Source organism: Podarcis raffonei, chromosome 7 (assembly GCF_027172205.1).
Source record: "Podarcis raffonei isolate rPodRaf1 chromosome 7, rPodRaf1.pri, whole genome shotgun sequence".
Taxonomy (NCBI): Eukaryota; Metazoa; Chordata; class Lepidosauria; order Squamata; family Lacertidae; genus Podarcis; species Podarcis raffonei.
Window position 1 is genome coordinate 38,304,342 of NC_070608.1, and position 71,646 is coordinate 38,375,987.

At 45.9% G+C, this 71,646-nt stretch overlaps 2 protein-coding genes across 2 annotated transcripts; one reads left to right on the forward strand and one right to left on the reverse strand.

The window, feature by feature from the left end:
- Nucleotides 1-19,595: 19,595 nt before the first annotated feature.
- On the reverse strand, nt 19,596-24,937 carry LOC128417408 (transmembrane protein 68-like). The gene is made up of 6 exons (XM_053396031.1): nt 24,827-24,937; nt 24,010-24,274; nt 22,357-22,547; nt 21,893-21,953; nt 21,280-21,419; nt 19,596-20,299 (listed from the first exon to the last, which is right to left on the reverse strand). The coding sequence occupies exons 1-6, from the start codon at nt 24,935-24,937 to the stop codon at nt 20,195-20,197; spliced, it is 873 nt and encodes a 290-aa protein (XP_053252006.1). The 3' UTR covers nt 19,596-20,194.
- Nucleotides 24,938-34,696: 9,759 nt separating this feature from the next.
- LOC128417461 (transmembrane protein 68-like) lies at nt 34,697-48,674 on the forward strand. Its single transcript, XM_053396141.1, has 7 exons — nt 34,697-34,832; nt 40,392-40,764; nt 41,993-42,157; nt 45,854-46,044; nt 46,957-47,017; nt 47,317-47,456; nt 48,526-48,674. The coding sequence occupies exons 2-7, from the start codon at nt 40,488-40,490 to the stop codon at nt 48,628-48,630; spliced, it is 939 nt and encodes a 312-aa protein (XP_053252116.1). The 5' UTR covers nt 34,697-34,832; nt 40,392-40,487; the 3' UTR covers nt 48,631-48,674.
- Nucleotides 48,675-71,646: the final 22,972 nt, after the last annotated feature.

A 71,646-nucleotide genomic window follows, 5' to 3' on the forward strand; every position in this document is an offset into this window, starting at 1 on the left:
CTTCTTCCAGAACATGCCTGCTTCTCAAGTCTGAATTCGGATATGTCTTAAAAAACAGAAGAATCTCTGTGCATGGTGACCACGTTGGAGAATTTCCAATGCATGCAGTGCATTCCGTAGGAGCGGGAGGCAGCTACTGGGTGATCTGCGAGTGAGAGCGCTCCCCCCGACCTAGGGTGGGGGGTTGCAAGGATAATTATTCTCAAATTATCCTTAATCGGCTGCATGCCCTTGGTCTGCTGTGGTGAGAACCATTGTTCACCATGGCGTCAAAAAACGGAAGTCCGCAATCTATTCATAACGATTACGATTATGATTATGATATCTTTATTGTCATTGTCCTATGCAGAACAATGAAATTTGAAAAACTACATAAAAATTACATGAAACTACCACAAAACTACATAAAAACTACATAAAACTACATAAAAACTACATAAAACATTCAAAAACCCCTAAAAACTCTAAAACCCCATTTTAAAATACACTATACTATAGAGACCCCTTATGCTGCGTTTAGAACCAGAATTGCATTTGCATAGAAACTGTTTCTCAGGCGGCTAGTCCTGGCCTTTATAACCCTATACCTTCTTCCAGAAGGCAGAAGCTGAAAGAGATCATTTGCGGGGTGCGTACTATCCTGTGCTATACATTTCAAACGAAATCAAGTTACACTGCACCTTTATCCGCTGCCGTAATACCACAGAACAATCCCTCCAATTCTCAGTCTCCCATCACTGCCAAGAAATCTCTCCCTCTCAGCTCACTTTCACAATAAGTTTGAGAATTCACTGTCCCAAGGGAGGGAAGTAACTCATGGCTCTTGATCATAAAACCTATAGGTCCTGGGGCAGCTCAGGAATCATGGCTTCTGTGGCAACCATGAGACTGTCTCAGTAAATTAAAGGCCCATGAGGCAGGGTATGGATGCGGGTGGCGCTGTGGGTTAAACCACAGAGCCTAGGACTTGCCGATCAGAAGGTCGGTGGTTCGAATCCCCGTGACGGGGTGAGCTCCTGTTGCCTGGTCCCTGCTCCTGCCAACCTAGCAGTTCGAAAGCACTTCAAAGTGCAAGTAGATAAATAGGTACTGCTCAGGTGGGAAGGTAAACAGTGTTTCCGTGCACTGCTCTGGTTCACCAGAAGCGACTTAGTCATGCTGGCCACACAGCTCCCTCGGCCAATAAAGCGAGATGAGCGCCGCAACCCCAGAGTCGGCCACGACTGGATCTAATGGTCAGGGGTCCCTTTACCTAGGCAGGGCATACCCTGGTTCAAGTTTCTGCAAGGGAGTGGGAAGGCAGAAATGCATCGATAGCGGGGTTTGTGCTGAGCCCATTGTCAGATAGATCATTTCCCTTTATAAATCCTCATAAAACCTGAGAAGTTGATCTGAAGAATCTTTATTTGCATCAGCCACTAGCCATAGGAATACAATAAAAGAAAATGTACTGAAGATAGAGGTAAAAACTTAACTATACAAAATAAATTTTGGAGGTTTAGATCAATAATCAAATAATCAAATAATAGATCTTATTCTAATTGCCCCCACTAAAAACATTGCAGATTTTGCTGCCACCTGGTCATCTTGATCTGCTGGTTGAAAGAACACAGTAGTAATGGTTGAGCAACCCAGCATGGACAATAGAAGAGGGGTAGTACCCTCACTCCTCAAATCTGCGCGCGTGAGTGTTTGGGAGGACCGCTCCCTTTTCTGCCAACTCCATCCGGCCTAGGGGGCGGGGCCTGCACCCACTGCCACAGCATAAGAGGCCTGACAGAGAGACCTCCGGGACACGGCTGCTGCTGCGCGCGTGAGTGTTTGGGAGGACCGCTCCCTTTTCTGCCAACTCCATCCGGCCTAGGGGGCGGGGCCTGCACTCACTGCCACAGCATAAGAGGCCTGACAGAGAGACCTCCGGGACATGGCTGCTGCTGCTGCTGCGCGCGTGAGTGTTTGGGAGGACCGCTCCCTTTTCTGCCAACTCCATCCGGCCTAGGGGGCGGGGCCTGCACTCACTGCCACAGCATAAGAGGCCTGACAGAGAGACCTCCGGGACACGGCTGCTGCTGCTGCTGCGCGCGTGAGTGTTTGGGAGGACCGCTCCCTTTTCTGCCAACTCCATCCAGCCTAGGGGGCGGGGCCTGCACTCACTGCCACAGCATAAGAGGCCTGACAGAGAGACCTCCGGGACACGGCTGCTGCTGCTGCGCGCGTGAGTGTTTGGGAGGACCGCTCCCTTTTCTGCCAACTCCATCCGGCCTAGGGGGCGGGGCCTGCACTCACTGCCACAGCATAAGAGGCCTGACAGAGAGACCTCCGGGACACGGCTGCTGCGCGCGTGAGTGCTGGGAAGACCGCTCCCTCTCCTGCCAACTCCATCCGGCCTAGGGGGCGGGGCCTGCACTACCACTACAGTTTAGAGGCCTGAGCAGCTACCGGCAGCAATGGACAAAATGGTTGTAAATGTTTTAACCGCTTTTAATTTGCAGCACCTTAAATGGTGGTTGTTGTTTTTTATAATATTATATTATTTCATTATTTTATTTTTGCTTGGGGTGGGATAAGCATTTAGTCAGCACTATTGTTTCTTGTTTTGTTTTGTTTTGTTCTGTTTTGTTTTATTATTATTATTATTATTCTGTTAAATTATTATATAGTTTGTATTTTGCTTTTTAAGGGGAAGGGTCATGGCTGCCTGGGAGTGGGCCTCAGCCAATAGATTGGGTGGGGCAGGTTCCACAGGGGGGGATGTATTGGGACACCCGATCTCAGTGATCACGGGCAGGAGGAGGAGTTATGCTAAGACCAGACCATGTCATTACCGAGGAGGCTGGTTTAGTCGTTGTTTGAGGACTATCCCTGCCTCCAGGTCTGGTCCTGACCGGAAGGATACAGTAATCAGCAAGGGAAACCCACATGACCTGAAAGTGTTGCTGTGCAATGCCAGGTCAATGATGAATAAAACCACTGCCATCCACGACCTGATTGTGGATGGAGGATTTGACCTGGCATGTGTGACAGAGACCTGGTTGGATGAAGCAGATGGGCCTGTCCTTGCCGCTGCTTGCCCACCAGGTTTCTCTTACGCACAGCAACCCAGGTCATGTGGGCGGGGAGGGGGGGTTGCAGTGATTTTTAGGAAGTCATTAGTCTGCACCAGGCGTCCTATTGGGAAGACCCAGTTTTCTGAGTGCATGTTCTGGAAGTTGGGCAATAGGGGCAGTACAGGATTCCTACTGGTGTACCGACCTCCCCGCTGCACCAAGGATTCCCTGCCTGAGCTGCTTCAGGTCGTGGCGGATATGCTCCTGGAGACACCTAGCTTGGTTGTCCTGGGGGATTTTAACATCCATGCCGACACGACCTTACAAGGGGCCGCTCGGGACTTCGTGGAAAGCATGGCCTCCATGGGGCTGTCCCTGAATAAGTTTGGCCCAACTCATAGCCGTGGACATGCCTTAGACTTGGTGTTCACCTCTATGGATGTTGGTGATCTGACACTAACTAAAAGCGAAACGAAAGAAGTGCCATGGTCAGATCACTTCCTGGTGCAACTGGACTTCTCCGCAACCCTTCCCCTCTGCAGGGAGGTGGGACCGATTCGGATGGTCCGCCCCCGCCACTTAATGGATCCAATTGGCTTCCAGAGAGTGGTAGGGGATGCTTTATCCCAAGTTGATGGCCTTTCAGCTGATTCCCTGGTGGCACGCTGGAATGCGGAGTTAACCAGGGCTATTGACTGTCTGGCTCCGAAGCGCCCTCTCCGATTGCATGGAGCCCGGACAGCCCCGTGGTTTTCCCCGGAGCTGAGGGTGATGAAACAATCGTTGAGACGGCTAGAGCGCCGGTGGCGGAAAACTCATTCTGAATCAGACCGGACACGGGTTAGAGCTCAACGTCGAGCCTACCAAGTGGCAATGGCGACGGCGAAGAGGGCCTTCTTCGCCGCCTCCATTGCATCTGCAGAAAACAGCAGCAGGAGACTTTTTCAGGTGGTTCGCAATCTATCGGAACCACCTGTACCACCGGGGCCTGGTAGGGACCCCAAGATCTCCTGCAATGCTTTTGCCAAGTTTTTTGCAGATAAAATCGCTCAGATTCAGAAGGAGGTAGACTCCACCGTGGGAGCAGGGCCAGGGCGGGAGAGTGCTAGAGTTCTGTCTGGTCCTGTTACATGGGATCAATTCCAATCTGTTACCTCCGAGGATGTGGACAGGCTGCTTGGACAAGTGAAACCGACCACCTGTCTCCTTGATCCTTGCCCATCCTGGCTGATAAAAGCAAGCCGGGAAGGGCTGGGCGATGGGCTCTGCGGGGTGGTGAATGCTTCCCTCTGTGAGGGAGCCTTCCCAGACCCGCTGAAAGAGGCGGTCATTAAACCGCTTCTTAAAAAAACATCTTTAGACCCGGCCAATTTGGCCAACTATCGCCCAGTCTCAAATCTGCCATTCTTGGGCAAGGTGATTGAGCGGGTGGTTGCTGAACAACTCCAAGCACGCCTGGAGGAAACGGACCATTTGGATCCCTTCCAATCAGGATTCAGGCCTCATCATGGGACTGAAACTGCCTTGGTCGCGCTGGTTGATGATCTCCGGCGGGCTAGGGACAAAGGTGAGAGCTGTTTCCTAGTTCTGCTGGATCTCTCAGCGGCCTTTGACACCATCGACCATAACATCCTTCTGGACCGTCTAGAGGGTCTGGGAGCTGGGGGCACTGTCATACAGTGGTTCCGCTCCTTCCTCCTGGGCCGTGTCCAGAAAGTGGTGGTGGGGGATGAGTGTTCAGACCCCTGGGCTCTCACTTGTGGGGTGCCTCAGGGTTCTGTCCTCTCCCCCATGCTTTTTAATATCTATATGAAGCCGCTGGGAGAGATCATCAGGGGGTTTGGACTGGGTGTTCATCAGTATGCAGATGACACCCAGCTCTACCTCTCCTTTAAATCAGAACCAGTGAAGGCAGTGAAGGTCCTGTGTGAGTGCCTGGAGGCGGTTGGAGGATGGATGGCGGCTAACAGATTGAGGTTGAATCCTGACAAGACAGAAGTACTGTTTTTGGGGGACAGGGAGCGGGTTGGTGTGGGGGATTCCCTGGTCTTGAATGGGGTAACTGTGCCCCTGAAGGACCAGGTGCGCAGCCTGGGAGTCATTTTGGACTCACAGCTGTCCATGGAGACGCAGGTTAACTCTGTGTCCAGGGCAGCTGTCTACCAGCTCCACCTGGTACGCAGGCTAAGACCCTACCTGCCCGCAAACTGTCTCGCCAGAGTGGTGCATGCTCTAGTTATCTCACGCTTGGACTACTGCAACGCGCTCTACGTGGGGCTACCTTTGAAGGTGACCCGGAAACTGCAATTAATCCAGAATGCGGCAGCTAGACTGGTGACTGGGAGTGGCCGCCGGGACCACATAACACCGGTTCTGAGAGATCTGCATTGGCTCCCAGTACGTTTCCGAGCACGATTCAAAGTGTTGGTGTTGACCTTTAAAGCCCTAAACGGCCTCGGTCCTGTATACCTGAAGGAGCGTCTCCACCCCCATCGTTCAGCCCGGACACTGAGATCCAGCGCCGAGGGCCTTCTGGCGGTTCCCTCATTGCGAGAAGTGAGGCTACAGGGAACCAGACAGAGGGCCTTCTCGGTAGTGGCGCCCGCCCTGTGGAACGCCCTCCCATCAGATGTCAAAGAGATAAATAATTACCTGACATTCAGAAGACATCTTAAGGCAGCCCTGTTCAGGGAAGTTTTTAATATGTAACGCTGTACTGTTTTTAACACTGATTGGGAGCCGCCCAGAGTGGCTGGGGAAACTCAGCCAGATGGGCGGGGTATAAATAATAAATTATTATTATTATTATTATTATTATTATTATTATTATTATTATAAAGAGTGAAACCAGAAGCTCATGAGCCACTGACTCAATACTGCCATCTCCACATGGACATCATTGTTTTTCCAGTGGAATTTTCTGAAATTGGCCCTCAAGTACAGCTGAAGGCAGTTTATTCAAGCTTGCGAAAGTGAAAGCACGTCTGTATTTTGGAATTGTTAAATTTTGCAAATAGGGTGCCCAAGTGTCAAAATGACTAGGTAGAAAATAATCATACCATGGACAAAATTGCCTTATTGTGGCCAAATTATTCTGTCATTCAATTAGGAACGTCGGCGGTTCGAATCCCCACGGCGGGGTGCGCTCCTGTCGCTCGGTCCCAGCACCTGCCAACCTAGCAGTTCGAAAGCACCCCTGGGTGCAAGTAGATAAATAGGGACCGCTTACTAGCGGGAAGGTAAACGGCGTTCCGTGTGCTGCGCTGGCTCGCCAGATGCAGCTTGTCCCGCTGGCCACGTGACCCGGAAGTGTCTGCGGACAGCGCTGGCCCCCGGCCTATTGAGTGAGATGGGCGCACAACCCCAGAGTCTGTCAAGACTGGCCCGTACGAGCAGGGGTACCTTTACCTTTACCTTTAATTTATTTATTTACTTAACTTAAAGCCCAGTGTTAATAACTGTTGTAATGATAAACCAGAAAAGTAAAGCTTTTTTTGACAATTTTAGTCCAAGCACTCTCATGACCATCTTGCAATACTAAGGGTAGTAGACCAGTGGGGTTTAAATTTAGGCAAAGCCAATAATTAAATGTCCTACACCAAATCTGTAATTCAACTGAGGGGAGACTAGCCTCTAAGCGCAATGAAGCATTTGGAACACAGGATGGAACAGAAAAAAATTGCCTTAGGAACTTAGGTTGAACAGCTTCTGTAGATCCAAGTCTGAATTCACATATAGCTTAAAAAACAGAAGAATCTCTGTGCATGGTGACCACGTTGGAGAGTTTCCAATGCATGCAGTGCATTCCGTAGGAGCGGGAGGCAGCTACTGGGTGATCTGCGAGTGTGAGCGCTCCCCCCGACCTGGGGCGGGGGGTTGCAATGATAATTATTCTCAAATTATCCTTAATTGTCTGCATGCTATGGTGAGAACCATTGTTCACCATGGCGGCAAAAAATGGAAGTCCTCAATCTATTCATAACAATACATTTCAAACAAAATCAAAAGTTACACTACACCTTTATCTGCTGCCGTAATACCACAGAACAATCCCTCCAATTCTCAATCTCTCATCACTGCCAAGAAATCTCTCCCTCTCTGCTTATTGTGAAAGTTTGAGAATTCACTGTCCCAAGTGAGGGAAGTAACTCATGGCTCTTGATCATAAAACCTATAGGTCCTGGGGCAGCTCAGGAATCATGGCTTCTGTGGCAACCATGAGACTGTCTCAGTAAATAAAAGGCCCATTAGGCAGGGCATGGACGCGGGTGGCGCTGTGGGTTAAACCACAGAGCCTAGGACTTGCCGATCAGAAGGTCAGTGTTTCGAATCCCCGTGATGGGTTGAGTTCCCATTGCTCAGTCCCTGCTCCTGCCAACCTAGCAGTTCGAAAGCACTTAAAGGTGCAAGTACATAAATAGGTACTGCTTCAGCGGGAAGGTAAACGGCGTTTCCATGTGCTGCTCTGGTTCATCAGAAGCAGCTTAGTCATGCTGGTCACATGACCCGGAAGCTGTACGCCGGCTCCCTTGGCCAATAAAGCGAGATGAACGCCGCAACCCCAGAGTCGGCCACGGCTGGACCTAATGGTCAGGGGTCCCTTTACCTTTACCTAGGCAGGGCATACCCTGGTTCAGGTTTCTGTAAGGGAGTGGGAAGGCAGAACAGAAATGCATCGATAGCGGGGTTTGTACTGAGCCCATTGTCAGATCATTCTCTGGTGACTTTTGGAGTGATGATGCAGCGCCCCTTTATAAATCCTCATAAAACCTGAGAAGTTCAGATCAGAAGAATTTTATTTGCATCAGCCACTAGCCATAGGAATAAAATAAATAAAATAAAATAAAATAAAATGTACTGAAGATAGAGGTAAAAACTTAAGTATACAAAATACATTTTGGAGGTTTAAATCAATAATAAAATAATAGATCTTATTCTAATTGCCCCCACTAAAAACCTTGCATATTTTGCTGCCACCTAGTCATCTAGAAGCTCATGAGCCACTGACTCAATACTGCAATCTCCACATGGACATCATTGTTTTTCCAGTGGAATTTTCTGAAATTAACCCTCAAGTACAGCTGAAGGCAGTTTATTCAAGCTTGCGAAAGTGAAAGCACATCTGTATTTTGGAATTGTTAAATTTTGCAAATAGGGTGCCCAAGTGTCAAAATGACTAGGTAGAAAATAATCATACCATGGACAAAATTGCCTTATTGTGGCCAAATTATTCTGTCGTTCAATTAGGTGCTGTCTAATTTAATTATTTACTTTACTGAAGCCCAGTGTTAATAACTGTTGTGATGATAAACCAGAAAAGTAAATCTTTTGGCTGACAATTTTAGTCCAAGCACTCTCATGACCATCTTGCAATACTAAGGGTAGTAGACCAGTGGGGTTTAAATTTAGGCAAAGCCAATAATTAAATGTCCTACACCAAATCTGTAATTCAACTGAGGGGAGACTAGCCTCTAAGCGCAATGAAGCATTTGGAACACAGGATGGAACAGAAAAAAATTGCCTTAGGAACTTAGGTTGAACAGCTTCTGTAGATCCAAGGTGAGGGCCTGTCCAAATCTGACCCCATGCAATAACTGTGCTAGGGGATTAGCTTTAAACAGTGCTGATGCTATACGATTGCCACCTTTCGTATGTAAAAAGCCTGTCAGAATTTTGGCGCTTTGAGATGCTTTTTCCTTTGCATATTTCTGATGTGCTCCCCACGACCCTGCTGACTGAAAAACAGGGCAAAGGTATTTAAAGACTTTAACTTGTTCGATCAACAGATTATGCACTTACCACCTATGGGTCCTATAATTTCTTGAAAATTTAGTTTTCTTTAGTTTGACTTCTTGCAATTCACAGCCAGGTGTTCTCTTTGGCAGTATCCTGAGAAAGCCCTCATCAACCTTTTTAGGCGCACTTTTGTTTGCGATAGTAGTACCATTTATTTAATTATTAGATTATCTAATTATTTATTTCATTTCTATATCGCTTTATATTTTAAGGAAAATCTCAAAAGCAGTTTAAAACACATTAAAACATCAATAAGACAATCTGAAGAAAGTCAAATATAGACTATACAGTCAAAGCAACATAATTAACTAAAAAAAACACCAAAAAACTAAATTATCCCAAAGATTTCAAAATAAAACATTACAAAGGAGGTAAACTACAGAATACACACTCCACAAAGTAAGTTAACAAAAAACAAAACGTAAACATTTTTTTAAAAAACCACTGCTACGTGAGGTCAAATATAAAATGCACATTTAAAACAGCATAACTAACTAACAAAAGAATAAAACATTATCATAAGCATGACACAGCTCTTTGGCAGGCACTAAAAGATGGGGCAAAATAATCCAATAGTTAGGGTTTGTTGTCAGGCAATGTCCCTCTGGTCTCAGCAGGCACCGCTTTAGTAGAGCTGGTGAGTCTGGGCCCCACCCCCTAGGCCAGGTGGAAAGGGCCTTGCAGGGAGCGGCCTTCAGGACTCACAGCAATACCTGAGCTCAGTGGATCACCCAGGGTGGTTATTTATGCTTCTGATTTGCTTTATCCATTATTGAGAATAGTGTATTTGGTTCTCTGTGCTTCCTCATTTTTGCTCTGTTTTTACAAGAAGATGAATAACCAGCAAGAAACTGAGGCTGATAGCAAATTTTGGGGCATTCCAAGGCAAGTTAAAGATATGTTTAGAAAGATATGCCATGGTGAGGAGACAGAGCCAGAGCAGCCAGATGAGATGTTATCACTGGAGAGTATTTCTGACCCCCCTTCTCCCAGAACCCGGCGTTCGTTGAGAGTGCAAGAGCAAAGGACTCAGAGACAATTAGCCCCCGGTGGCCACTGTAAGGAAAAGTGCTGTTGGTAGGAAGGGAGTGGAGAGGATCTTAGTTGGAACAATGCCATTGTCTCTCGCTGTGATGATTGAATAAACTCATTAGTAAGAACTCTTCTTGTTTTTCTCTGCTTCTTGCTGCCACTGGGGGAGGGGGAGCGGATAGAATCCCCCAAAGCCTGACAATAAATATAGAAATAAATATATAGATATAGATGTAGATGTAGATGTAGATGTAGATGTAGATGATGTAGATGTAGATACCGTATTTTTCGCACCATAGGACGCACTTTTTCCCTCCTAAAAAGCAAGGGAAAATGTGTGTGCGTCCTATGGAGCGAATGCAGGCTTTCGCTGAAGCCTGGAAAGTGAGAGGGGTCGGTGCGCACCGACCCCTCTCGCTCTCCAGGCTTCAGGAAGCTATCCGCTAGCCATGGGAGACCCAGCTCTCCCACGGCTAGCGGAGCGCTGCATTAATCCCAAAGCTTGGGGCGTGCGGAGCTCAGTGCGCCCCAAGCTTCTGGGTGCCGGCATGGTCTCCGCTAGCCGTCTAGACCTTGCCGGCATCCAGAAGCTTGGGGCGCGCTGAGCTCCGCAGCCCCAAGCTTCGGGATTAGCGCTCCGCTAGCTGTGTCTAGGCTGCGGATAGCAGCCTGCTTCCCGGAGCGTCGGGCGCCCTGAAAGCAGAGCGCCCGGCGCTTCGGGAACTCATCCGTAGCCTAGGCAACCCTGCGGGAGATCCCGCAGGGATGTCTAGGCTGCGGATAGCAGCCTGCTTCCCGGAGCGTCGGGCGCCCTGAAAGCAGAGCGCCCGGCGCTTCGGGAACTCATCCGCAGCCTAGGCAACCCTGCGGGAGATCCCGCAGGGATGTCTAGGCTGCGGATAGCAGCCTGCTTCCCGGAGCGTCGGGTGCCCTGAAAGCAGCGCGCCCGGCGCTTCGGGAACACATCCGCAGCCTAGGCAACCCTGCGGGAGGTCCCGCAGGGATGTCTAGGCTGTGGATAGCAGCCTGCTTCCCGGAGCGTCGGGCGCCCTGAAAGCAGAGCGCCCGGCGCTTCGGGAACACATCTGCAGGGTGGGGAGCCCTGCAGGAGTTCCCTGCAAGGCTCCCCAAGCTGCGGATAGCAGCCTGCCGCCCGGCGGGTGGGGCGCCCTGAATCAGAGCGCCCCTCGCGCCGGGCAGACATCCGCAGGGTGGGGAGCACTGCAGGAGTTCCCTGCAAGGCTCCCCAAGCTGCGGATAGCAGCCTGCCGCCCGGCGGGCGGGGCGCCCTGAATCAGAGCGCCCCTCGCGCCGGGCAGACATCCGCAGGGTGGGGAGCCCAGCAGGAGTTCCCTGCAAGGCTCCCCAAGCTGCGGATAGCAGCCTGCCGCCCGGCGGGTGGGGTGCCCTGAATCAGAGCGCCCCTCGCGCCGGGCAGACATCCGCAGGGTGGGGAGCCCTGCAGGAGTTCCCTGCAAGGCTCTCCAAGCTGCGGATAGCAGCCTGCCGCCCGGCGGGTGGGGCGCCCTGAAGCAGAGCGCCCCTCGCGCCAGGCAGACATCAGCCAGCCCCACAAGCTCGGGGGACAGCAGGGAGGCGCAGCGCCACTATCCCGCTGTTCCTCGACCTGGTTCGGTTTCCCTGACCTGCTTTTGGGGGGGGAAATAAAGGGAAATTTTTTTCCCTTTATTTCCCCCCCAAAAAACTAGGTGCGCCCTATGGTCCGGTGCGTCCAATCGTGCGAAAAATACGGTAGATATGATCATCATCATATTGTAAACCGCCTGATGAATTTCAGTTTTTAATGAGTCTGTGACTGAATTGCAGGCACTGCATGACAGAGTAAAATGGACCAACATGTATGTATGTGATTATTCCTCTGACTTAACTGATGAACGCATGCTGGACTTGGATCCTTCACCTCCACCTGACAGTATTGAACATGTGCCGGATGCCAGAGACCCTTTGATATCAGAGCATGTCAACCTGGAATTTCTGGGGCTCCAAAGCAAGCAATACATGCTGCATAATTAATGCAGCATGGTGCCAATGGAAGAGCTTTTACTGGAGCAGCACAAGGATTCAATATTGTAAACCGAACATGTTATTAAGGTTTGTGTATTACATCATGTTCCTATCTCATACACATCTTATAGTGGGAGAAGCCACCAGCAAATGGAGGTAACACACTTGTCACAATACCTACCTTTACCCCTTAGTCAATAGCTGGTGTTCTGTGACCCAATATGTTGTTATGTGATATGGCTGCTATTGTAGGTGTGACTTCATAATCTTTAATTACAAATGGGCACAACCTCTTAGCAGTCTTTTTCACAATGCTTGGTTTCTTCATACAAATGGCACACTCATCACAGTCTCTTTAAAGCACCACAGAAAGGGACCTTTCTCCATAGGGGTGGAAATTAGCCTACAAAAAAGTGCACCAGACAGGACTTCTGCTGCATCCGCAGAGAGGTGACTGAAGCAAAGGCGATTTAGACTTACCAGGAATGCAAGTAAAAAAAAATTGTTCATAGAATCATAAAGTGTAGAACTGGAAGGGATTCCAAGGGTCATCTAGTCAACCCTCTTCAATGCAGGAATCTCATCAAAGTCTCTCATTCAGTTTGAAACCATAGTAGACGCTGCTTCGTTTGCAAATGTCCTGTTGAATTGCTGGAGCAACCAGGCTCTCTCTCTCTCTCTCTCTCTCTCTCTCTCTCTCTCTCTGCTGACTCCTGCATGGGAAGTGACAAATAATACAACTACAAATAATAATGAAGCCAGTCTCGCACTTTATCTTTTAATTTCTCAAAACTCTGCAATTTCAATTTATCTCCTTCTTGTTCCAGTATTTCCCAGTATTTCGGCCATTTGGCCTCCATATTGAGCGTTTTCTGAGCCTTCTCTTCCATTGGTGACAACCACCTTGGGGTTTTATTTTCCAGTAAGTCTTTGTATCTTATCCAGACATTGAACAATGCTTTCCTGACAATATGGTTTTTAAATGCTTTATGTGCTTTAACCTTGTCGTACCACAAATATGCATGCCACCCAAAAACATTGTTAAAACCTTCTAGGTCCAAAATGTCCGTGTTCTCAAGAAGCAGCCAGTCTTTCAACCAGCAGAATGCTGCTGATTCATAGTAAAGTTTAAGGTCTGGCAGGGCAAATCCGCCTCTTTCCTTTGCATCAGTTAATATTTTGAATTTTATTCTGGGCTTCTTGCCCTGCCAGACAAATCTAGAAATATCTCTCTGCCACTTCTTGAAACAGTCCATCTTGTCCAAAATTTGCAATGATTGAAATAAAAATAACATTTTTGGCAATACATTCATCTTTATAGCTGCAATTCGACCCAACAAGGATAGCTTCAAATTTGACCATATTTCTAAGTCTTTTTTCACTTCTGTCCAGCATTTCTTATAGTTATCTTTAAATAAGTTTAAGTTCTTAGCAGTCATATTAACCCCCAAATATTTTACTTTCTTAGCTAATGTTAAACCAGTCTCCTTCTGAAACCTCTCTTTCTCAATTGGTGTTAAGTTTTTCTCAAGAACTTTAGTTTTTGACTTGTTCAATTTAAATCCTGCCACATGACCAAATTCTTGAATCAGTTCTAATACTCTTTTCGTACTAGATTCTGGCTCGCTCCTGTAACGTCAAAACTAGGTCATCTGCAAAAGCTTTCAATTTGTATTGTTTGGCTCCGACCTGAATACCTTTAATCAGACGGTCCCTTCTAATCATATTTAACAAAACCTCCAGGACCGAAATAAAAAGCAATGGGGAAATTGGGCAGCCCTGTTTTTTTTCTGGTTTGGTTCATACACACCTACTGTATTGGCAATGTTTTTTCTCCTTCTGATGTTATTTGAGTTATCAATATTCTTCTTTGTTCTTCTTTGGATCCAGTTCAGGTTTTATATACATTACCACACCTCTCTTCTTTGTTGCATCAAAGGCTACAAAGTCCTTTCCCAATCTTTTATTAATCAAAATTCTTCTATGGTTCTTCACAATGTGTGTTTCTTGAAAGCAAATCATATCCAAATTTAACTTTTTAACCACATGTTCAATCTTGTTTCTTTCAGTTTATTATTAAGTCCATTTACATTCATCTTGTTCTTTATTTGTCTCTTGTCTCTTTGTCTCTTGTCTTAACCTCTGTTGGTTCTTCTTCCTGTTCTGCTTCCAAACCAAATGCCCTTTCTCCTGCTAATTCTTTCCCATATTTTCTCCAGAATTAGTCTGCTTCAGTGGGATCCCGACACCTTTGTTTTCTTCCTTTACATGTAAAAGATTGTGCTTGAGGATATACCCAACAATAAGGGATTTTGTTATATTTCAGTGTATCTGTCAAATATTTGTTATTTCCTCTGGTAGTGAATCTGTATTACTCTGTCCTGAATTCTCTTTGAATTAAAAAAACAACAAACAGTCACTCAGCAGTTTGTTTGTTTGTTTTTGCTTTAGCCTACCTAGATTTCACATGAAAATTTTTGTCCACCGCCACGCTAACAGTATCTTCCTTCATCCTCTCTTGTGTCAGAAATGTGGCCCCCAGAGCTCAGGGGAAGAGTTAGACTCAGAAATTGAACTAAGTGAACAAAGGACAGACTCTGCAGTTGAGAGTTGGCTGACAGAATTGAGAAAGGGCAGTTCGACCCCGCTTCTCGGGGAAGACTCTATTAGCTTTCAGCCTACTCTTTGCTTTCAGCCTACTCAGATTAAAGAGCTTTCCATCTGTTAGATATATAATTTCTACTCTGGTGGGGAGTTTCCCTTCGACAAAGTGCAGGATCATGGCATTAAATAGAATGAATAGAGTTGGGGCGATAACACAACCCTGTTTAACACCTGAACGCACTGTGAATGGTTCACTTTGAGAGCCATTGTTATCTGTGATTGTTGCTGTCATATTATCATGGAGGAACTGAATGATGTTATCTGGGCAACTAATTTTCAGAAGGATAGTCCAAAGGGAAACACGATTTACAGTGTCAAAGGCCTTAGTCACGTCAATAAACACCATATACAGGTAAGTATCCCATCAGGTCCGCTCGCTTTGTTGTTTTTCATTTGGTTAATAGCTGTACACAACTCTCCCCGATTTGGAGATACTGCAAGCTCATCTCTAATTTGTTTTTGCGGAATTTGTGAGAGGACTTCAGCAGCTACAGAGAGTTGTGGTTAAGGAGATGTTGGTAATGTTCTTTCCATCACAGTGCAATAGCTTCTTTATCTTTTAGAAGTGTGGTACTGTCTGTTGAGCATAGGGGGCATATGCCATGATTTAGTGGCCCATAGATGGTCTTTGTGGATTTAAAGAAACTCTATGCATCATGAGTGTTGGCTAAGTGCTGGATCTCTTGAGCATTTTTTTATCCACCAGGTGTTCATGGGCTGCAACAATGGATGTTTTTATTTTGGTCCAGTGTTCCTCAATGTTATCAGGGAACTCCGAAAGTAGATGGTCCTTAAGAGTAGTTTGGAAGCATGAGCATATCAAAGGTGTAAAACACAACAAAGATAAATGCAAAATTTCATTATTTGCGGATGATATCCTTTTATTTATTACAAAACCAGAAGAAACAATTCCAAAAATTATGGAGAAAATAAAAACCTTTGGCATAATATCGGGATATTCTATAAATTGGACAAAATCAGAGATTTTACCAGTTGGGCCAAGGGCTACATAGTATAGAAACCATCAAGTTCGGAAGTGCAAAGACTTTATTAAATACTTGGGTATAATGATTTCATTGGATATAGACCAAATTGTAAAATTAAATTTGAATCAAATTATTAATGAGATTTCTTTTGATATTGAAAGGTGGAGACCTCTAAACCTTTCCCTTTGGGGAAAGGTTAATGTCCTCAAAATGAATGTTGTTCCAAAGCTTTTATATATTCTTAGAGGATTACCAATATATATTCCCAAATTTTACTTCCAAAAAACAAATCAACTATTTAGATCATGCCTATGGGGTACAAAGCCACCAAAAATATCACTACATAAAATGCAACTTCCAACTAAGGAAGGTGGCTTTGGTCTCCCAAATCTGGAACTATATCACCTGGCCTACCTGCTGAGTAAACTCGGCTCCAATTTTATGAAACATCCTATTATCCTGGAGACTTTTAAAGCACCTATAAAAATTTGGTTGGATATAAATAAAAATAATAAGTCTGACCCCTTTCAGCATGAGAAATTAACAATATGGGCCAACCCAAAAATAAAAATTGGAAATCAAGTACAGTATTTTTCGCTCCATAGGACGCACACCCCTCCAAAAAAAGTAAGGGGAAATGTCTGTGCGTCTTAGGGAGCGAAGCCAGCAAGAGCCGCTGCTGCTGACATGCTCTGCGCAGCTCTCCCTTTAAAGCAAGAGCTGCGTAGAGCGTGTGTGTGGCTCTGGCTGGCTTTACAGTGAGGCGGGAGGAGGGATGGACTGGGCTGCCGTCCGGCTCACTGTAAGGCCAGCAAGAACCGCTGCTGCTGAGCTGGGGAGGAGGGAGGGAAGGGGATTCCATCCATCCCTCCCTCCTCCCGGTCTCCCTTTGAAGCAGGAAAGTGGGAGGGGAGCAGCTTACACTCGTGTAAGGAGCTCCTCTCCCACTTTCCTGCTTCAAAGCGGAGGGAATCCGCTGCAGTTGCGAGCAGAGGATGCATGGCTCCCCTTCCTTCCCTCCTCCTTTGAAGCAGGGTGTGGGGGTGCAGTGGGGAAAGAGGGCAGTAAATAGATGCCGGGCATGAAGACACAACCACACTTTGACCACTGGAAAGTCCACCTCAGCCTCCCCAGATTTCCACTGAGACGGCCAGGCTAATCTCAATGGCCATAAGAGCCGGAAACGTGCATGGGCTACTTATTTAAAGATGAAAAGAAGCACACACATGAAAGAAATCCATCCAGGTTCCTGGACACAACCCACGTTTGATATTCACACAGGTTACATGGATGGCATTGGCAACTGGAGAAGCAGCATGGTTAAAGAGCAAGTCCTGGTTTCAAGCTTAAGATCAGCTCTTTCGTGGTGGCCTCAAACAATTCTTTGGCTGCAACGGGAATCCCTCCCTCCCTCAGGATGTTACAGTCTACAGATGCTGTGGCTGCCTACCCTTTCCCCTGAGCTGTAAAAGCAACTTCAAGAGGGCTTCAGGCCTGGAGAAGCCGGGGATTGAACGTGTGGTGTTCTGCATGCAAAGCCACTGAGGTTACAGCTGTTCCCTTTAACAACAAACTAACATTGTAGTCCTCGTGGTTCTGAGGAAAGGGCTAATTTAAACAGGAACAGAACCACGTCAGGACCCCTGAGCCCATTTAGCTCAGTTTTGTCTTCACTGATGGGCAGAGGCTCACCAGGGTTTCAGGAGATACACCCTCAGCCCTACCCAGAGAATATTTCAAGGACTGAACTTGGGATGGGATCTTCTCCATGCTCTCCCCATTGAGCTATGATGGCTTCCTCCCTTCTCCTCCCCTCCTCCTCTGCAGGAGGCTTATCTCGGCATGTCATTATAATGTATATATGTCAAGGGCTTTGAGATGCATATAAAGTCAGGCTCAGCATTATTAACTGGACTTAGATAAGCCATGATCCCCCTTCCTTCCCTCCTCTGAGGTGCGCTTTAAAGCAGCAAAGCAGACAGGAGCCGCCCGCTTTGCTGCTTTAAATAGTTTAGTACAACATTTGATTCAGAATATTTTTTTCCGTGTTTTCCTCCTCTAAAAACTAGGTGTGCCTTATGGTCAGGTGCGCCTTATGGAGCGAAAAATACGGTAATAATTTGGCAAAATTGGATGAAAAAAGGTATTTTGACATTGAATCAATTAATTGATGAAAATTACAAATTTGTGGAACATAAGACTTTGCAAGTAAAGTATGGATTAACCAGTGAAAAACAATGGCAATACATCCAATCGAAACATATGTTGGAAAGGGAGTTTGGCCCTGAGGCTATAGCAGCATCGGAAACACCCTTGCTGCTACAAGATTTAATTTCTGCAACAAAAACAAAGAATTCTGCACTTGCACTATATAAAACCCTGATATCCAGCTGAGAGTAAAATTTATCTTTAATGTCTTCATTGACATCCCGTGTTGGTGCATAAGCACTTAGAATGGTAACCTGTTGGTTTTTGGTGAGTTTTATTCAAAGAGTTGAAAGTCGTTCATTAATGCCGGTAGGGACTTTTGACAAGAGCTTCGCAAGATCATTTTTGATAGAGCCACTTCTGAGCTCAAGAGGAGGGGGGTTGTGGGCCACCCCCTCCCACACACGAGGGGGCTGGTTTTATCCCCCGCGAGAAGAGGGAATCCCCGGGTGTGTCCGCGACCCTGCCTGCCAATCGGCGGGCAAAGGAGGTGTGGCCCAGCCCATTTAAGGCCAGGTACGCCCGGGGACCCGTTCCAGCTGCCCGGTTTTCCCATCCCACCCACCCTTTAGGCTTAGCTAGCTTTGACCTTGCTATGGACTCCAGTTGGTCGCTGCAAGGGGCCTGGTAGGAATTCTTCCAACTTGGCGCACTTCCAGCCTTTTGGTTTTTTCGCCTACCTCGTAGCAAACATCACAACTTCTTTGGTATTGGTGGTTAGGCATTGGCAGGGGTTAATTGTTATGCAAATGAAGGGGGGAGGAAGTGCCATCACCTTCCCCCAATGAAAAGGGGAGTCTGGTAGAGGACTCCGGGGGGCGTTGCCCTGTCTGAAACCTAGGGAGGTGAGGGTCTCCAGCACGCCCCCGAGTGGTGACACCCGTGGGATCCTAGTTGGCGTACTTCAACAGGACTCCCACGGCTGGTGGATAACCCATCCCGGTCCCCATGCCGGGTAGCCGATAGGAGCCAATGCCTAAGGCCAATACCTTCCAATTCCTGTAATCAATAAAGGTGTGGCCTTTTTGTGCCCATTAACCTTAAATAATGTGTCCAGTGTCTTCATTTCACTTGAGGGGAGGGGACTCGCCACGCAACAAAGCCTACTCCATGTATTCCATGTTCTTGTTCGGCAAGTGAGTGTTTTAGTATCATCATTATGCTGTCCAAGTCCTGAGACTCACTGAGCATACACAAGAGCTTCTGCAGAAAGATTTGTGTTGTGATTCGAGGACCCGATCCCTGCTTAGGTAATGAAGACACGTGGAGACATTATATTAGGTTAATGGGCAAGGAAAGGCCACAACTTTATTGATTACAGCATGTGAGAAGGTATTCGCTTAGGCATTGGACCACAGCAAATTTGACTCCACCCACTCAGAGAGGGGTGAGTCTGATGAGGGGTTAACCACCAGTAGGGGGAGCCTGTTGATGCAAATACAACTATAAGCTCTCCCCTGATGTCACCGAGGGTCGTGCCATGGCCCCCCGCCACACAGGGCATCGGACAGGATCCACGACCGCTGTATTCCTTTAACGGAATACTCATAAGCGAGGGGGTAGGCGATGGCCACACCTTGCCCTTCCATACACCAACATCACATTCCAATGCCTAACCGCCACCCAAGCCCAAGAGGCTCGCTGGATTGGTGAGGAGGCTGGGAGAACAGTGCTGTCGGCAGTGCTGGAGCGACCTGGAGCCACCCGAGACCTCACTCTAACTAAAGCAAAACAACAGCCAGGAACCCTCCAGATGCCCCACAAAAATTACTAAGGAGAAATAAGAGTACAAATGCAGGTAAAATCACTGGACCCCTTCCTCCACTTGACTCGTGGAAAATCTGAAGCGCAATGGTGGGGAGAGCTGGCGCGGCCGCATTTGAGTGGCTAAACAATGCCCCTGCGGTGGCCCCTGATTGGGTGCCCAACTGGGAGGCGTGGCGCGCCAGCAATGATGAGAGTGCAGGGGGCAAAATGCCCCCTGCGTGACACGGGAATCGTCTCCCGCTCACAACCCCTCCCCTCCGGATGGAGGAGAGGCTTTACAGGGCTCGGATCTTGGAACAGCCTTTTATACACATAAAAGAAGTGTCACTGTTTTGATACAGAAGATTTGTAGACATTACTCTTTCAGATATAGCATTATTTCAAGGTTCAATTAAATACTCACCTTCCCGTTACACTCTTTGATTCTGGTGCTACCAGTGTAAGTCTCCAAAAGGGGAATTCTGGGAGTTTTGCAGGATAGGACAAGAAGGCACTTAGGCTCTTCAGCATGTACACCAAGGGCTGAGCTAATGAGCTAATGACCCTTCACAATAATTAATATACAATCCAGCACAATTCTGTGTATCTTAACTTAGCTTTAATTACATAATAATGAAAGTTTTCTATTACAGATGCATGATCATAAACATTACAACTGCTTTATATGGACTAGTCAGCTTTGTAATGCTTATCAAATCGTTCTGAAATAGCTCTTAATATATTTCCTGGCCTTTTTTGGTGTTTATCCCGAAGATTTTCAATTGCAGTCTTTGTCTGTTGAAAGAAGAACAAAGGAATATTGTATTATATCAATATATTGTTGGTGCTGACCTTTAAAGCCCTAAACGGCCTCGGTCCAGTATATCTGAAGGAGCGTCTCCTCCCCCATCGTTCTGCCCGGACACTGAGGTCCAGCTTCTGGCGGTTCCCTCACTGCGAGAGGCCAAGTTACAGGGAACCAGGCAGAGGGCCTTCTCAGTAGTGGCGCCTGCCCTGTGGAACGCCCTCCCATCAGATGTCAAAGCGATAAACATCTACCTGTCATTCAGAAGACATGTGAAGGCAGCCCTGTTCAGGGAAGTTTTTAATATGTGACATTTTAGTGTATCTTTCATCTTTGTTGGAAGCCGCTCAGAGTGGCTGGGGAAACCCAGCCAGATGGGCGGGGTACAAATAATAACTACTACTTCTTCTTCTTCTTCTTCTTCTTCTTCTTCTTCTTCTTCTTATTATTATTATTATTATTATTATTATTATTATTATTATATTGCAAAATGGATATTCACAGTTATTCATATCTGTGAGGAAATGCTAAAGGGATCAGAACCATTAGAATAAAGAATCCCATTTTTTTCAGTTACAGATTTGTTTTTACCAAGAGCACTGTATCAGAATTGCTGAGATACAACCAACCATAAGTGCCTTGGGCTGCTTGGAACGTATCAGTTTTCCTGCATGGTTGTTACCTCCAGTTATGTGAGGAAAACTGTAGAAATGCTATTGAGTTATATTTCACTATGCTCAGTGCTATTTATCCAGAAAAAGAGGTGCCTGAACTCACTATGAACACCTCCCTCGTTCTCTTAGAATGGCAAGGGCTGACAGGGCTAGTGAGAAAAAACAGTCACCCCCTGGTTCCTTGCCTGAAAACAGCACACCAGGGCATGGGTGAAAATAGTAGAGTAGAATGGAGAAACCAACAGGGGGGGGGGGGAAATCCTGCTTTTTTACTTCCAGGTGTAGAGTTAGCTTACTTTTTCAGCCAGCTCTGCAGCTGTTATATTTGGATCATATGGGATGGGTTCTCCAATATATGTCCTCAGTTTCACTGGAAATGGCCCATATACGGGAAGGTAGAAAAATCGTGTTTTCTCATAAAACCATCTTGTCAGCCCTATGTATGAAAGGGAAAAGAGTCTGTAAGAAAGCGATCCCATATCAAATTTGAAATTAGTTGGCATTCTGAGTTTTTAGCAATTCCAGTCAATCCATCCCAGAGAGGAAGCGTTCAATAGTATGAGTCCTTTGGAAAAGAAAAAGCAGCATATTCTGTCAGCTCTTCTCTGCTCTTTAAAAATCAAGGTCATAAGTTGTAAAATAGACTGCAGAATATGGTTTTTTTCCTGCTCAGTTCCCCTCCATTTTGGGGTTCCTACCACTTTTATAGATTATAGCTATCTTTTAAATCTAATAAAAAACTAAGCAAGGACATGTTCACTCAGTCCTGAGACAGGCAGCAAAACTTTTGCAGATCAGTGTACACTGAATAAAGTCTACTAGAAAGTAGTAAAAAGATATTCTGTTTCTAAAAAAATGTATATTATTATAAAATGTTTATTGCCTGAAAGCAGATTTCTTGATACTCACTTGACTTTCCAATGTTCCTGTATGCTTCACAAATATTTTGTGTAAATATAGGGATGATGGGCTAAAAGAATAAAATCAAAAATCAAAATCAAAAGGTAGCTGAGAACTGGAGAATTACTTTACCCCACCCACTCCACCTTTATTTTGGTTAAGGACTAGGAATAATGCTCCGCATCTGGCATTACAATGACAAGCCTGATGTAATTGACTTCAAATTGCACATGCTGTCTCCCAGATTTTCAAGAATTGAAGAGGAAAAAAGCTATTTTTCTTTTTAAATGTAATTGATTTTAATAGCTTTAAAACAAAAAAGAGCAGTGGTGGAAAATACAGATATCATTTGACCCCCAAACAGGGGATTTGCCATGCTCAACTACTTAGGATGCTCGATCAAGCATATCAACACATTGCGTCTTATCTAGGATAATCCTGAAGGCAATGCAAATTGCACAAAGATCACTCACCACTTTTGCCTCCAAAGCTATCCGAGCGAAACCTGTGCGGTTACCCCACATTATGTTGTAGTCAGTACTGAAGTTTCCTTCTCTAGCTCCACCAGGGGGAATGCCCAGTGAATGGCCTTTCTTCAAAATTTCCACACATTCAGCTTTATTGAAATCTTTCACCCCAGCCGCATTTAAGGCCGTCTTCCACCCTGACAAAATAAGACCCAAATAGAAGAAGAGTGTGGATACAATACAAGTGTCATTGTTCCAAAGATATTGCACTATTATGGATCACAAGCATAGCTCTCTGCCAATCCATTTCAACTAGGATTTCATGGAGGGGGACTTTATGCTAATTCCTCTTTTGCTCAGATGTTCTAACAGTAGGCTTTTTTTGGAAAGCACATTGAGTGGGGTTGAGTGCTGAGGTGGCCACCTTTTTAGACATGGGTTCCTCAAGTCAAGTTTGTAGTACATTCAAGTTTGCATTATGATAAAAATACAGTCCATAGTGCTTGCTGCACCACCCAAAACTTCAATCCATTTAGGCTGCAGAGCTTTTGGATATAGTACATACTCTCACACACAGAGATACACGCATGGCACAGAGGAGGCTTTGCTGGTGGAAAACAGCAGAGACTCATCCACAGATATATGGGTGGAGAGTATATGCTGCATTAATTAACCAGTGGAATACCCCCAAAGAGCACACTTTGGGTTCCTTCCTTCCTTCCTTCCATGACCTTTCTGTGGTGTCATCAGAGGAAGATGATGTGGGGGGAGTGGCAGTGGAGGGCCATGAACACTACAGCAAGGGTGCCACATGTGTTTGATTGCAGTGTCACATGGGGGCACAAAAGTTGTGTGTGGGAGTGCTTGATTGGCCATTACCTCCCACCCCATCCCAGCTGCCACAGAGGATTTTGCGCAGGTGGTTTGCTAGTGCAGATGCTCCCAAGCAGAATCCCATACTTTGCATTGTTCTTTCCAGTAACGAATAGCCATCTTTACTAATGACTGAATTTTGCAAAACTCTTTGTACTTGAGGAAATCAACAACTTAGAGATGCATTTTCCTAAACCTTGTCGTATTCTAGTATTAAAGTCAGCAGCAATTATTATATGAGAGCCTGCAGTTACAGCATAGAAAGCAGATGTCACATTATCCAGATTCCTTCAGTTCTTAGATCCCTGAGGAAGAATGTAGACAAGTTGTACAAGAAAGCATGAAATTTCTGCATGGAAGCACAGGAATTGTCTTGCAATTACTAGAGAAGAAGAAGAAGAAGAAGAAGAAGAAGAAGAAGAAGAAGAAGAAGAAGAAGAAGCACTCTCATAGCTGTTTTGAGGTCAGGTTTTCTTGCAATCTGTGATCAAGGGCCAAAAGACCCAGGTTGACATGCTGTATTGGAAACATTGCCTGATTCAAATATGATGCCTGAAACATTATTGCGAGAAGAGGTTGATGTTGTAAATGGCTAAAAGCAAGCCTGCAGTTTCCAACTTCCTTTTTTGTGAGGACACTTGGTGATATTTCATGCGTTGTTTTTCACCTACTTGCCTGATACACTGTTTTATATTTTATAGCATTGTTTTATATCTTATAGCTTTATTTTATATCACATTTCACATATTTTATGTAAAAAAGCATGATTTAAATTTAATAACTTACCTGGAAACCGATATATGCTATGATCACATATTGAAAAGCACTCTCTTCCTGTCTCCTTGAAAAGTCTAGCGATAAGGAAGAAATAGTCAATAGTAGAAACTGGGTGATAAAAGATAATAAGCACTGGTCCTTTAGGGAGATGTTCCATGCCAAAAACTTCATAACCTGGAAATAATATAAAATGCAATAAATAAATGTTATTTTGTTGAAAAATAAATGAAATATTGCAATCTTTTATTGGAAGAAAACACTGTGGTTCAGAAAACTGAAATATAAGATCAGTTAAAAAGCTCTCCTATATGTTGCAGCATTCTGGATACTAGGTTGTCATCCACATGGGCCAGAACTTTCTCTGTTGTGCTCACATAATAAATGATATTTCTCGTCTGCTGGAATCTTCGTTCCTTGCTTAATTTTGGGCGCAGGTGGGAAAAAATTGCCTAGTCTTTGAGTGTGCTAAAACTGTGACTTGCTGTTTCAATCTCCTTGAAACTTTCATCAGGGCCATCTTAAGCATATACGGTGTCGGGGTGCAAAGATCCACCAGGCACACCTAGGTTGCCCAGAGTTTTTGAGCGTTTCTTTACGGGGGACCCCAAAGTTGTTGACTTTTTCTTAGGAGATAGTTGTTTACCTTTATAATGGTTGCAGACGCAGTGAGTCACAATGCCAACTAACGGGGGTTCCAGCACCCAACGCACAGGGGCGTACGAAGGTGGGTGTGAGTTTCATGCTAGGGGGGAACAAAATGTTCGGTGACACAGTTTCTGTGCTGTCCACCCGCTGCCTCCACACACCTCGCTGCATGGCGGCTAACTGTTTCGGCTGGGATCCATGCGCTCTTATTTGTCGGGACTTGTTGCTGCTGTCGGTGCTGTTGGTGTGCGGCGGATCCCATCCAGAGATCTTCCTCTCCTGCCGCTAGCATTCCCTGATGTTCTGTGCTGGCACATGACGTTGGGCGGTGCTGGGAGAGTGTGACGACAGTGGAAAAGCCAGCAAAGGAACCCACAGCTTGGCACATGCAACAGGATGCATCGTGCCACACCCACAACGTTACATGGTGCTCCGGGCATGGCACTGAAACAGTTAGTTGACAATGTGGAAACAGGCTAAGATTTTCATACAACTGGTTTTTACACACGCACATAGACAAGACAGCATTTCTCTCTCTCTCTTTGCTGATCCCTGCACAGGAACTGACAAATAACACAACTACTAGCACATTTGCAAAACTAAGCAAGAATCATTTGTTGAGATTGCAGGGGGTTGACTAGACAACCCGTTGGGCCCCTTCCAGCTTTACATTTTATGTTTCTATGAACAAAACCTTTTACTTACATTCCTGGTAAGCCTAAATTGCCTTCACTTTGGTCACCTCTCTCTGAGAGCAGCAAAAGTCTTGTCCGGTGCTCTACTTTTTTGTAGGCTAATTTCCACCACTATGGAGACACGTCCCTTTATGTGGAGGTTTAAAGAGACTGTGATGGGTGTGCCATCTGTATGAACAAACCAAGCATTGTGAAAAAGAGAGAAGGCTTAGGGAGGCTGCTTCTTGGAAGTCGTGGCCATTTGTAATCATACATAAGTATGGAGTCACACCTACAAGAACATTCATAATGTACAATAACATATTGGGTCACAGAAAACCAGTTCTTGACTAAGGAATAAAGATAGGAATTGTACTCGTAACACTCTTTCTGCGATTCAGTCATAGACTCATTAAGAACAAATATCCATGGCTTGTAAAAGCCGAACAGAACCAGAAAACATAAAAAGCGCATGTATCTTATCTTCACTAGCCACTTCATGAATCACTTGAAGAAAAGTTAAAGCTAATTAAAACTCATTAAAACCACTTTGTTGTTTAGTCGTGTCCGACTCTTTGTGACCCCATGGACCACAGGAAGACAGGCACTCCTGTCTTCTAAAAGCCAGATAAAAACCACAGGCTTTCCAGAGAGAGATGTTGCTTTGCAAGCTGCTGAGTCCCTTCCAGGCACTGTTCTACTTCATTGCCCTACACTCTTGAGAATATGAGGGAGCCCTGTTTGCTTTAGTGTTGAGGAAGGCACTTGAGAGTGTTGAGGATGACACTTGAGAGCCAACCTGTCAAGTGCCTACCTTAATTCCCAATTCTATAGCAAGACTTTGACAGAAGTGGTGAGCATGCCAACTTGAAAATTCCTGAGTATTCAGGAATCCACCAGATACCATAAGTCTCTGGGAACAGACCACCTTAATGGATCCCCCAGCCTTATAGAAGGGCACTGCATCATCACTTTGAATTTCACTATCGAAATATCCTTCTCAGACAATGGGCTCAGCACAAACTTCCCTACGAATGGATTTCTGCCTTCCCACTCCCTTGGAGAGACCTGAACTAGGGTATGTTCTGTCTTATGTGTTGGGCCTTTAATTTACTGAGATGGTCTCATGGTTGCCGTGGAGACCAGGACCTAGAGGTTTTATGGTCAAGAGCCATGTGTTGCAGCATTTCTGGTCTGTGAACAGATAATGGAGGAGGATAGAGACTGCTCTATAAAAAGAGGCGATAAAGAAGAAAATACAGTTATAAAAGGGGAAATCAGTGAAATTTATAAAATATTAGTAGAAAAGGGGGATCAAGAATGCAAGGCCCCACGAGATGACTCCGGCCGTTAATTATTTAAGATTTATTGGTTCAACAAAAGCCTGGTTGGAGCTCCACTAATTTCAGTCTTGAAAATGGAGCTCCACTAATTTCAGTCTACGTTGAAAATGCTGTCCATAAGAATAAAATAAAATTATTATAAATTTTTTAGAGATGGTATTTAACACCAGTCAGATTAAATCAAATAAACAAGGAATATTGGGTGTTATGTTGGAGGGGATGCCAGGAAAAGGAATTATGTTCACATGGGGTGGGGGTGTAAATATGTGCATTTTGGGGGGCAAAGTATGTTTAAGGAGATAACAGAAATCACTGGGTTAAAGCTGATCGAAAGTCCAGAGGTAGCATTATTATCAATTTACAATGGGGTGGAAGGGGTATGTCACTTATTCTTCTCTTAGTCCCTCCAGATTTTATGCCATGACGGGGGGGGGGGCTTCTCTTTACCTCCCTGGTGTGGATCATATATATATATATATATATATATATATATATATATATATATATATATTTGTCCAAATTGGTCTGATTTCTTTTTTATAGAAAAGTTGCTGCCTTAATGGTGGCACTTGAGGCGTTTTGCTGAGAGGTCTTGATTGCACAGTGTCTCTGCATTCAATATTGGAGCTTCCATAGTTCCCTTCGGAGCTTTGGAGACTCCTAGGGAGCGTTCTCCGACACCACTGGACCCTTGGGAACCAGAATTTTCCTTATGGGCTTTTTTAGATAAGGTGCCTTGCCTAAGCTGCTTTCCTGTCTATTTGGAGCAATCGGGTCACTCAGGGCGAGCAATCCCCATCATCCACCATAGCCTGCACCAGTCCACAACAATACATTGCATTTTTTAATATAATAATTTTTTCCAATATAGACCACATTAATACAATACCAAAGCATAATTCAATTAAAAAAGGCAATTGTCAGATTTCAAATTAAACATTTTGGTTGACTTCCCATGTTCTGATTTTAGGAGATTTTTAGGAGATGTTGATTCCTTTTTGTTGCTCCATTCCAATTTAACCCAAATAATACAGTTCCTATGTTGATCCTTTATTTTATCAGCCACTGATGTGTTGACTTTCATTTGTATTTAACTGTTCTATATTCTTTAATTTGCAAGAGGAGTTTATACCTGGTAACTTTCTGTGTGGAATGTTTTTTTTAAAAAAAACATTCAGCCATCCTTTATTGTTGCAATCAATCCTTGAGAAACATTGAGAAACATTTATTACGGCCATAGGCCCATACAGGTAAAAACAACACATAAGTGACAGCTTGTGCCGTAGGGGGAAAAAAAAAAGCAGTCGCTAAAACACCACTATAACAATAAAATACTATAAGATGGAAAGGCATACTACGCCTTAATTAGCTTGTAGTGCTCCTTGTCGTCGCTTTTGGGAAAGGACAGCGACCAGGAACCTAGCCACCTTCAGGGTCGTGTGGGTGTCCTTGTCCTGCAAGATTTGGGCAAGGTGTAATTTTGGTGGGGTACCCTCCAGTTTCTGAATGATTGATCCCAACAAATTTGCCCGTGGCACATTGAACAAGGGGCAAATGAACATAATGTGCTGGAGCGACTCCGGCGTCACCTTATCACATTCGCACACGGCGGGGGCTTGGCCCTTTGAGAATCTATGTCTCAGGACATTGGAGGGAAAAACGTTGAACCTCGCTTTGGTGAAGGCCAGTCTATGGGCAACAGTCGAAAGGGAGGAGAGGTATGATGGAACGCAGTAAGTTAAAGTGATACCAATGTTCTGGGGCGAGCAAACACCTCCCCCCAGCGTATAATTTCGCTGTAAGTCGATGTCATCCAGTCTTTGGCGGATCAATCTTTGAGCAGTGATTTGGTCTAGTTTTAGGGAATCTGAGGGAGAGATTCCATAACTCAGGAGTTTGGCATGAATTCTACTAGTCCAAAGTCAGCATTTTCTTTCAATACTTTCCCATCTGATAACAAGCTGATATCTCATCAACACCATAATAAATCAAAGTTAGAATCCTCCGTGGGAGGGTATTGCCACAGAACATCCCAATATGTTCCACACAGTTTCATTCTTTGAATTAATCCATAAGCATTATAAAGTTCTGATTGATTACCTCTTGCAGTCCATTAATAATTGCAATCCATTAGTAACTAATTTTTTGCTTTGGTGAAGAGATGCCATATTATAAAAAAAGCATGGTGAATATATAAAGAGAAAACAAAGGCTTCTCTCTACCACATATCAATCCAATTTCGATTAAAATCTTCTCCAGATCGAGACCTTGGCACTCGATGGCTCATTCATTCAGCAGCAGGTTAACTTGTCTCCTTCTTCCAGAACATGCCTGCTTCTCAAGTCTGAATTAGGATATGTCTTAAAAAACAGAAGAATCTCTGTGCATGGTGACCACGTTGGAGAGTTTCCAATGCATGCAGTGCATTCCGTAGGAGCGGGAGGCAGCTACTGGGTGATCTGCGAGTGTGAGCGCTCCCCCCGACCTGGGGCGGGGGGTTGCAATGATAATTATTCTCAAATTATCCTTAATTGTCTGCATGCTATGGTGAGAACCATTGTTCACCATGGCGGCAAAAAATGGAAGTCCTCAATCTATTCATAACAATACATTTCAAACAAAATCAAAAGTTACACTACACCTTTATCTGCTGCCGTAATACCACAGAACAATCCCTCCAATTCTCAATCTCTCATCACTGCCAAGAAATCTCTCCCTCTCTGCTTATTGTGAAAGTTTGAGAATTCACTGTCCCAAGTGAGGGAAGTAACTCATGGCTCTTGATCATAAAACCTATAGGTCCTGGGGCAGCTCAGGAATCATGGCTTCTGTGGCAACCATGAGACTGTCTCAGTAAATAAAAGGCCCATTAGGCAGGGCATGGACGCGGGTGGCGCTGTGGGTTAAACCACAGAGCCTAGGACTTGCCGATCAGAAGGTCGGTGTTTCGAATCCCCGTGACGGGTTGAGCTCCCGTTGCTCAGTCTCTGCTCCTGCCAACCTAGCAGTTCGAAAGCACTTAAAGGTGCAAGTACATAAATAGGTACCGCTTCAGCGGGAAGGTAAACGGCGTTTCCATGTGCTGCTCTGGTTCATCAGAAGCAGCTTAGTCATGCTGGTCACATGACCCGGAAGCTGTACGCCGGCTCCCTTGGCCAATAAAGCGAGATGAACGCCGCAACCCCAGAGTCAGCCACGACTGGACCTAATGGTCAGGGGTCCCTTTACCTTTACCTAGGCAGGGCATACCCTGGTTCAGGTTTCTGCAAGGGAGTGGGAAGGCAGAACAGAAATGCATCGATAGCGGGGTTTGTGCTGAGCCCATTGTCAGATCATTCTCTGGTGACTTTTGGAGTGATGATGCAGCGCCCCTTTATAAATCCTCATAAAACCTGAGAAGTTCAGATCAGAAGAATTTTATTTGCATCAGCCACTAGCCATAGGAATAAAATAAAATAAAATAAAATGTACTGAAGATAGAGGTAAAAACTTAACTATACAAAATACATTTTGGAGGTTTAGATCAATAATCAAATAATAGATATAATCGATCTTATTCTAATTGCCCCCACTAAAAACCTTGCATATTTTGCTGCCACCTAGTCATCTAGAAGCTCATGAGCCACTGACTCAATACTGCAATCTCCACATGGACATCATTGTTTTTCCAGTGGAATTTTCTGAAATTAACCCTCAAGTACAGCTGAAGGCAGTTTATTCAAGCTTGCGAAAGTGAAAGCACGTCTGTATTTTGGAATTGTTAAATTTTGCAAATAGGGTGCCCAAGTGTCAAAATGACTTGGTAGAAAATAATCATACCATGGACAAAATTGCCTTATTGTGGCCAAATTATTCTGTCGTTCAATTAGGTGCTGTCTAATTTAATTATTTACTTTACTGAAGCCCAGTATTAATAACTGTTGTGATGATAAACCAGAAAAGTAAATCTTTTGGCTGACAATTTTAGTCCAAGCACTCTCATGACAATCTTATAATACTAAGTGTAGTAGACCAGTGGGGTTTAAATTTAGGCAAAGCCAATAATTAAATGGCTTTGCCTAAATTTAAAGGTAAAGGTAAAGGGGTACCTTTACCTTTACCTTTACCTTTAATTTATTTATTTACTTTATTTAATTTATTTATTTACTTTAATTTATTTATTTACTTAACTTAAAGCCCAGTGTTAATAACTGTTGTAATGATAAAACAGAAAAGTAAAGCTTTTTTTGACAATTTTAGTCCAAGCACTCTCATGACCATCTTGCAATACTAAGCGTAGTAGACCAGTGGGGTTTAAATTTAGGCAAAGCCAATAATTAAATGTCCTACACCAAATCTGTAATTCAACTGAGGGGAGACTAGCCTCTAAGCGCAATGAAGCATTTGGAACACAGGATGGAACAGAAAAAAATTGCCTTAGGAACTTAGGTTGAACAGCTTCTGTAGATCCAAGGTGAGGGCCTGTCCAAATCTGACCTCATGCAATAACTGTGCTAGGGGATTAGCTTTAAACAGTGCTGATGCTATACGATTGCCACTTTTGTATGTAAAAAGCCTGTCAGAATTTTGGCGCTTTGAGATGCTTTTTCCTTTGCATATTTCTGATGTGCTCCCCATGACCCTGCTGACTGAAAAACAGCGCAAAGGTATTTAAAGACTTTAACTTGTTCGATCAACAGATTATGCACTTACCACCTGTGGGTCCTATAATTTCTTGAAAATTTGGTTTTCTTTAGTTTGACTTCTTGCAATTCACAGCCAGGTGTTCTCTTTGGCAGTATCCTGAGAAAGCCCTCATCAACCTTTTTAGGCGCACTTTTGTTTGCGATAGTAGTACCATTTATTTAATTATTAGATTATCTAATTATTTATTTCATTTCTATATCGCTTTATATTTTAAGAAAAATCTCAAAAGCAGTTTAAAACACATTAAAGTCAAATGTGAAGAAAGTCAAATATAGACTATACAGTCAAAGCAACATAATTAACTAAAAAAACAAAACAAAACTAAATTATCCCAAAGATTTCAAAATAAAACATTACAAAGGAGGTAAACTACAGAATACACACTCCACAAAGTAAGTTAACAAAAAACAAAACGTAAACATTTTTTTAAAAAACCACTGCTACGTGAGGTCAAATATAAAATGCACATTTAAAACAGCATAACTAACTAACAAAAGAATAAAACATTATCATAAGCATGACACAGCTCTTTGGCAGGCACTAAAAGATGGGGCAAAATAATCCAATAGTTAGGGTTTGTTGTCAGGCAATGTCCCTCTGGTCTCAGCAGGCACCGCTTTAGTAGAGCTGGTGAGTCTGGGCCCCACCCCCTAGGCCAGGTGGAAAGGGCCTTGCAGGGAGCGGCCTTCAGGACTCACAGCAATACCTGAGCTCAGTGGATCACCCAGGGTGGTTATTTATGCTTCTGATTTGCTTTATCCATTATTGAAAATAAAGAGAAATTTGGTTCTCTGTGCTTCCTCATTTTTGCTCTGTTTTTACAAGAAGATGAATAACCAGCAAGAAACTGAGGCTGATAGCAAATTTTTGGGCATTCCTTTTTTTTTTTTTTTAAGATTTTTATTCAAATTTCAAAAATTGTATAAAAAACATAACAAAACATAAAATACAAAAATACAAAAATACAAACATACAAAACTAAGATCAAAAAACACAAAAATAAAACAAGTATACTTTCTATCCCTTATTTTCTTAAAACTTACTTCCCCGACTTCCTCATACCTCCCCTTTCTGTATTCCAATTTCCAATTTGTTAATTCAGCAAATCCTTTCCCTAAGTTTCAATTAATTTTTTAACTTTCGTTTCTTTTTACTTATCCGTTACAGCTGAAAACCACATACGTACTAAACCAGCGTCATAGTAAGGTAAAGGTACCCCTGCCCGTACGGGCCAGTCTTGACAGACTCTAGGGTTGTGCGCCCATCTCACTCTATAGGCCGGGGGCCAGCGCTGTCCGCAGACACTTCCGGGTCACCTGGCCAGCGTGAGAAGCTGCATCTGGCGAGCCAGCGCAGCACACGGAAACGCCGTTTACCTTCCCACTAGTAAGCGGTCCCTATTTATCTACTTGCACCTGGGGGTGCTTTCGAACTGCTAGGTTGGCAGGCGCTGGGACCGAGCAGCGGGAGCGCACCCCGCCGCGGGGATTCGAACCGCCGACCTTTCGATCGGCAAGCCCTAGGCGCTGAGGCTTTTACCCACAGCGCCACCCGCATCCCTAAACCAGCGTCATACTAACATTCAATAATTTTACAATGTTTCTTAAGATAGTCCTTATATTTCTTCCAATCTTCCTCCGCTGTCTCTCTCCCCTGGTCTCGGATTCTGCCAGTCATCTCTGCCAGTCCCATATAGTCAATCATCTTCATCTGCCATTCTTCCAAGGTGGGTAGATCTTGTGTCTTCCAATACTTCGCGATGAGTATTCTTGCTGCTGTTGTACATAAAGAAAGTTCTATCCTTCTTTGACACCAATTGGCCGACAATACCCAAGAGAAAGGCTTCTGGTTTCTTCAGGAAGGTATATTTAAATACCTTTTTCAGTTCATTATATATCATTTCCCAGAACGCCTTAATCTTCGGGCACGTCCACCAAAGGTGAAAGAATGTGCCTTCATTTTCCTTACATTTCCAACATTTATTGTCAGACAAGTGGTAAATTTTTGCAAGCTTGACTGGGGTCATGTACCACCTATAGATCATTTTCATAATATTCTCTCTTAAGGCATTACATGCCGTGAATTTCAAACCGGTGGTCCATAACTTTTCCCAGTCAGCAAACATAATGTTATGACCAATGTCTTGTGCCCACTTAATCATAGCTGACTTCACTGTTTCATCCTGTGTGTTCCATTTCAACAGCAAGTTATACATTTTTGACAAATTTTTAGTATTGGGTTCTAACAGTTCTGTTTCCAATTTTGATTTTTCCACCTGAAAACCGATTTTCCAAATTTTTGGGCATTCCAAGGCAAGTTACAGATATGTTTAGAAAGATATGCCATGGTGAGGAGACAGAGCCAGAGCAGCCAGATGAGATGTTATCACTGGAGAGTATTTCTGACCCCCCTTCTCCCAGAACCCGGCGTTCGTTGAGAGTGCAAGAGCAAAGGACTCAGAGACAATTAGCCCCCGGTGGCCACTGTAAGGAAAAGTGCTGTTGGTAGGAAGGGAGTGGAGAGGATCTTAGTTGGAGCAATGCCATTGTCTCTCGCTGTGATGATTGAATAAACTCATTAGTAAGAACTCTTCTTGTTTTTCTCTGCTTCTTGCTGCCACTGGGGGAGGGGGAGCGGATAGAATCCCCCAAAGCCTGACAATAAATATAGAAATAAATATATAGATATAGATGTAGAAGATGTAGATGTAGATGTAGATAGATATGATCATCATCATATTGTAAACCGCCTGATGAATTTCAGTTTTTAATGAGTCTGTGACTGAATTGCAGGCACTGCATGACAGAGTAAAATGGACCAACGTATATGTATGCGATTATTCCTCTGACTTAACTGATTAACACACGCTGGACTTGGATCCTTCACCTCCACCTGACAGTATTGAACATGTGCCGGATGCCAGAGACCCTTTGATATCAGAGCATGTCAACCTGGAATTTCTGGGGCTCCAAAGCAAGCAATACATGCTGCATAATTAATGCAGCATGGTGCCAATGGAAGAGCTTTTACTGGAGCAGCACAAGGATTCAATATTGTAAACCGAACATGTTATTAAGGTTTGTGTATTACATCATGTTCCTATCTCATACACATCTTATAGTGGGAGAAGCCACCAGTAAATGGAGGTAACACACTTGTCACAATACCTACCTTTACCCCTTAGTCAATAGCTGGTGTTCTGTGACCCAATATGTTGTTATGTGATATGGCTGCTATTGTAGGTGTGACTTTAATTACAATAATCTTTAATTACAAATGGGCACAACCTCTTAGCAGTCTTTTTCACAATGCTTGGTTTCGTCATACAAATGGCACACTCATCACAGTCTCTTTAAAGCACCACAGAAAGGGACCTTTCTCCATAGGGGTGGAAATTAGCCTACGAAAAAGTGCACCAGACAGGACTTCTGCTGCATCTGCAGAGAGGTGACTGAAGCAAAGGCGATTTAGACTTACCAGGAATGTAAGTAAAAAAAATTGTTCATAGAATCATAAAGTGTAGAACTGGAAGGGATTCCAAGGGTCATCTAGTCAACCCTCTTCAATGCAGGAATCTCATCAAAGTCTCTCATTCAGTTTGAAACCATAGTAGACCCTGCTTCGTTTGCAAATGTCCTGTTGTTGTTGTTGTTTAGTCGTTTAGTCATGTCCGACTCTTCGTGACCCCATGGACCAGAGCACGCCAGGCACTCCTGTCTTCCATTGCCTCCCGCAGTTTGGTCAAATTCATGCTGGTAGCTTCAAGAACACTGTCCAACCATCTCATCCTCTGTCGTCCCCTTCTCCTTGTGCCCTCTATCTTTCCCTCCCTTTTCCAGGGAGTCTTCTCTTCTCATGAGGTGGCCAAAGTATTGGAGCCTCAGCTTCACAATCTGTCCTTCCAGTGAGCACTCAGGGCTGATTTCCTTTAGAATGGATAGGTTTGATTTTCTTGCAGTCCATGGGACTCTCAAGAGTCTCTTCCAGCACCATAATTCAAAAGCATCAATTCTTCGGCGATCAGCCTTCTTTATGGTCCAGCTCTCACTTCCATACATCACTACTGGGAAAACCATAGCTTTAACTATATGGACCTTTGTTGGCAAGGTGATGTCTCTGCTTTTTAAGATGTCCTAGTAGTTGGATTATTTGTTACTTCCTGTGCAGGAGTCATGAGAGAGAGAGAGAGAGATGCTCTCTCTGTGTGTGTGTGTTTGTGTGAGTGTAAAAACTAGTTGTATGAACATCTTAGCCTGTTTCCACACTATCAACTTAAAACACAGTTAGGATGTTCATTTCTTTTAGTCAGGGTTGATTTGAAGCTGGGATAGATATGGATGGTAGCTAATGTCAAGTGTACACTACTGTCCAAGCCAACAGGGGGAAAGCATTGCATGCAGACTCAGATATATGCGAGATAAAAACATGTTGTTTTAGCTGAAACAGTGCCCCTCTGGAATTCATCATTCCTCAAATACCAGTGATGAGGGATTCCCCATTCCTAGCAAGGGTGGGTGGGAAAGAGCTTTTAAAATATTATTATTATTATTAATATTTTTTTATAAATTTTCCATTAAGAACATCCAATTAATAACAAATCAAATCAAATCATAATCCAATTCAAAAACAAAACAAAACAAAACAAAAAACTAAACTACAATATGAATTATTTATTATTACCGTATTTTTTGCTCTATAGGACGCACTTCTTCCCCTCCAAAATTTAAGGGGAAATGTGTGTGTGTCCTATGGAACGAATGCAGGCTCCTTGGCTTCAGCGATAGCAATGCGAAGCCTCCGAAGCACAGAGGGAGTGCTCCCTCCACGCTTTTGAGGCTTCGCATTGCTTTCGCTGAAGCCTGGAGAGTGAGAGGGTCGGTGCGCACCGACCCCTCTCGCTCTCCAGGCTTCAGGGATAGCCGCCTGAAGCCTTCGGAGCGCAGCATGAGTTCCCGCTGTGCTCCAGAGGCTTCAGGTTCCTTTCGCTGAAGCAAGGAGATTCTTGCTCTCCCAACTTCAGCAAAAGGAACCTGAAGCCTGCAACCCCTCTCGCTCTCCAGGCTTCAGGGATAGCCGCCAGAAGCCTTCGGAGCGCAGCATGAGTTCGCGCTGCACTCCGCAGGCTTCTGATTCCTTTCGCTGAAGCCGGGAGAGTCTTGCTCTCCCGGCTTCAGCAGAGAGGGAGATCTGTGCAGCGCCCCTTCAGTCAAGCGGAAGGAGAAATGGAAGGGGCTCTGTTTCTCCTGCCGCTTCGCTGAAGGGGCGCTGAGCAGAGAGGGGGAGAATTTTTTTCCCGTGTTCTCCCCCTCTAAAACAAGGTGCGTCCTATGGTCTGGTGCATCCTATAGAGTGAAAAATATGGTAAATTTCACATGGACTTCCCATATTCTGGACCTCTGAAGAACTCATCTCACATAATGATATTTCTGCCCTCTTCTTCATGTTCTCATATTTTCCACATTCTGATCTTAAACTCTCAAAGTCCTCAGTCACTGGCTAATCAATTCTCAATCATGTTAAACAATCATATATCCTTTCATCTGTCAGGCGTAGTTTAATTTGTATATATACTGTGTGTGTGTGTGTGTGTGTGTGTGTGTGTGTGTGTGTGTTTCCTTTGTCTGTTTGCCAAGGAAGCTTTCCCTGGCTCACTCTTATCTTCCAGTCCAGGCTCTTGTCCAAGCCTGCCATTTGAAGTTTTATGATTCAGTAAATTCCCAAGTTGTTGAGTTGTTAAGCATACTGTTCGCAAATATATGTAGCAATTAAAATGGAATATATTCCACAGATATAAATCATTTGGCAATTGATCAGCTTTTCCAGGGACCACACAAGTCTCCCCTCTAGGGAGGGGAGTTGCTAGACACCCGTTTCGCTTTCTCTCCCACCCATAAAGAAGAAAAACCTGCAAACAGGTGCACTGTATGTTGTGGGATATTTCCCAAATTATTGTCTCAGATCATTGTAGAATCAGCCAAAAGATGTTCCCCACTCCCACAAAAAAGGGAGGAATTCGCTTTTTCCATCCTGTGTCACAGCTATAAAGCACCAACTTGTTCTGCTCATTTATCTTTGTCAAGTCCAATTAAAACTGTGCAGCTGACTAATCAATTGCAAATAGAAGTCCATCTGTACTCCATTTAATTTTTTTTAGGTCTTTTTTAATGAGGCTCAGCATATAAAAGCAAATGTAGATATAAAAGAGAGAATGTACTGATCACCTCTGTAAATCCAAGCACCATGATGAGAATCTCTTTGAAGTCCAAACTTACATACCAGCAACTGTGCAGTTCTGCAGATTGTTTCCCTTATCTCCATCAGTCCAGAAAACGCCTGTTTTCAGCCAAATCTTATTAATTTTTAAGAAGCAGATGTCCCTGCTTGAGAGAATGACTCTGGAGAGTGCCCCGTTTCCGTGCCAGGCTTGACACCCAAAGTGCCAAGGTTTGGCATCTTGTTGTGGGGGCCAGATCACGGACTCTCTGGGTGAGACAGCCCTCTCCTACCCTGGAGAGGTCGGCAGGACTAATTACTCCCATATTAGTCCTGAATTTCTGGCACTACTGGGGGTCCGATCTCATGGAAGGCAGCCATTTCCCTCGGCAGGAAAAAGGAAGTCTGAAAGGATCTGGTAAAATATGAGCCACCTAAATCTCAGGTGAAGCAGTAAGGTTTACAGTCATACCATGTCTGTTCGACTTCCAAAACAGTCTTCGACTTTGAAAACCAAAGCAAGGCTTCTGATTGGCTGCAGAAAGCCCCTGCAGCCAATCAAAAGCTGTGGAAGCCCCGCTGGACGTTCAGCTTCCCAGAACGTTTGAGAACTAAGCTATTTGAAAACCAAGGTACAACTGATCTGAGACAAACCACAGCAGTGAAATTTAGTTTTTCATGGCTCTTGGGGGTGAGGAACTGGAGCACTTATGGCCTTTTCGGGTATTAATTTATCCTATCACACAGCTACTATAGGCACAACCCCCCCCCCATCAATATTGTCTATTTTCTCATTCCATTAAGTTGAAAAATGTAGTGAAGATCGAGTAGAATCAAAAATATACAATTTGACTATGTAAAGCTAATGGATGTTAAGATGACTTAGTAAGTTGAAGACAAAAAAGTGATGGCTGAGTATTGTGGCATGATCTCCAATAACCCAACTGGAAAGTGTTGACTATTTGCAGTATGGTAGCGCTGCAGAGAGTTTGCTGGGGAGACCATGCATTAAAAAGGGACTCAAAAATAACTTAAACAAGGTTTTAATAAGAAAAACAAAAACTCCATTTACACTAAATACATCAACAACCATGACCCAACCACCAACCCATCCCCCAGGGTAATGGGAGAGCTAGGTGCTGCTCCTTATATACTGCACCCAATTGCTGACACAGCTTAATCAATACAACTCAGCAGCACCTGCTATGTTTCACAGCTGTAAAGCTGGGTCTCGTTAGTTTGCTCTGGCCCTTGCTCTGGCGCCTTAAAGACATACACATCGGGTGGAACAATGATGAACCTTTACATTTAAAGAAACCATTCAACAGAAAGAAGTTCTAGAGGCAGTGATAACAGGGTTTGGCCATCAGAATCTGTTCTTACATGGCGGCAGAGCTGCTATTCCACCTCACATCCCCAGAAAGAGACATTTTGCAGTGTATCCCCAAATGTTGCTACCCTTCAGCTCACTTTTCTCTGCACCCTCAATCTTGTTCGGTTCTGCGTCTGCACCACACAATTTAAGTCGATGTAGCAGAGTTAGTTTTTGCTTTGGGGGCAGAAAGATACAGAAAAAACAAACTCTACAGTTGCTACAAGAAGTCGCCACTCTCTGAGCCCAGAGAGCATTTTGACTTATAAAGTCCTTGATGAGGCAAAGTCGACACAGTAAGAACAAAGTCCAGTTGTTAAAGAAGACCTGCAACTGCCAGAATTCTCTCAGTCAAAAGTCTTGCAATGTGTCCAAATTCTTTCAGACAAGTTCTTCACAAATTCCTTCACTTTTTAACCGGATTATTCCAACAGTCTCCATGTCTCCAGTTCCCCATGTATCCTGAGCTATGTGTTAGTTTGCCCAGTAACACAAACAAGATAGTCACAAGATGCATGCAGCTGCATTTTTTTTTAAAATAAATTTTTATTAATTTTCCAACACATATTAAATAACAATACAAGACAATACAAAAACAAACATATAAACATGTATAATTTCTTAACGTTCTTTTCCTTAAACCTTCTTTCAACGACTTCCCCATACCTCCTTTTTCTTTATCCTTGTTTTAAATTTTTCCAGCAACCCCTAATTTTATTTACTTATAGCATTTCCTTTAAATCCTTTTTCCCATGTCCAATTGTTTATCGCTGCAATTCTGTTTTGCATTACTCAAAACATTTTAGCACTCATTAATTTTACAACAGTTCTTAAGGTAAACTTTAAATTTCTTCCAGTCTTCTTCCACCGTCTCTTTCCCTTGGTCTCGGATTCTGCCTGTCATGCAGCTGCATTTTTAGGGGGCAGGGAAACATTTCTGCTGACTCAAAGAGAAGTAACCTGTTGAATAGTGGGTAGACATGGCAGACACAGCGATTTCTCCAAAGCAGCTCTTTATTTTGTAAGCTGGAACAGAAAACTGAACAGCAAACAGCTCAGCCGGCCTGCTTTTATAGGCAGCCAGCTGTTAACATTGTAGCAACAACAACCCAGGGTTTCCCGCCTAAAATAACTGACGTGGACCTGAGTGAAAACTATCTACAGTATCCCCCTGCTGGCCCAGGGTGAGAACTTCAGTACATAACATAACCCTTTCCCACTTTCCTTAATACTTCAGCAGTGGAATGAAACCAGCTTGCTTTACATCAAATAAATGATGGAGTCATACATTTGTAATGTTGTACATCCCCATGATGGATGCTGGAAAAACAATACGTCTACTTGGCAAGTTACAGTGGGGAAAACTAGGAAAATATTAAATCACATGAGATTTCATGTAATCATGAATGCTTCTGGGATGACAGTTCAAACTAATGTACTGCATTTTCTGTTTTCCAGGTAAACAGTTGAAAAAAATACCATCACAACTGAGGAAATTTTCACTTCATATATTTCTTTCATTGGCATACACGTGGTGCTTCAGATTAGGAAACCATGAGCTGGTTTTCCCAAATTCTGGAAAACTGGATCAGTTTTTCTTATTTGGAAGAATATTGGACCTCAGTGGTTCACCCTTTGTGGTTACTTAAGCTTCTGATTTTAATTTATTCACCATTCATATGTACGCTTTTGTGTCTCTGGGCTCTCTCATTTGTGTTACATATTTACAAGAAGATGAATAACCAGCAAGAAAGTGATGTTAGCAAATTTTGGGAGAAACCAAGGAAAATTATTGCTCAAGTTTGTGATATAACTGGAAAGATATGGTATGGTGAGTAAGCTTTCTTTCATTCCAATAATTCAGTCTTATCAGCTCCTATACTTTCATAGGATTGAGCATCAGAATTTCAGACTTGAGACATTGGGACAATAATTGCTACAGTGCATCAGGAGTGGACCTCTAAACCCACTTCAGAGTCACCACAGCTCCAAGCTGGCCTTGGCTCCATATGGATCAAAAGAAAGGCATGGAATTTTTTTTAGGTAATAAGCAATCAAAAAGAAAAACAAAACATATTATGAAGTATGAAATTAAGATATATTACAGAAGAAAGGGTCAGCTGGTGGCTGCATAAACACCATACATTTAATCACATCGAAAGCATGCCTCCTCTCCAAAAGAAACCTGGAGAATGTTGCTTAAACCTCACAGAGCTTTAATTAGCAAAGCTCTTTAAAAATAGTTTCATGAATTGTGGCAAGAGAAGGGGATTGGGTTTAAACGTGTAGTGAGTACGCAGCGAATGTAATGAGTATATCATTGTGCAGTGAGACTTTGATGGTGCCATTTTCCAGAGCATGGTAAACCACTAGGTAACTCTGAAACATAAACTCTGGACACAAACCATGGAATCTGCCAGCGTAGGATGTGGTGATGGCTGCTAATTTGGATGGACACTGCGAGAAACCGGATGATGGAATACAGAGAGCTTTGGCTTAATCAAGAGGATCCATCTTATGTTCTCATCGCTTCCCAGAGTGTGGTGTTGCTTTAGATGTTGAAGTATAAATCAGAAATACATTACTAAAGCCAAGTTTGGGTCATAAGGATGAAACCCTGTGGCTACTTATGACATTGGTCAAGGGTGCATCTGTCTGGGAAACTGTTTTCTCACTTTTTATAAAGTGATTCAGAGAATGGTCTGAAGATATGAGTATTATAACACATATAAATGCTTAAAGGAGATTGAAAGAGGGTCACAGTTTTAGCTTACTCAAAGACTAGGCAAAAATGTTTTCACCTGCACCCAAAAGTAAGCAAGGAAGGAATATTCCAGCAGAGGAGAATACCATTTGTTCTGGGATCACAACAGAGAAAGTCTTGATCTGTATAGATGACAAACTAGCATCCATAACACTGAAACATATAGGAGAGGTTTTTACCTGATCTTAAATTTCAGTTTTCTGAACCGCACTGTTTTCTTCCAATAAAAGATTGCAATATTTCATTTATTTTTCACAAAGTAATATTTATTTGTTGTGGTTTGTATTATTTCCAGGTTATGAAGTTATTGGCATGGAACATCTCCGTAAAGGACCAGGGATTATTGTTTATTATCACTCAGTCACTGCTATTGACTATTCCTTTCTTGTGGCTAGACTTTTTAAGGAGGCACAGAGAGAGTGCTTTTCAGTCACTCATAGAGGCATATATCGGCTACCAGGTAAATTATTAAATTCAAATCATGCTTTTTATCAAAAAATATGTGAAATGTGACATAAAACAATCCTATAAAATATAAAACCATGTATCAGGCAAAGAGGTGAAAAACAACATACAAATAAAATATCAGCAAGATGATGGATGTGACCATGGGGAACGTAAGCCAAAATAAAACTCGTAACCAAGTGTTGATATTTCATTGTATCCCACCTATGCTGTTGGGGCAATCCTCTCAAAGCATGCCTCACTTCATTTCCCAGTGACAAGTTGCCCTGACAGATTCCCATCTGAGTTACAACAATGGATGAGCCCAGAATGAGATGGAGTGTTCACACAAAAAAGAAAGTTGGAAACTGCAGGCTTGCTTTTGGCCATTTACAGCCTCAACCTCTTCTTCCAATAATGTTTCAGGCACCTTATTTGAATCAGGCTATGTTTCCAACGGGATGCTGGTGGCGCTGTGGGTTAAACAACAGAGGCTAGGACTTGCCGATCAGAAGGTCAGCGGTTCGAATCCCCGCGACTGGGTGAGCTCCAGTTGCTCGGTCCCAGCTCCTGCCACCCTAGCAGTTTGAAAGCATGTCAAAGTGCAAGTAGATTGACTTCTGGGTTAGCACCATCGACTAATGGCGGATTCCCTCCGAGCTCCGGAGGGAATTGGCTCCGCAGGATTTGGGTCTTGCCGCTGCGGCGACATGGGGACCCTCAGAAATCACAGGCGCTGAAGCCTGTGAACCTGGTGTCTCGGCGGGCACCATTTGCGCCCCCGACCCGCGAAGGAGCCTTTTTAAAGGCTTCGGAACGGGGGACGGGGCGAGCGGCGCGGTGCTGAGAGGCGACTGCTTCTCCTGTGGAGTGAAGCCGCATGCCATGGTCGGAGAGCGCTGACTTCTTCTTGTGAACAATTGGACTTTAAAAGCAACAACCCGTGAGTAGTACGGAAATTGGATTTGCAAAGAAAAATTTTTTTTGAATTAGGCACGATCGGGGAAGGCGCAAACAGGAAGTCCGTCTCCCCATCTTGTAAATAATTTAAAGCAAGGACTAGTTAACTAAGGTCGAGAGAACTTCTTCTTCTTTATTGGGTAAAAGACATTAATTTCACGATTTGGCAGTGTAAGTAATTTCACTGGAGGATAAGAGCTAATTTTGAGAGCTGAAGTGCCACCCCCCCCCCGGACCCGGGAGTGATCCGCGAGAGAGCCTGTTGAGGAGATATAGAAGAGTTTGACAGCTGTCAAATTAGCTGTCAAGAAGGAAAAAGAGAACTTTGTTTCTGCTGTCTCTGCTGGATATATTTGTTACAATTTGGTTATATTTTGTTGAAAACAAGGAAGAACTGATACAAACTAACTTGATTTTTGGATTTGAACTGGAAGGAAGATTAAGTAACCAAAATCCCTCTAGAGGGGGTTTTGGGACATTACAAGAATGGCTGAAGGAGGAAAAATTCAAGCTAAATTGGACAGAGTTTTTCTTCTCTTGGGAAAGTTACAAGGCCAAATTGATGTTTTGGCTACCAATGTTGCAACTCTGGACTTAACAGTAAACAAATTCATTCAATTTGATAAGGATTTGACTTAGGAAGTTCATGCAGCTGGACAAGAAGAGAAACTTGAGAGATTTGAGAGTGTGGAGAAAGAGATATATGTTGTTTCTGAGGAAAAGGAAGGAGGAGATGTAATGTTGCAGATGACAAAGAAGAGCCAGAGGCCTGACATGATGGTTACAAAGGAAAATAAGTACTGGATGATGAAAATCTGGTCTGAATTGGAGATTGAAGAATGGAGAGATCTCCTTATGTGGAGATCTGAAGACCTATGGATTACAAATTTGATTAAGGTGGAAGTTGGAGCTTTCGGGACATTTGGACTTAAAAGGAGTAAGAAACAAGATTCGGGCTCCACTTTTAAGTATGGAGGTCTGGCTGGAAGAAACATGGACCCTATTGGGACAGAGCTTCTCCGAGATCTGGTGTTTAATACTAAGGACTACCAAAAAAACCGGCAGAGAGGAATTGAGAGAGAATTAAGAGCCTCGGACGTGAGGTCTCCAGGCTGATAGTAGACTAAGACTGATGGACATTTGTTGGGGATCGAAACCGGGAAAGGGGGGGGTGGGGTTTGGGAATCCAAAGGGTGCACAATTATAATCTGTTTTTTTATTTTGTTTTGTTATTAGTATGAAAATTGGGGAATTCGTGGAAGGGAATTTGGGTCGACTTTAGAAAAAGGTTTTAAGAATGAGCACTGATGTACAAATATTGATGTTTATAAGTTGAAATTGGTTTTTCTAAAATGAATTAAAAATAAAAAGGTCAAAAATTGGGGATAAGAACTTGTTGAACTAATAATTTGAATTGGAATATAAGAAGGGGAGGTGTGGGGAAGTCAGGGAAATATGTTATTGAAAATACGGATTGTAAACTTTATGTGTTTTTAACTTTTTTGTTTTTTTGTTTTTTGTTTTTTTAATGTATTAAGGTGGAAAATCTCAATAAATATCTTTTTAAAAAAACAAAAACAAAGTGCAAGTAGATTAATAGGTACTGCTCTGGCGGGAGGGTAAACGGCATTTCCGTGCGCTGCTCTGGTTCGCCAGAAGCGGCTTATTCCTGCTGGCCACATGACCCAGAAGCTGTATGCCGGCTCCCTCAGCCAATAAAGCGAGATGAGCGCCGCAACCTCAGAGTCGGCCATGACTGGACCTAATGGTCAGGGGTCCCTTTACCTTTACCTATGTTTCCAACACAGCATGTCGACTTCTGTCTTTTGGCCCATGATCACAGGTTGCAGGAATACCTTATCTGGCCTCATAACAGCTATGAGATTACTTTCTACATTCTTCCTCAGGGATCTAAAAAATGGGGCCAACTGGATAAAGTGACATCTGATTTCTGTGCTGTAACTGCATATAATTGCTGCTGACTTTAATGCCAGAATAGGACAAGGTGTAGGAAACTGGGTCCCCAACTTGATGATTTCTTCAGTTACAAAGATACCAGAAAGCATGGCCCCACCCGAACACATGGCCCATCAAGCACTCCCACACAAAGCTTTTATGCCCCCATGTGACACTGCAATCGAACCCACGTGACACCCTTGCTGGAGTGTTCATGGCCCTCCACTGCCACTCCCCACACATCATCTTCCTCTGCATGCACACAGCAGCCACAGCAAGGAACTATGACACCACCAAAGGGTTATTTAAATAAGAAAGGAAGGAAGTACAGAGCCCCCAAGTGCCCAGTAGCACAGAGTGCTCTGTTTGGGGGGTGAATTTGTTCATTGGGTGAATTAATGCAGCATATAATCTCCACCCAGTTACCTGTGCATGCAAAGATGAACTTATGTTGGTGTAGGCAGGATTCAGCCAGCATGGGCTCATCTGTGCCATGTGTGTATCTGTCTCTCTATGCACGCCGCAAGGCACTGTGGCCTGTATTTTTATCATAATGCAAACTTGAATGTCATTCTGTTGTACTACAGACTTGACTTGTGGAACGCATGTCTAAAAAGGTGGCCACCTCAGCACTTCCACGAAATCCTACTTGAAAAGGATTGGCAGAGAACTATGCTTGTGATCTGTAACAGTGCAATATCATTGGAATAATGACACTTGTATAGCATCCACAATATTTCCTAAATAAGTGTTATATAAAATGCATTTTCTTTCTATTTGGGGCTTCTTTTTTCAGGGCTGAAGATACTTTTAAATTGCATCAATTTGAAAGATTTCAATAAAGCTGAATGTGTGGAAATTTTGAAGAAAGGCCATTTACTGGGCACTCCCCCTGGTGGAGGTAGAGAAGCAAACTTCAGTACTGACTACAACATAATGTGGGGTAACAGCACAGGTTTCGCTCGGGTAGCTTTGGAGGCAAAAGTGGTGAGTGATCTTTGTCCAATTTGCATTGCCTTCACGATTATCCTAGATAAGACTTAATGTGTTGACATCCTTGATCTAGCATCCTAAGTAGTTGAGGACGGCAAATATCCTGTTTGGGGGTCAAATGATTTCTGGAGTTCCAAATATTTAAATCACTTACCGTATTTTTCGCCCCATAGGGCGCACCGGCCCATAGGACACACCTAGTTTTTTTGGGGGGGAAATAAAGGGGGAAAAATTTATTTCCCCCCCAGGCGCGGGGCTGCGGATGCCCGAGCTTCCCCCGACCCCAGCCTCCAGAACAGGCTGCTATCCGCAAGCCTAGGGAGCCTGGCGGGAAGTCCCGCCGGTCTCCCCAGTCTTACGGATATCTGTCTCCCGAGCTTGTGGGGCTGGCAGCCTCCAAACCAGGTCGGGGAACAGCGGGATGGCAGCGCTGCGCCTCCCTGCTGTCCCCCGGGCTTGTGGGCTGCAGGCTGCTGCCCGCAAGCCTTGTGAGAACTCCCACCAGGCTTGCAAGGCTTGCAGATAGCTTCCTGAAGCCTGGAGAGCGAGAGGGGTCGGTGCGCACCGACCCCTCTCGCTCTCCAGGCTTCAGCGAAAGCCTGCATTCACCCCATAGGACGCGCACACATTTCCCCTTAATTTTTGGAGGGGGAAGAGTGCATCCTATAGGTCGAAAAATACGGTACATTTAAAAAGAAAAATAGCTTTTTTCCTCTTCAATTCTTGAAAATCTGGGGGACAGCATGTGCAATTTGAAGTCAATTGCGTCTGGCTTGTCATTGTAATGCCAGATGGGGAGCATTATTCCTAGTCCTTAACCAAAATAAAGGTGGGGCAGGTGGGGTGAAGTAATTCTCCAGTTTTCACCTTTCTTTTGATTTTGTATTTCTTCTTTTATTCTTTCAGCCCATCATCCCTATGTTTACACAAAACGTTTGTGAAACATACAGGAACTTTGGAAAGTCAAGTGAGCAAAATATCTTATATTCCTTGGTTGATCAAGAGATCTGATATCAGGCAATAAACAGATTAATAATATACAATGATTTTTTAATATATATATATATATTTCGTATCTACTAGTAGTTTATTCAGTGTACACTTATCTGCAAAAGTTGTGCTGTCTCTTAAAAAATATGCACTCAAATTATTTAACCTCATGTCTGGGATGGATTGATTGGGATTGCTAAAAACTCAGAATGCCAACTAATTTAAAATTTGATATGGGATCGCTTTCTTACAGACTCTTTTCCCTTTCATACATAGGGTTGACAAGATGGTTATATGAGAAAACAAGACTTCTCTACCTTCCCATATATGGAGGACTTCCAGTGAAACTGAGGACATATATTGGAGAACCCATCCCATATGATCCAAATATAACAGCTGCAGAGCTGGCTGAAAAAGTAAGCTAACTCTACACCTGGAAGTAAAAAAGTAGAATATTCTTTTCCTGTTGGTTTCTCTCTTTCAGTCATATAAATTGTCTTCTGCCTACTGACTTTGCTCCTTCTGTATGACGGGAGATAGGGTTTATTATATAGACTTTTGTGCATTATGTTCATCAGCCAGCTTCCCTCTCCGTAAATTGTTGAGACCATGAAAAACCTATGCATTTTATGTAGTGCTGCACAAAGATCTGCTCATGCAATAGGACTTCTTCTGCCCACCATATGCCCCAGAATCTGCCCCAGAGGGTTCTTCCAAGCCCCCTCCCCAGTGGGGGACCCAGTAAGCACTGTACACTCTTAAGCCTCAGTGAAACTATTACTGAAGAACTTCTGATGTTTGTGTGACTTATTGCAACTCTGCACGTGAATGCGACTCCATCCTACTCTGCTCTTTTCACCCATGCCCTGTTGTGCTGTTTTCAGGCATGGAACCAGGAGGTGACTGATTTCTGTCACTAGCCCTGGCAACCATTGCCATTCTAAGAGAACGAGGGAGGTGTTCATAGTGAGTTCAGGCACCTCTTTTTCTGGAATAATAGCACTGAGCATAGTGAAATATAACTCAATAGCATTTCTGCAGTTTTCCTCACATAGCTGGAGGTAACAACCATGCAGGAAAACTAATACGTACCAAGCAGCCCAAGGCACTTATGTTTGGTTGTATCTCTACCATTCTCATACAGTGCTCTTGGTAAAAAAAACATAATGACAGGGGGCTGGATTCACTGACAGATGAGCAGTTTCCTAGTGGGGGTTCCTCACCCTGGCTGCTCTGGCCCAACACTCCATGTTGAAGGAGCCACTTTTGAGGATTGAGAGACAAGGACTATCATGCAACACATCTCAGTATACAAAGACATTTGCATGAAAGAAGTTACATATTGTGCTTCTATAGCTGGAATAAATGGGTTACCTCTGCTTCTGATCCCTTTAGCTTTTTCCTCACAGATATTAATAACTGTGAACACCTATTTTGCAATATATTCCTATAACACAATGTATTCCTTTGTTCTTCTTTCAACAGGCAAAGACTGCAATTGAAAATCTTCGTGATAAATACCAAAAAAGGCCAGGAAGTATGTTAAGAGCTCTTTCAGAACGATTTGATAAGCATTACAAAGCTAACTAGTCCATATAAAAGTGTTGCAGTGTTTCTGACGAGATATCTGTTATAGGAAGCATTAATAATTATGTTATTAAAGCTAAGCTGATATAGACAGAATTGTGCTGGATTGTTTATTAATTATCTGGAAGGGACCCTAGCTCAGTAGCTCAGCTCCTGCTGTGTGTGCAGAAGGTCCTAGGTTTTCAAAGACATACAAGTGCTTTCTTGCCCTATCCTGCAATACACCCAGAATGCCCCTTTTATAATGGGAAGGTGAGTGCTTAACTGAAACATGAAATAATATTACAAGTGAAAGAGTAATGTCTATAATTCACAACTCTGTTATGTTTATAACAGTCGCTCCAAGATTTGAGTCCTATAATGGCTCAACCTTTCTAAACATACAGGAAAAAAGTAGAGAAAACAAAAAGGTAGCCATAATTGGTGGAAATAGCGACTGACCTAACGAAAACAGCCAATTCAGCAATGAATCTGGATCTGGGCAATCCAAGTGCAGTTAAACAGTTAAAGTAAGTTGCCTCAGTTTTACAGCTTCAACTTGAGGAATATTCAAGTTGAATATTCCCTTGACTGGGGTCAAGGGAAGGAATCTGAGATGGAAGGGGGTCCCAGAGCAAGAAGAGGGGACAGACATGGCTGCCTTCCTTGCAAAATGGCTGAACAGTTTGAAAGTGGAGCTCATCCCATATGAAGATGTTCTTGTGCATGCTAATAGAGTCTCAGGACCTGGACAACATAATCATGATACTATATGAAATAGAACATCAGTAAAATTTTAGAGCAACAACTTTAGAACACTTTTTTCCAACTGAAGAGTATCACTTAGAGAGCATTAACAACATCAGAGCAAGTGCAACTAAAATGCTTTTTCTCAAAGAAAAAGCAAAGGACAATGTAGGAAACAATACAGTCAACGTTGAACAGGTTTAAGGCCTGTTGACTGTAACAAGAGAGATAAGCTTTCACTTGGTTTGAACCTGTGGGCTGCAGACCTCTGCAGTACACAGAGTTATCCCAAGGGGTCAACAAAGCAGCTGTGGCTGGCAGGTCCTGGTCAAGGGCCCAGGAACTCAGAGGCCTGTTCGTCTAGCACCCATTAGCTGGCTTTCTCCCAATAGGATGTCTGTGGAGGAAGGCATGAGGCGCATCTGCTCTCGAAAAGGAGTGATTCAGCTTCAAGCGGGTTGGCATAGATGACCCTTGTGGTTCACCCCAACTCTATGATTCCTATGAGGCATCCCAAAACAAATCTATATGAATGTTTACTACATTGGGAACAATTCCACATTTAAAAATGTGATTACACACACCCCCCCCTCAGATGAACAACAACAAACGACACATTACACCTTGCCATTTATTAACAAAAATAAAGACAATATGGAAAAGCCATGTGTGAAAAACTAAGTACATCTTATTATTAAATAGGCCTTTATCAGTCTCTCACATCAAATTAAATAGGCCTTTATCAGTCTCTCACATCACTTCAGCTCATTGAAGTTTGCTGGCATCTGTTTATGCACAGCTATCTTAAGGTCTTGTGCAGCATTTCAATTGGTCTGAGGTCTGGACTTTGACTAGGTCATTGATTCTGTTCTTTTCCAGTCATTCTGTGGTAGATTTCCTGGTATGCTTGGGATCCTTGTCCTGTTAACAGCAAGACCCAATTTTGGCCAAGCTACAGCTGTCGGGCAAATTGCCTTACATTTGACTCTAGAATACTTTGGTATACAGAGGAGTTCATGGTTGACTCAATGACTACAAGATTCCCAGCTCCTGTGCCTACAAAACAAGCCCAAATCACCACCCCAAGCTGCTTGTGCTGATATGCTGTTGGGTTTTCGCCAAAGGTAGTGCTGTGTATTAAGGCCAGACATCTCCACTTTGGTCTCGTCTGTCCAAAGGACATTGTTCCAGAAGTCTTGTGGTTTGTTCAGATGCAACTTTGCAAACCTAAGCCATGCTGCCATGTATTGAATAATAGGATTATTCAGAAGGTATTGAATAATCAGGATCAGGTGCACAACCTTGGGGTCATTTTGAACTCACATCTGTCCATGGATGCACAGGTTAATTCTGGTAGCTAGACTAGTGATAAGGAGTGGCCACCATATAACACCCAGCCTATAAGATCTATATTGGCTCCCTGTACATTTCTGAGCACAATTCAAAGTGTTGGTGTTAACATTTAAAGCCCTAAATGGCCCTGCCACTGTATACCTGAGGAGTGTCTCCACCCTCATCATTCAGCCCGTGAACTAAGATCCAGTTCTGAGGGCCTTCTGGTGGTTCCCTCACTGCAAGACGTGATGTTACAAGGAATCAGGCAAGCTGCCTTCATAGTTGGGAGTGGCTCCCGCCCTGTGGAACACCCTCATCTGATGTCAAATAGATAAACAACTACACAAATTTCTGAAGACATCTGAATGCAATCCTGTATCAGGAAGCTTTTAATCGATGATGTGTTGCTGTGTTTTTATTATATTCTTAGCTGCCCAGAGTTGCTGGAGCAACCAGGCTTACACTTACACACACACATATCTTTATCTTTTAGCTCCGGAAAGACTCAAGTTTCCATCTTAGCTGATTTCTTTCTGCCATAGCCTCAGTTATGAATACCAGAGTAGGCTGATCAGGATTTAAGAATTTGTTGGGCATTTGTTCCTGAAGATGATGTGAACAAAGGCCCAAGCTTTCGATCTGAAAATCATTGGGTGTGTTGGGGAATGTTATTATAGAGATGAGAGGTAGATATTCTTTATGATGCCTGACAGTATTGGTGTCAGGGACTGGAATGAAGAAGCAGACAGATGAGAGGAATCTCTCCCCCCCACTTCTCCTGGAGCTGACAGGGGGGAGAGAGACAGCTTTGAATTGCAGCCAAACTATGAGAAAGAAAACCAGGCAGAGATGGGAGAGCAGCCAATCTATGCAGAATTGGGAGACTTAAGGGGGTGGGGGAGCAGATAGTAGGAGATCCTCCATCTCCTAGGATGCAACGGTCGCTGAGGGTACCAGAGCAGCGTACGCAACAATGTTTGGCAATGGAAAGCTTGCGTTGGAGTTGATGCTGCTGGGGGAGGGGAAATGAGGAGGAGTCAGAATGAATAATTCCATGATGGTGTAAAGACTGAAATTCTTTGTGTTACAGCAGTGACTGAATAAATCATACTTAAAAGCCTTCTTGTTTTCTCCTAGCTCCTTGAAAACATCAGGAAGGGAGGGAGAGATTCCTCAGGCCTGACAATTAGAGTCATTTGCAAAGTGCCATGGATGTAGATTGAACCACGGCAATAATAATTTGGTGCAAGTTTAGTTGCAGTATGCTTCTTAGTCTTTACACGGTTTAATTTATTTAGATTTATATCCTGCTTTTTGACAAAATTCCTCAAAGTGACTGGTTCCTTTTACTAAAATAATGATGCTAGAATAATGGAATCTGCAGAAATATCTACAGAAAATATCCAAGTAAGCAGTCATGGGGAAATCAATCACACTTGTTGCAATGTTTATGTGGTATTCATTCAGCAGTGGCTCCATTCTTGTCACCCTGATAGCATCATTGATTGAAGTTCTCACTGCCCACATAGTGAGAGTTTCCACAATCCAGGGTGGATATCACCTTAGTGGGGTGTGTCACCCCATTTCAAAACCACGCCAGCTTAGTTGGAGGTGTGGGTGTTTCCCAAGCCATTAAGGAGGCACAGCAACTGCAGAACACATTTTCTTACATGCCACTGTATGGCACAATGATGAATGACAGCAGTAGCTGGAGGTAGAGAGGGAAAGGCAAGTTGGGAATGAGGTCAGCACAGTATACGCAGACAAGAAGGACTGGCTCCATCAATGTGTTTGAATCACATCCATCTTGCCACTATCTTCCTCGCTCATCTGCTGCATCATGATAAGTACTTTGATCCTGACTTAAAGCAACCAAGTCAAATACCAGGAGTGATTTATCTCCCTTGTACAATTTTGAAGCAGTTATTTCCCATATCCTTTCTGTTCCCTTCACTACCATATTGGAGAAACAACTGGCTTCTCCTGAATAGGCTGTTCCAAGGAAAGGAAGGAAAGGCAAAAGATAAAAAGATAAATGAAACATGATCCTTCTCTAGTCCTTTTGCAAGCTCTCATTTTCTCAGTTGCTTCCCTATACAAAGCCACTAGTTCTAGGCATTCAGGTGTGTTGAGATAGACCATTTGGCCAGTGGGATCTGTTGCATTAGGGTGGATGAGGCAAATTCAGGCTGTACAATTAAAGCTGATAAAACGGTAACCGGCCTTCTGCCAGGCCCTTTCTGCCTGCCTTCACACATATGACATGGGGGTGCCACTGCCTGGCAGTTTCCTCCTCCTCAGTTTCTGTTGCCATTGTAGTACTCAGCATGGACAAGGACTGGGGGCATCACTAGAATCAGTGGCTCTGGGTTTCCTTCCTGTTGGCATTCCTGCCTTCTGCACTACCCATCCCAACAGGCACCAGCTAGCACTGATTTCGTGCACCCCGGTCCCTTAAAAAACAGGTGCCTTTTCCCCCCTACAGCAATGTGCCTAAAAGAACCTTTACCTAGTTGGCCTTTGCAAGGGTTGGTGGGCTTCTGTGTCTTGGCTACTTTCTTATCACTTTCATGTTTTTTGAGAAATAAACGTTAATACCTTCTTCCAATGATGTTGTCTTCTTGTTTCTTTAAAGGTGCAAGGAAATTTTTGTGTGAGGGGAAACAATACTTCAGTCAGCAAGGGTTGCTTGGCCAAATTGCCCCATGGTGTCACATAATCTCGGTCAGATGCCTCCATCAGCAATCTAGCCACCTATTCTACACCTGCTGGTATTTCTTCATCAGGCCCAAGTGCAGTTCCACACAGAACACATTACAGAAATACAGCCTCAAGTTACCAACCAACACCTGGAACACAGTGCTCAAGTGGGAACCTGGCCTTGCACTTGGTTCATTTTATGATGAAGGTACCGTAATCATATTGTTTCTGTTTTAAATATTTTATTTTCCACTCTATTTCTTGATTTATTATCATTGAGAACTGAACAGGTCAAAATTTTCAAATACCTCGGAGTAGTTTTCCAGTCAACAGGGGCCTGAGAGGCCCATCATAAATATGTGTCAGGGAACTGCCATCAGGGCCGGAGGGAGAGAGCGAGCTCCAGAGGGACTCCAGAGAGCGCCCCGGGATGGGGAGAGGCAGCCCATCTTCTGGGGAAGGGAATCAGCGTAGCACCACTGGAGAAGTGGGGCAGAAGGGGGAATCGGCGAGGCGGTCCCATGACTCCTTGCCGGGGACCAGCGGGGAGAGTAAGGGTCCTCCGCTGCCCACACCCTCCTTGCACAGAAGGCTTCCGCGCAGGGAGAGTAGGCGGAGACTAGGCATCAAAGAGCTTCTTTGCTGGAAGAAGTTTAAGAAATGCCCACTGACGGATTCTGCCAGCGATTGAGACAGCCACAGGCGAGTGGCTGTCCGGATAGAAAAGGTTCACTCAGGCAACCCAGCCAGGTGTGGCGTTGGTTTACGCACGAGCAACCCCTAGAACCATTACAGCAATCCGTCAGTCACTGACGTTGCTTGTGCGCAGCCCCAGAGAGGCAGCACGATGAGCCAAACAGGGACAGCCGGAGAGACGGAGCAACAAGACGTGGTGCGAGGTCTGGTCGAGAGGAACCGAGACCTGGAGGCGCATGTAGCTACCCTGATGGCGCGGCTGGAGGAGAGACGGGCTCAGGATGCACAGGTCAGAACCACCCCCATCGCAAGGAAGGTACCGGGACTGGTACACAAGTTTGGGGGAAAGCCCCAAGACTATCATGCTTTCCGAACGGAAGTTCAGTACGCTTTGGAATTGCAGAAAAATGACTTTGCTGATGACAGGGAGAGGGTGGCTTACATTGTGGGACATCTGCAGGATTGGGCGCGCGAATGGATCAGGCCCCTAATGGCGACGCAGAATGATGCCTTGAAGGACCTTAAGAAGTTCTACCAGGCAATGGACGCGATGTTCTCCAGCGAGGTTGAGCAAAACGTGACATGGCGGGAACTGATGGGGTGCAAGCAGGGGGGCCAGTCCGTCAGAAACTACTGGTCGCGTTTTGCGATGTTAGTCCACAGGCTCGGGTGGGATCTGGACTCTGAACCGATACAAATGTTGTTTGAGGCGGGTTTATCCCCTGAAGTGAAAGACGAGTTGTCCCGAGCGCCCCGGGCACGGTCGATGGATGAACTCACAAACGCTGTGCTTGCGATCGGCGTACGCCAGGAAGTGCAGGCTCAGGAGAAGCGGGAGATAAGAGGGGAATGTTTCCATGACAACCGCATTCCTGAGATGCCGAGGGAGCCTTCCCAGGCGGCGGAGCCGATGGAAATTGATGGCGCACGCGCGCGCTAAGTTTCAAACGCTGGTGAAGGTCGGAAAAGGGAGGGAAAGGAGTGGAAAACTACCAAGAAGTGTTTCCTCTGTCAACGGCCGGGACATTTTGCTAAGGTCTGCCCTCAACAAAAAGCCTGGCAAGGCATGGTGGGGGCTGCAGGCCACGACGAGAAGGCGGAGGAGGGGCAGGCGCAGGGAAATGACAACGCCTGGCTGCCAACCAGCAGGGGCAGCAGCCAGGCCAGCGACCAGTAGAAGTGCCCCAGCCTGACCCACCCAAGGCAGCTATAGCCATAGAAGTGGTGCTAGACCTCCCGAATGGGCACCCCGTCAAAGTGAAGGGACTGCTAGATTTCGGCAGCTCGTGTAATTTCTTCAGCAGAGACTTCGCTCTGGAGCACCAACTCCACCTATTACCACTAGATTTTCCCTTGCAGGTGACCACCATCGATGGCAGGGAACTTCTGGGAGGGGAAGTGACACACCAGACACTGCCAATGCGCATGAGGGTCTCCAGGCACACGGAAACCATTGCCTTTCACATGGCCACGCTGGCAGGACCCCCAATAATACTGGGAATGAGCTGGCTGGCACTGCATGATCCAGTAGTGTCATGGCATCAGCGGTCAGTCACCTTTGGGTCAGCTTACTGCTTAGAACACTGTCTGGGAGGGAAGGAACCAAGAATGACGGTGGCCAGGGTGGCGGGGCTGGCCTTGGAACAAAAAGGTGAGGTGCCACCACAATATGCTGACTTGAAGGAGGTCTTCAGCGAGAGGGAGGCAGATAGACTACCCCCCCACAGGCCCTTTGACTGCCAAATCAACCTACTCCCAGGAGCTCAATTGGCGGTGGGTAAGCTATATGCCATGTCCGACCGGGAGATGCAGGAGTTGCGGCAGTTTATTGACAAGAACCTGAGAGAGGGTTCATAAGTGTCAGGGGCTCAGGAGCAGAAGCACAGGGGAGAGAGGAAATGGAGAGCGAAGGGGAAGAATCTGAGGGCAGCGTAGGGGAGTATGACAGTGACCCGAGAGATTCCATGAGCTTCTCCAGCGAATCAGAAGATTCCCAGAAGGGGGCGCCGATGGTCAGGGCTAGGGGGGTCCCAGGGGGGACGCACCAGAAACAAGGGGCCAGCGGGGACTCCCAAAGCAGCAGCGGGAGATCAGGACCAGCTTCCCCACCAGAGTGTAGTGGGGGGGAAGAGTCCCAGGTGTCAGGACCAGCGTCTCCTCCAGCGGGGAGAGAAGATGAGTCAGGGCTTACCATGCCTCTATCGGAGAGTGGGGGAACGGAGGGGAGGTCAGTTCCAGCTAGCCTCCCCAAAGGGGGAAGCAGTGACAGGAGCAGTGTAACAGTCAGGAGGAAGGTTGCCGGCTGGGCGTGCGCGCCAAGTTCGAATGTACAGGCGCGCGGGACAGCAGAAAACCCGGATTGGGAACCAGGTCCTAAAGCCCGCCGGAGGCAGGGGGAAGACTCAGGGGACTCAGCGTCAGAAGAGTCTAGGAAGGGCGAGACCCCGACTGACAGGCGGAACCAGAGGAGGAAAGAGCAAAGGAAGAGGTGGAGCAAGGCTAGAGTCTTAAACTGGTGTCTGGGGGGAGGAGATTCCGACGGAGCTTCAGCGGTCTAGAGTTTGAGACGTAGAGCTGCACGCTGCGGCTGTGAAAGCGAAACTGAACTTCAATAAAGACTTTCGTACATAACAACAAACCGGCGTTGGTCCTTTGTGAGCTGGGACCTCGGGCAGCTCTGACAGTAAGCTCCGTCCCTTACAGAATTGAACCCTCGCAGCGTGAGTTGGCGCAGCGAGGGGCAAAACTTGGTGTTTTGCGAGCTCACGAAGATAGGCAAAGATGACTACAGAGGAGAAGGTGACAGAACTGCAAGAAGCAGTCACGACGCTTTACGCAGAAGTAGCAGCATCCAGAAAGAGAGAAGAAGAAGCAGTAGCGCTCTGCCAGGATCTGCAAACCAGGTGGGAACGTTTGGGCAAGGAGGGGCTGCCAGGACCCAAGCCGGAGGGAGTTGGCCTCGGGAAGAGGGGTGGCAGCATAGTAGCCCACTTCGACGGGAACCTGCAGCAGTATCCTAACTTCAGAGCCGACATAGTTTTCGCGCTCAATTTGCTTCGGAAAGACTTTAGAAATGAGGAGGAGAAAGTAGGCTTCATAATAACTCATCTGCATGGGGAAGCTAAATCGTGGCTGTGCAATTTATGGCGCGAAAATGATCCCGCCCTCCAAGATTCAAAAGCATTTATCAAGGCTATTGTGATGGGATGGTGAGCTGCTTGTGCGTAAAATCCTAGTCCCTCAGAGTTTGGCTAAGTCCACAAACCTGTCTGTGACGGAGCTCCTTAAGCATGGCTCCATCAGTCGCTCGTTGAATCGGACAGTGGGCATTTACGGAACTTCTTCCAGCATAAAAGCTCCTTAACGGAAACGCGTCTTCTGGACTCTCGGCGTGACAGTTTCCGGCGAGGAGTGGGTGTCCCTATAGGAGGTCCTGAAACCTCCCCACTGTTCTCGCTTGAAGTGTCTCTGAGCCCTCCCTCCGACTCACTTTCCCTTGGAACTCCACTTCTCCCCCTGCTGGTTCCCTCCTCAGCTGAATGGTCTCTCTCACCCTCCGTGAGCCCTTTCACCTCCTGAGCCTCAGATGGCAGTTCCCTGACATCCACCTCCCCTCCAGGGCCCCCTTCACCCCCTTCCCTCCCCTCCTCTGCGGGAGGCGAGGGAGCAAAACCCCTGAAAGAACCTCCCTCATCTTCCGAAGTTTCGAACACTTCCCTCCACCTGTTGCTGTTTCCGGTTTCCAAGTACTCCTCCTCATCGGAGTCTGTTCCTTCTTCCAACTCCGATTCCCTGAATCCTTCCAGTTCCTCCTCATCGTCGGTGGTGCCAAAGTACTCCCTCCTGAACCTCGCTACTGGCTGAGGTTTCCTGGGGAACCTTTGGTGAAACGTTTCGATCAAGATCTCGTCACTGACCTCCTCTGCCGTCACCCAGGTGTTTTCCGACTCCGGTTCCCCTTCCCACGCGACCAAATACTCCACCTGATTACCCTTCCACCTGGAGTCGATGATTTCCGCCACATGGTTGCTGCTTTCCCTTTCTTCTAAGACTGGCCCCCGTGTGGATACCCCTTCACCTTCCCCCCTATATGGTGACAGTAATGACCTGTGGAATACTGGGTGCAGTTTCATGTGGTTCGGTAACCGGAGTCTGAAAGCCACTGGGTTGACCTGTTGGATGACCTCAAATGGTCCCAATCTTTTGGGTCTCAATTTCTTGCAACCCCCCTTGAACGGCAACCCTTGGGTTGATAGCCAGACCTGACTCCCCACCTTAATGGTTTCACCTTCCCTTCTGCTCTTGTCTGCCTGCCTCTTATATTCTTCTTTGGCCCTTTCTAAGTTGAGTTGGAGTTGACGATGGATCGCTTCCATTTCTTCTACAAAATGTTCAGCGGCCGGGACACTCCATCTCTCCCCTCCTCCCCCTGGAAACGCCCTGGGGTGGCACCCATAATTAGCCAAAAAGGGGCTCATCCCGGTGGACACATTCTCTGCATTATTGTAAGCAAATTCCGCTAGCGCCAACTTTTCGACCCAATCGTTCTCTCTGTCATTGACATAACACCTCAGGTATTGTTGGAGGATACCGTTTGCCCTCTCCGCCTGCCCATTGGTCTCAGGGTGCCTGGCAGTCGAAAAGTTGACCTCTACGTGCAACAAGCTCATAAGTTTCCTCCAGAATCTGGACGTGAACTGTTTCCCTCTGTCGGAGACCACCCTCAAGGGGGCGCCATGCAGCCTAAAAATATGTTCTACAAACAATTTCGCTGTCTCTTCCGCCGTGACTGCATGTGAGCAAGCTACAAAGTGACCCATCTTAGTTAACAGGTCTACTACGACTAGTATGGCGGTTTTCCCCTGGGATTTAGGCAGATCAGTCATAAAATCTATCGATACCGCCTCCCACGGTCGTTCTGGTGTGGGTAACGGTTCTAATAACCCCGCTGGCGCCCGCCTTTCTCCTTTGGCTCTCTGGCATTGGTCACACCCTCTCACATACTCCCGTACATCCTCCCTCACCTTGGGCCACCAAAACTCCCTGGTCACCAACCACATGGTCTTGTGTTGCCCAAAATGCCCCGCTGTGGGGTTGTCGTGCAGCTGTTTGAGTACTCTCCCCCTCAATTCCCCTTCGGGTATATATAGTGCCCCTTTGTAATACAATGCCCCATTTCTTTCTTCAAAACCTCCGGGGTCTTCTCCCTCTCTCCTTAAACCTCTGAGCTTATTCTGGGCGTATTCATCATTTACCGTTCCCTCTACCAGTTCCCTTTGCCCCACCCAGGCCGCCCCACACACCCAGTGGTCCTCTGGGATAATATGTCTCTCTTCAGGCGCTCCCTCCCCCTCCAAATATTCAGGTTTGCGTGAGAGAGCGTCCGCTCTGATGTTTTCTGGACCTGGCACATAGCAAATTTCAAAATGGAATTTGGAGAACTCCTGGGCCCACCTCACTTCTCGTTGGTTGAGCACTCGTGCCGTTCTCCAATACTCCAAATTCTTGTGGTCCGTACACACTTGCACCTTATGCTGTGCGCCAATTAGTAAATGTCTCCATCTCCGGAACGCTTCGTGAATGGCGAGTAGTTCTCGGTCATATACGGTGTAGTTCCTCTCGGATTTGTTCAGCTTACGCGAAAAGAAGGCACACGGTCTCCATTCCGACTTATTGCTCCCTGGCTGAAGCAGCACCGCCCCCACCGCCCGGTCTGAGGCATCAGTTTCCACTCTCATGGGTTTTTGTAAATCCACATGCAGGAGCTGTTCTTCCGAAGCGAATGCCCTTTTCAATTCCTCAAATGCTTGCTCCGCCTCCGCCGTCCAAACGAATTTCTTCTTGCTGCTTAGACAGTCCGTGATGGGAGCCGTTAAGTGGGCAAAGTTCTTGATGAATTTACGGTAAAAGTTCCCAAACCCTAAGAACCTTTGCACATCCTTTTTCGTTTTCGGTGTCTTCCATTCCAGCACCGCCTGGACCTTGCCTGGATCCATGGCTAATCCCTTGTCTGATAAGCGGTACCCCAGGAATTCCACCTCCTTGGTGTGAAACTGACACTTCTCCAATTTCACCCACAGCTGGTTTGCTTGCAGTTGGCTCAGCACTTCCCTGACATCCTTTACATGCTGCTCCTCATTCTCTGAATATATCAGCACGTCATCGAGGAAGGCCACGCAATTCTTGTAGAGCAAAGGTCCCAGGACATGGTTCATGAGCGATTGAAAACATGCGGAGCCTGATTGCAATCCGAATGGCATAACGAGATATTCAAAAGCCCCCAAAGGGGTGAACATGGTGGTTTTCCATTCATCCCCTTTCCTTATTCGTATCAGGTTGTATGCCCCTCTCAGGTCCAGTTTCATGAATATCTTTCCCTTCCTCACCCTGGTCAAAATGTCATCAATCCTGGGCATGGGGAAAGTCACTGGTTCTGACACGGCATTTAGGGCCCGGTAGTCCACTACAAGCCTGGGTTTATCCGTGTTTTTTTTGTCCACAAAAAACACTGGGCTCCCCCCCACCGCTCTGGACTCTCTGATGAAGCCCCTCTTCAGGTTTTTATCAATAAACTCCCTTAACTCCTGCATTTCCCTGTCTGACATGGCGTACAGCTTGCCCACGGGGAGCTGGGCCCCAGGGACCAGGTTAATTTGGCAGTCAAAGGCTCTATGCGGTGGTAGTTTATCTGCTTCCCTTTCGCTGAAGACCTTGCTCAGGTCAGCGTATTGTTTGGGCACCTTCCCTTTGTCCGCCACTTCCGTCCCTGCTAGAAAGGCTTTTGCCCCTTCTGGCACCTTTCCCTCTCTGCAGTGTTCCAGGCAATGTGCTGACCCAAAGGAAACCACTCTCTGATGCCAGCCCACTAGCGGATCATGCAACGCTAGCCAGCTCATTCCCAAAATGACGGGAGCCCCTCCCAGGGTGGCCACATTGAACGCTATCCTTTCGGTGTGCCTGGCCACCCTCATAACCATTGGGACGGTCTGTAGGCTAACTTCTCCTCCCAACAGCTCCCTCCCATCGATCGTGGTCACCTGCAGGGGGTTGCTTAAAGGGAGTATCTGTATCTGGTGTTCAGCTGCAAACTCCTTACTCATAAAATTACAGGAGCTGCCTGAGTCCAACAGCACCTTTGTCTTTAGTGGGTATCCGTTTGCCAGCTCTAGCAACACCTCTATTACCAGGGCTGGCCTTGGAGGTTCCGGAGTGGGCACTTTTACTGCTCCTTGGCCTGGCTGCAGTGCCCTGACGGTGGCAGCCAGGCGTTGGCTTTTACTGGCTCCTGGACTCCCTCCTCCTTCCCCCCAACAGCTCCCGCCATCCCTTGCCATTCCTTTCTTTGCGGGCAGACTCTGGCAAAGTGATCTGGCTGCTGGCAGAGATAACATTTCTTGGCGCTCTTTCCCTCCTTCTTCCTCCCTTCACTGGGATTTGAAACTGCGCGCGCGCGCGCTGTTCCAACTTCCATCGGCTCTCCCGGCGGGAAATTTGGCTCCGGAATCTCTGGAATGCGGAAATCCCTCCAACGCTCTCCTTTCCCCTCCCGCTTCTCCAAGGCTCTTGCCTCCTGGCGCGCTCCAATGGTCAGCGCTGATTTGGTCAGCTGGTCCATAGACTCCGCCCTGGGCACCCGGGAAAGTTTGTCTTTCACCGCCGAAGAAAGCCCCTCTTCAAAGAGCATTTGAATGGGTTCCGCCGATAGGTCCCACCCCAATTTATGTATCAACATTGTAAACTCAGTCCAGTACTCACGAACCGATCGGCTACCCTGTTTACAAGCCATCAATTGTCTGCGCACCAGTCCCTGTTCAATCTCGCTGGAAAACATCAAATCCATGGCGCGAAAAAACTTCCTCGTGTCCTTCAGCATTTCACTATTCCCTGCCATCAGGGGTCTAACCCAGTCTCTCGCCCCCCCTTCGAGATGGCCAATCACAAACGCCACTCGCGATGCCTCGTCGGGAAAGTCGTCAAACTGCAGCTCGAGAGCATACTGCATCTCAGTCCTAAAGGATTGGTAGTTCCTGGGGTCCCCCCCAAACTTCTGCTCCAATCCTGGCATCTTTCTTGCTAGTGTGGCGCCTTTTGCCTTTTCTGCATCCTGCGCCCTCCTTTCCTCTAGCCTCGCCGTTTGCAGTGCTAGCTGGACTTCCAACACCCTGTACCTTTCTTCCAGGCTTGGACCCTCTCCAGCTCCTCCTGCTCCCCCGGCTCCGGCTGGGTTGCTCATGATGCCTCTCTGCACAAGCTGCTTTCAGAGACTGTCCGATTGCTGTGATGGGATGGTGAGCTGCTTGTGCGTAAAATCCTAGTCCCTCAGAGTTTGGCTAAGTCCACAAACCTCTGTCTGTGACGGAGCTCCTTAAGCATGGCTCCATCAGTCGCTCGTTGAATCGGACAGTGGGCGTTTACGGAACTTCTTCCAGCATAAAAGCTCCTTAACGGAAACGCGTCTTCTGGACTCTCGGCGTGACAGTTTCCGCCGAGGAGTGGGTGTCCCTACAGGAGGTCCTGAAATCTCCCCGCTGCTCCCGCTTGAAGTGTCTCTGAGCCCTCCCTCCGACTCACTTTCCCTTGGAACTCCACTTCTCCCCCTGCTGGTCCCCTCCTCCGCTGAATGGTCTCTCTCACCCTCCATGAGCCCTTTCACCTCCTTAGTCTCAGATGGCAGTTCCCTGACATCCACCTCCCCTCCAGGGCCCCCTTCACCCCCTTCCCTCCCCTCCTCTGCGGGAGGCGAGGGAGCAAAACCCCTGAAGGAACCTCCCTCATCTTCCGAAGTTTCGAACACTTCCCTCCACCTTTTGCTGTCTCCGGTTTCCAAGTACTCCTCCTCATCGGAGTCTGTTCCTCCTTCCAGCTCCAATTCCCTGAATCCCTCCAGTTCCTCCTCATCGTCGGTGGTGCCAAAGTACTCCCTCCGAAACCTCGCTACTGGCTGAGGTTTCCTGGGGAACCTTTGGTGAAACGTTTCGATCAAGATCTCGTCACTGACCTCCTCTGCCGTCACCCAGGTGTTTTCCGACTCCGGTTCCCCTTCCCACGCGACCAAATACTCCACCTGATTACCCTTCCACCTGGAGTCGATGATTTCCGCCACATGGTTGCGGCTTTCCCTTTCTTCTATGGCTGGCCCCCGTGTGGATACCCCTTCACCTTCCCCCCTGTATGGTGACAGTAATGACCTGTGGAATACTGGGTGCAGTTTCATGTGGTTCGGTAACCGGAGTCTGAACGCCACTGGGTTGACCTGTTGGATGACCTCAAATGGTCCCAATCTTTTGGGTCTCAATTTCTTGCAACCCCCCTTGAACGGCAACCCTTGGGTTGATAGCCAGACCTGACTCCCCACCCTAATTGGTGAATGGCCAGAATAGCACATGAGGGAAGGAGAGGAATAATTGCTCCGAATGGCAAGCTCAGATGCCTTCACAGACGAAACATTCATCATAGCGTGAAGAATTCAACTCTGTGTTTCTAACAAGGAATGAATTAATACTTCCACCTCCTTCATGCTGTGGGAGCTTCAACTAAGATATAGTTGGCATTCAACTAAGATATACTGAGAGCAGATATTTTGAAATGATCAAACTTAGTCATGTTTATTGATTTAAATGGATCTACTCTAAGTATTAAAAAAAACACCTTTTTGAATACCTCCATAATACTAATAGCGGCACATAGCATAAAGCACTTTTTAATAAAGGGATTTATGCTATTACTTCCCAGAGATTCAAAAATGGGAAATAATTCTGCTACCATGCAATATATGGGACGTTGGAAATCAAGGGGTTGTTTACAGCTGGAGCAGGAAACCTGGGTCCTTCCAGATCTTGGACAGCCAACATGATGCCCTTCAGATGTTGTAGATAGCACTGCAGCTCCTATTGTTGCTAATCATCAGCCATGCTGATTAGAGCTGAGGGGAGTTGGGAGTCCAACAACACAGGTTCACCATCCATTGTTTACAGCTTTTTGCTGAGTGATTTTTACCTCCTTATATCTAGCAACCAACACCATTTCCTTCAATGGCCTTGTTTAATTATGATGGCCTTTGACACCAGATTTGTACTTTCAGGACCCACTTAATTTATTGTGACTGGATTTTGAAATATATTTTCATCTGTCTCCAGGGCCAGATGAACTGCATCCAAGAGTATTAAAAGAACTGGCAGATGTGATCTCAGAACCACTGGCAGTCATCTTTGAGAATTCCTGGAGAACAGGCGAAGTTCCGGCAGACTGGAGGAGGGCAAATGTTGTCCCTATTTTCAAAAAGGGGAAAACAGAGGACCCAAATAATTACCGCCCAGTCAGTCTGACATCAATACCATCAATAGCCCCAGATCTCACTGATATGCTCTGATTTGGACTGAGTTTCAGTCCTAGGCAAACCATATTACATCTTCAAGGAATGTTGTTAACAAATCAGATGAGTCAAGCTCATGGTTTTAAATATTGCTTCCTACTTTGCAGATTTGTCAGATTTTCTACAATGACCTGGTTGCCATACCTTGTAAAAGCATATTTTGTAGGAGATCATCTTTAGCTTTGCCTGTTTAGACAGTTGAAAACAAACAAAATTAGTGTTTACTCCCTTTCTCCTTTCTTGACACATAGGGACAATATGATGGTGCATTTCAGGATATTTGTACCAATAAACTCTCACACCTGTCATGTTTTTGTCTTTCCTCATGGCAAAGCAGACACGGTGAGGAAATGCTAGAGATCCATTATTTGTATTATAATAGAAAATCCAATTCAGTTTCTTAGATGGGAAATTTCATACCAGTTGTTCAGTGAAGCATTAATTGTCAATGAGCTGTAACAGCACTGGAATTTCTCAAAGATTCTCTTTCCCTCCCCAGTTTAAACATTCATTCATTCAAATAAAAAAGGGGGTCACACCCACTGACCCCATCTACGACCTTCATGTGTTCAAAGGTCCCCATGCATACAGAACCTACCTATAAACACTCAAATGTACATAGATCCCTGCATGAATAACCCATTTCCCGAACAAGCTTTGTGGTGGAGTAAGGATTTGACCAAACTGCGGGAGGCAGTGGAAGACAGAAGTGCCTGGCGTGCTCTGGTCCATGGGATCACGAAGAGTCGGACACGACTAAATGACTAAACAACACCAACAAAAAGGATTTGAAACTGGGGTCTCTATAGTTTTGGTCTGAAGAATTTGTCAAGAATGTACAACTTGCTGTTGAAATGGAATACACAGGATGAAACGGTTAAATCAGCTATGATTAAATGGGCACAAGATATTGGTCATGACATTATGTTTGCTGACTGGGAACAGTTATGGACCACCGGTATAAAGTTCACGGCATGTAATGCCTTAAGAGAGAATATTATGAAAATGATTTATAGGTGGTACATGACCCCAGTCAAGCTTGCAAAAATCTATCATTTGCCCAATAATAAATGCTGGAAATGTAATGAAACTGAAGGTACTTTCTATCACCTTTGGTGGACGTGCCCAAGGATTAAGGTCTTCTGGGAAATGATCTATAATGAAATTAAGAAGGTGCTTAAGTGTACCTTTCATAAGAAACCAGAGGCTTTTCTCCTGGGCATGGTAGGCCAATTGGTGTCAAAGAAAGATAGGACATTTTTTATGTATGCTACAACAGCAGCAAGAGTGCTACTAGCAAAGTATTGGAAGACACAAGAACTACCCACGCTGGAAGAGTGGCAGACGAAGGTGATTGACTATATGGGACTGGCGGAGATGACGGGCAGAATCCGTGACCAAGGGAAAGAGACGGTGGAAGAAGACTGGAAGAAATTTAAATTTTATCTTAAGAACTGTTGTAAAATTATTGAGTGTTAAAATGTCATGGGTAAGGTAAAGCAGATTTGCAGCGATAAATGATTGGATAAGAGAAAAAAGGTTAAAGAAAGGGAATTATAAGTAATTTAGATCAGGGGTTGCTGAAAAAGTTTAAAATAGGGATGCAGAAAAGGGAGGCATGGGGAAGTCGAGGAAATTGGGAATAAGGAAAAAAGGTTATGAAATTATACATGTTTATATGTTTGTTTGTTTTTGTATTGTTATTTGTAATGTCTTATAATATATGTTGGAAAATCAATAAAAATTTTATAAAAAAAATAAATATATATAGTTTTGGTCTGAAACTCTAACCATTACACCACACTGACTCTCATATACCTAATGGACGAGACATTTGGTATGTTTTGCAAGTCAAGAGCTAGCGTTTAATATATTTCAAATTACTAATGCATTGGAATGGCCTCCTAAGTGGAGGATCCATCTAGCCCCTTTACTCTGCTCTTAGATTGGCAGTTGACATCCATCTGTCTTGGGAGGCAATGGAGGACTGCGTCTTTGGAGGTGAGGTCAAGCTGTTGGGCGGTTGCAGTGCCTGCTGTGGCTGTAGAGACCAATGCGGGAGAGACATGTTTTGTTGCAGCTGGGGCAGATGAAGGCATCTGGTTGTGCTCCTGCAGATGCACCATAGCGTTTCTTCTTTTCACTCCTCCCAGCAGTCATCCCACCTCTGGTCAGTGCTATGGATACATGACTTGACTGCCGGTTGCCAGGTAGTTTTCAAGGGATTCCCACATGGCAAGGCCGATGTTGCCAGCCTTCATGCAGACATCTTTATAATGCAGAGATGCTCTGCCAATTGACCAGCTGCCGGAAGCCAGCTCCCCACAGAGCACATCCCTGGAGATTCTGCTATCTTCCATTCTATGGATATGACTAAGCCAGCATAGACGTCACTGAGACAGGAGTGTGAACATGCTGGGAACGTGGGTTTGGAAGAGCACATCTTTGTTTGGAATTCTGTCCTGCCATGTTATACCCCAAATCCTCCTTGGATAACCTGGTGCCCTCCATAGATTGTCCATAGCTGCTTTGGTTTATTTTCATCCTTAGATGATTGTTCACTGCTACTGCCTTTTTACTCTTAGTACTGCTAAAGATTACTGTGGTGGGATGGTGAGCTGCTTGTGCGTAAAATCCTAGTCCCTCAGAGTTTGGCTAAGTCCACAAACCTCTGTCTGTGACGGAGCTCCTTAAGCATGGCTCCATCAGTCGCTCGTTGAATCGGACAGTGGGCGTTTACGGAACTTCTTCCAGCATAAAAGCTCCTTAACGGAAACGCGTCTTCTGGACTCTCGGCGTGACAGTTTCCGGCGAGGAGTGGGTGTCCCTATAGGAGGTCCTGAAACCTCCCCACTGTTCTCGCTTGAAGTGTCTCTGAGCCCTCCCTCCGACTCACTTTCCCTTGGAACTCCACTTCTCCCCCTGCTGGTTCCCTCCTCAGCTGAATGGTCTCTCTCACCCTCCGTGAGCCCTTTCACCTCCTGCGCCTCAGATGGCAGTTCCCTGACAGCTATGGACGATTGTTTTAAATCAACGGTAGATGTGGATGTGGCCAGGAGGGAAATGCATGGGCTGAAGCAGGGCAAAGCCACAGTGAGACAATATCACTCCCGCTTTTTTGCGTTAGTAAATGTGCTGGGCTGGGAGAAGGACTCCGCTGCCGTAAGGGATCTGTTCTGGGAGGGACTAAATGGGGCCGTGAAAGATGAGCTGGCGAGGGGAGAGAGACCTAAGAGCACCACAGAAGTCATCCAGAGAGCGCTGGCGATAGGGGTGCGCCTGGAAGAACGCCCTTGGAGCAGGGATGAGGGACGTATGGCACGCACACCAGCCAGAACAACTCCCTTCCTACCCAGAGAGACAGGGCGCGCGCAATCCACGCCTCCACTGGGGGGGGGGAGAAGAGCCGATGGAGATAGGTGGTGCCAGGGCTCAGACAGCGAGCAGAGCCCAAACACCAGGAGCAGTCAAGGTGAAGGCTCCTAGAGGGAGCAGGAAGTGTTATATCTGCAACAGTGCACAGCACATGGCCAAAGAGTGTCCCCAGAGGATTCAGAAGCACACTGCAGCCTCAGCAACAGTAAGGGGAGCAGTTCAGCAGGGGGAACAGCTACAGGGAAACGACGAAGCCTGGTTGGAGGCAGAGGCACTGGGGCCCAGCCAGGCGAGTCAGTGAAGCAGTCCCCAGAGATTTTACAGCCCACAGACCCCCTCCCACCCAAACCAGTGGTGCAACTCACCGCATTGCTCCAGCTGCCCAATGGACTCACCCTGGAAGTCCCTATTACCATTGACTCTGGTAGTAATGCAGACTTTGTAGGAGTGGACTTCATCAGGCAACATCGCATAGCACTCCTACCAGCCACGATGCCCCTAAATGTCGTCACGGTCGATGGCAGGGAGATACTGGGAGGAGAGGTGGTACAGCAAACACCGCCTATGGTAATGCAAATTGGAAATCACTGCGAGGTCATCAGCTTCAACGTCACCCACCTGTCGGACACGCCCATAGTGTTGGGCATGAGCTGGCTGGATAGGCACAGCCCGGCATTAGCATGGTACCAGCGGCAATTGACCTTCTGCTCCTCCTACTGCGCAGAACACTGTGTCCGGACCAGCCAGGGAGAAGAGGGGCAAGGGGATGAACCGCAGCTACACCTAGGCATGGTGGAAGCAGTACCCAACAAGTACAAGGCGTTTTTGGAGGTCTTCTGCGAGAAGGAAGCGGACAAGCTGCCTCCCCACAGGCCCTACGACTGCAAGATTGACTTCCTGCCGGGGGCGACGCTGCCGACTGGAAAACTGTATTCCATGTCTGAAGACGAACTGCAAGAACTCAGGGAGTTCATAGATCACAACTTGAAGCGGGGCTTCATCCAAGAATCCAAAGCAGTGGGGGGCAGTCCCGTGTTTTTCGTGAAGAAGAAAGACACGCCCCAACGGAGGCTGGTAGTTGATTACAGAATCATCAATTCCAGGACAAAGCCCACAGCATTCCCCATGCCCAAGATTGACGACCTGCTCGCGACGGTGAGGAAGGGACGAATCTTCACCAAGTTGGATCTACGAGGGGCGTACAACCTTATACGCATGCGGGAGCGCGATGAGTGGAAGACGGCCATGTTTACGCCTTTAGGCACCTATGAATATCGAGTTATGCCGTTTGGTCTGCAAAATGGCTCCCATTGTTTCCAAGCCTTCATGCACCACGTGTTAGCGGGACTCCTCTACAAGAAGTGCGTCTGCTTCCTAGACGACATCCTGATCTTCTCGGAATCGCAGGAGGCTCACGAGGGGGACGTCAAGGAGGTCCTGCAGAGACTACGGGAGCACAGACTTTACGCCAAACTGGAGAAGTGCCAGTTCGACATGACGGAGGTGGATTTCCTGGGTACAAGCTGTCCGACAAGGGACTAGCCATGGACAGCACCAAGGTCCGCTCGGTGTTGGACTGGAAGAGCCCGCGCAATCGGAAGGAGGTCCAGAAGTTCGTCGGCTTCGCCAACTTTTATCGCAAGTTCATCAAGGGGTTCGTGATGGAGACGGCGGCCATCACGGACACCCTCAGCTCCAAGAAGAAGAAGTTCACCTGGACGGACCAGGCGGAGCAGTCCTTTCGGAGACTCAAGCGTCTCTTCGCGTCCGAAGAACAGCTGCTACACGTAAACCCCAGCAAACCAATGAGGGTTGAAACGGACGCCTCGGACAGAGCGGTGGGGGCGGTCCTGTTGCAGCAAGATCCGCAAGGGGACTGGAGGCCATGCGCATTCTACTCCAGGAAACTCAGCAAGTCGGAACAGAACTACACCATCTGGGACAGGGAGTTGCTGGCCATTCATGCAGCCTTCAAGGCGTGGCGGCACTTCCTCATAGGAGCCAGACACACAGTGCAGGTCCGCACGGACCATAAGAACCTGGAGTACTGGCGCACGGCGCGGTTCCTGAACCAGAGACACATCCGCTGGGCGGAGTTCTTTACGGATTTCGATTTCCGGATAGAATACATCCCGGGAGACAACAACGTCATGGCGGATGCACTATCCAGGAAGCCGCAGTATCTCGAGGAAGCGGCACTGGTGGCGGCCAAACACATTTTCGCTCCGAAAGCGTGGGCGTGCGCTTCAGCCACCGTGGACCTGGACGCGGTGCGCAGCGCGCTGCAGACGGATTCGTTCGCACAATCCAAGATGGAGGAGGTGCGAAGAGGCACAGCGAAGGACGACGAGTTCCAGATACGCGACGGACTGCTCATCCGCAAAGGGGCTCTCTACGTACCGGGAGACGACCTCCGCACAAAAGTCCTGCAGCAGTTACACGACGCGCCCAGCGCTGGGCACTTCGGCAAGGACAAGATGGCGGAATTAGTAACCAGAGACTTTTGGTGGCCCAAGATGAGGGGAGAAGTCGCGGATTACGTCTCTAGGTGTGACACATGCCAAAGGGCCAAACCAGTACACAGGAAGCCGGCGGGACTGCTGGAACCGCTACAGACGACGCTCGAACCGTGGGAGAAAGTGGCCCTGGACTTTGTCACAGATCTGCCCAGCTCGCGAGGCAAAACAGCGGTACTCGTGGTTGTAGACCTGTTCACCAAGATGGCGCACTTCATTCCTTGCGCGAAGGTGGCCACAGCGGAACAGACCGCCAAGCTGTTCATAGACCACGTGTTCAAAGTTCATGGCTTACCATGGTCCATCCTGTCCGACCGAGGTCGCCAATTCATCTCGAGCTTCTGGCAGAAGCTGCTGGGCATCCTGAACGTCAAGATCAACTTAGCGTCGGCACGACACCCGCAGACCAACGGACAAGCGGAGAGGGTCAACGCCATCATGCAGCAGTACCTGCGATGCTACGCGAATCAACAGCCCTCGACCTGGGTGGACTACCTACCGCTGGCCGAGTTTGCCTACAACAACACGAAGCACGGGTCTACAGGGGTGACACCGTTCTTCGTCAACAATGGGCGGCATCCCAGAACCTTCCCGGGGTTAGAGACGAAGGGGGAGGGGGAGCCACGGGGAGCAGAGCACTTAGCAGCAGAGTTACAGGAGGTCCACGAGCAACTCCGAAGGCACTTGGAACTAGCAAAACACGCCTACAAAATGCAGACAGACAGGCACAGGAGAATCGGGGAAGACATCCAGGTGGGGGACTGGGTCTGGTTAGCAGCCCGGGCAGTGCCGGCCAGAACGTTAGCTAAGAAGAAGCTCAGACACAAGCAGCTGGGGCCTTACCAAGTCGCGGCACAAATCAATCCAGTGGCCTTCCGGTTGACACTCCCGGAGGGCTCCAGAATGCACCCGGTCTTTCATAGGTCAGTGCTCACACCCTACAAGGAACCCCACACGTTTCAGGCGCCAGGGAACACACCAGACCCACTCAGCAAACCGCCAACAGGGGAGGGGTCACCGAGGGCGGCGCCACTCAACGAGGTCACGGAGATTTTAGACTCGAGATGGGGGGAAGAGGGAGTTGAATATCTCCTCGCCAGGGAAGGTACCCCGGCCAGCGCCAACAGGTGGGTACCGTACTATGCCGTGGAGGAGCACTACCTCAAAGACGAGTTCCATGCACTCTTCCCACACAGACCTATGCCGGCAGATTATTTCGACGACTGTCTTTTCACACCCACACTTTCAGCCAGTACGTTCCAGGGGTTCTCATCAGCTGAGGAAACGGCGCCAGAAACA

Excerpts from the sequence above, each read along its gene's own strand:
- LOC128417408 (XM_053396031.1), bottom strand. The coding sequence starts at position 24,937 with ATGCTAGCGGCAGGAGAGGAAGATCTCTGGATGGGATCCGCCGCACAC. Across the intron at positions 22,548-24,009 it reads TAGCATATATCGGTTTCCAG|GGTGGAAGACGGCCTTAAAT; the intron begins GTAAGTTATTAA and ends TTATTTTGTCAG. Across the intron at positions 20,300-21,279 it reads CTGCAGAGCTGGCTGAAAAA|ACAAAGACTGCAATTGAAAA; the intron begins GTAAGCTAACTC and ends TTCTTTCAACAG.
- LOC128417461 (XM_053396141.1), top strand. The coding sequence starts at position 40,488 with ATGAGCTGGTTTTCCCAAATTCTGGAAAACTGGATCAGTTTTTCTTAT. Across the intron at positions 40,765-41,992 it reads AACTGGAAAGATATGGTATG|GTTATGAAGTTATTGGCATG; the intron begins GTGAGTAAGCTT and ends TATTATTTCCAG. Across the intron at positions 46,045-46,956 it reads TAGCTTTGGAGGCAAAAGTG|CCCATCATCCCTATGTTTAC; the intron begins GTGAGTGATCTT and ends TTATTCTTTCAG.